Here is a 72,089-nt window from a genome sequence, read left to right as displayed (position 1 = left end):
GTCAGTACATCTATACTAGGGACAACGAGAGTCTGCAGTTGACGGTAGCCAATATTAACTGGACTAGCGCGACGTTGCAAAATCACCTGTTCACTACTTTTCGACACTAATTAAAATAGTCTAAACAATATTTTCAAATCAGCTGATATAATAAGATTTGGCAACACCGAACTGTCCTCATTGGCTCCTTTGAAGTCACGTGGTAGGCTTCTCCCTCAACTGCAGACTCTCGTTGACCGTACTGTAGGACCGTCATGCTGTTCGACGCGTGATTATTACATTGTTTATCAGCTAACATGTTTAACCACCCGTGAGAACCACCCACGTTAGTTCCTTACTACTAAACCAGTGAACACCATTATGTAATAAATACTATATTAAATATAATCTGGATGTGAGTGTTTATAATTTCCCACATTTTCGTCGGACGTCGTGTGTTGTTGGGAAAGCAGGCGAAGGTCATTGTTGACCAACTTGGTTTTTGCTCGACTGTCAGTTATGATTCTCCACGCACACCGACCCATTGTGGACCAGCTTATGTAATCTGCATGGACAACATTTATACACAGAAGCTTTTTGGATCAGATAAATCTCAAATGTTTTAGAAGTTGTGATATACTGACCATCAGTCTATCTGATCCTAGATAAGAGCCGGACTTAAAGGTGATCCTCACTGCTTACTCAGTTTAGTATTACAAATTTAGTTTGATTCATTTAACACTCATCTTTAATTTATTTTTGCCTTGAACAACGCGCATTTTTTATTCCTGCGAGTTTAATTTTGCCTACTCTAGACTCAAATGTCATCTATTTGCCACTGGGCTACCTATTATGATGGCAAAAGTCGACGTTACCAAATAAACCGGTCTATTGCTAAGCTTTTTCTTGTCGAGCAAAATAACCTACTGCAAAAGCTAACGCTGTTAAATTCACTCTGAAATAGGGCAAACATTTAAGACCCATCAGTGATCACGTTTCACATTGTACTTTTGACGTTTGCAACCACGGTGCATCATTTAATAATCCCCTTTTGTCTTGTGTCTACACCAGTGGCTTTTTTATTATTCAAATCAAACGCTTTTAGGAGAAAGCACTCCAAACCCAGCGTAATGTTACCTTTTAAAAAGTAACAATATTTGAGCAACAGAAAGAAACTAAATGTATTTTATTTTTTACGGAATCCAACCTAATGTTCTTACACCTAACCTTGGGCTTAGGTCCAAGTCAAAGCCCCAAGTCTTTCACATCAAAACTGCAACATACCTATGGCATGTCACTCTTCACTATAGTATGTTTGGCCTTGACGCTCTCCCGCCAAATGTCAATATCTGTTATACCCAGCTGATAGGTTGTGACAATATCAGCTGTGACGACTCTTTGTACACATTTCGTCGCGCCGCTCCTCTGTCACCAGGTCCCAATCTACTTTCAATCAACTCATTTCCATCCCTTTCCATCTGATGAATAGGCGGGGAAAATCGTGTACTACATATGTTGCGCTGGCTGTTTGTCAACATACCACAATGCGACTGGTTGTGTAAAATGTGGATTGGAACTTAAGGGGGCTGCATAGTAAATGGCATGTACAGAAAACGTAGCTATTGCAATCACGATACAAATTGAACGAAATATATTGTCAATTAGTTGCTTTATAACTAGGACATATCAAAAGCGTAAGGGTAAAATTCCAAAGCAGATCAGAAGATTAATTTGTTTATCACCTGCTATTATTTTATCGCTCAGTTCTCCCACATCGGTCGCGGGAACTACGAATCTCTTCCGACAAAAACAAGGACATTTTCGCCACGCAGCTAAGTGTGAAGAATTAGTTTCCTGTCGCGACGGTCAGAGGTGACATTAGAAAGTAAAAAGGCCTAGAGAAAATAAAACAATAAATACAGGAAGATGTGAACAACATTGTGGAGGGGAGTCTCAACTATCGACCAAGAGTCCAGCTACTTTCTCTGCCTCGACCAGCTACATCTCCACGACCTTGCCTGACACAACACTTGTCCTTCTACATCGGGTACAGGAGAGGCATCTCAGCAATGATCAGTATGGAAATGAAATCTCTCTACCTAAGGTATTGTGAGTCTAACATATATGAAGACATCAAATGTAGCAATGTAGATCTATTTTTGACAAGAAAGTAGAGTAGGCTGGACAGAAATTTACTCATGGGCGAGAACCTTCGATGTTATGGAAGGGTCATGTCAGAAAGGAGGCTACTAATACCAGAGCAGCAAATAGACAACTCACGAAGGTAGTGAGGATTATCACAGACTGATTCCAAGTCCATGTCTTGTTGACTGTCGTAAATCGTGCCACTTCTTCATTAGTCTCTGTTGTGTGATAGAGCATACTGTAATTGGCTGCTGTGGGTCCAATCCCTGGTAGCTCAGCCATGTCGTATGCACGATCAGTCGATGAACTAGGGGCTGACAACGAACTGCACTCACGGTCAAAGGAATTTACAAGGGTTGGAAGGGTCGCCCGCCTAAGCCATATGGAACTGCACTCACGGTCAAAAATCGGTCTTTCACGGCTGAACGCTTCTCTAGCCCCTTAGTCATCTGTTTATTCCGTCCTCTGTCTTACTTTTATCCAATACTGTACTTTATTTAATACACGTTTTTAACCTAACCTAACCTAACCTAACCCAAAAAGAAACCTTTACAAAAGAAGCTTCGTTATAATAAGAATATAGCCTATCATGTTATCGTAAATACTATGCTAGAATTTTCTGTGCACATTTTTATATATGTGTATTTTTTACAATGTCAGTTAGTAGTAAGTTTATTTTTTGACGTTTAGATTAATTTAATCAAAACTTTTCAATATATTTCAACTAATTTAATAAGTTTTAATCAATTCAATCATGGTGTTGCACAATATGATATAGGCTAATTAAAAACTGACCGTGAGTGCAGTTCCGGTACCCCCAGAAAGGCTCAAAGTGACCGTGAGTGCAGTTCCGTAGTTGGATTAGGACCAGAGACTGACCGTGAGTGCAGTTCCAGCCCTCCCGAACTTGGAGTGACGCTGGGGACTTCCCCAGTTACCACCTCCCGTATGATCTCACAGCGGTGTCTTGAAGGTCCCCAAGAAGTCTGTCGACAAAGTCCCTGGTGTTCGGAACGAAGGTCGAGTCTCTGATGACGGAGTTCCTCTCGTAACAGGGCGATACAAGCTTAAACCTAAGACTAGATTCGGCATTGAGGTCCGTGCTTGTGGACCAGCAAGGATTGGACATCAAATTCTCACCGACAGTGACACTTGGCTTGCTATACATCTGCGAGGGATCCCTGTCAATGAATTTGATGGTCCAATCATGTCGAAAGATCACCCTGACATTCATGATAACTGCAGCCACTCTCCTCCAGGTTTCTCCCACCTCTGACACCGATTACTGTTTGCTGATTACTGATTGCCGGAGTTCCAGATCGCTATTCTGGTAATTGCTTCCTCCTCTCGTCGACTCATCCTCTCTCGCAATAGTTATCATTTAATTAACCCCCAGTAAAGACTTCCTGGTCGTAAGTAACGTCATGGTAACGAGGATTGGTGGAATGTGGTCATATTTATTACTCAGTAGCTGGCAACATTCAGAGAAACTACTGTCTGACTGTACTTGGTGTTGAGTGAGTGAAACTTGTTTATTTATCTTCAAACTAAATGTGTGATTTACTATTTACTATTTGATTCTGTTACTGAAAAAATCTACGATCTCATCAAATTGAAGGGTTTTCAGTAAAATCTTTGTGTTTTTCGAAACTCATTTGAACCAAAATATAGAGCACCCAAAGCGAATTCGTATTTGTGTATATCCTTACCAATTTGGAAAATAGGTATTAAACTTGAACCTTGGAAACTTTATTGGAACCTAATACCTGACGTATAACGTCGAAAAGAATCCAAAGAGTTTAAGGTATTGACAGCTATGCTACTCACCCTAAATCATTCTACCCACAAGTTCATGTCCATTCTCTACGTTCTGGAATTTGCTGACGAAGCACAGTAATTCTACCCAAGAAAGTTGACATATCCATGCAGCCACCTGCCACCACGAAATTATACTTTCACAATGATCATTCCGTTTAAGTTTGGTTACTTTCAATTGAACCGAATGAGAGATTAGTGATTGATCGGGAGGTAAAATCATTATGTAAATATCCTGAGGAACCACTTTCTTGGTTTACCGGTTTCTTGGTTTCATCTACTGAAATCAGTTGTCACCTGTTTAAAAGTAGTTTACCCAGCTAGTTTGATCTCCACTGAAGGTTAAGCTTTTATCTCCAACCATAGTAGAATCTCTCTGAACAACCGTAGTCAAATTCCTCCGACAATCACTGGTTTTGTTTAGCTATGTGATGCCGTAACTAAATGGTTCGGAGCCTACCTTAATCTATCTAGAAAACCTTAGTTCTCTCTCCGAAGAAACTTTCTCTGTTTGAATCATGTCTACAGCATCTCTAAAGACTAAACTATATATAAATTAATTAATTACAAATTCATTTCTTATCTAGCAGTTACAGCTCAGATAATATGGTGGCATTCGCACAATCTTATCTTTGACTCAGAGTACGATTCTAGTTTCTAGTTTATTTGCTTAAGATTCTTGTACTGCAATCCAGCAATCGCAGATTCTTATCAGAAGTGGTTTGTGAAGCCCTGCTTTCTCCATGATAGGAAAATAAGATTATTACCTAATGCCACTTTTCTCGTCGTTTTTCCAGTATTGGAAGTTGGAACACAAAAGAGCTTCAAATGCCATTGAGGATGAATCTTGTAAACTGAACTGTGTGCAATTACTTTGGATAATTGACTCATTCTTCATTCGTACAAGATTTCTGTTCTTCTTTTCAAACTAGAAACAAGTTGAGACCTCTTTCGGCTATGATCTGGTTAGTTGAGCAATAACAAACAGCTAGGTAGCTGAGTGATTAAAGTGCTCACCTCGCAATTACAAATTTCAAATTAAAAAAGTAAGAAATCGTATGGTTTAAACGGTTTAAAACTGGGCCCAGCTTTCTTTGATCATATGTTTTTTTATAATGATCCTGGCTAAGATTCAGCTGATTATAGTCAGTAACCAAGCAACAGAAGTAACCTCACTCCATTCTGAATGCATCTTGAACTCGTGCCTTTAGGTTTACGATGACACTTCCTTTTTTATCCTCATTTCCTCACACACATCAGTTTTGATAACATTAATAATATGACAATTCAATTTTAGCCCTTAGAATATCGCCAAAGTACCGTTAGGTCTACGAGTCTTTTAAAGAAGATTACCGACACTTTTAATATATCTCCAATGAAAGTTAGGTTAGGTTATGTTAGGTTAGGCTGGACATCTTTGCATAAGGGAAAGTTCGATAGTGGCTGCCCTCTTCTAGGAAAGGCCTCAGATTCCTTTTAGCATTGATATAGCTTTTGGTCTCTTTAGAACGACGTTTGTCTTGGTTCGACCCAGACAGTCATCACGAGGCAAAGGTCGTCCGTCACTCATCTGCAAGTTTACATCAGTGAAAGGCAAGTGAAAGGAACATTGTGCAAGCCGCAGTGTGACCATGTTATGATCCAGCTATTAATGTCGCAACGTTGGCACTACCACTGTCTCAGTTGGTACCCGTGGTGAATCCTCAATCAGCTGATACCTGTGTCACTCGCAGAATGTCAACAGTAGGTCCTGGAGAAGAGAAGAGGTTCCGGGGTAGAGGCGGAGATTTCATCATGGGCATTTCTTGGAGATTTCCCATCGAGGAATGCCGGCAGATATGAAATACTAGGAGGTTTAGTTAGAGTATGCCTATTGCGGATGTAACTCGAGTTGGCATTTAAAACACTGTAAAAACTATGCGTTGTATTTATCTTTTTCATAGGTAATGAGAATGTCAAGGTAAAAAGCAGCAATAATCAGGTTGTACCATCGGAAACGATAAAAATGCTGTTAAAAATGGCGTTCTAGTCACAGTAAAAACCTTAGTTTTGAATAGTTAAAATTTTTAGCTTTTTTAAAACTATGCCACATGATACTTTTGATAGCTGACTGAGCATACAGATGCTGTAGTTTACATACTGCTAGTTAGTTTAGAGCATCACAATCCATTGGTGTCTCAATTTTTTAGCTTTTGTTTTATTTGTAAACTAACCACAACTTTAAATAGGATTGGAACGTCCACTTGGTAAAGTTAAAGACGAATAGTATACCAAATGTATTTGGTATAGTAGACAAAAGAAAACTATCTCAAATGAAATTAACTCCTCTCGTATTTCCCTCGTCGCAAATGCGGATATGGTACTTTCCTCAGAAGAATGCTACAACTTCCATCTGATAATTACATGTTACGGAAGTATGCAGTCAACGCCTACGTAATGTCACATGTTACAATGCTGCGTCGCGTCCCACCACTAGAGGTGGTGTACTGAAATGTACAATTTGTATCCTTATAATCTATCTTTTAATTATTAAACGTTTCTTTTCTCTGTGTTATTGTATTCTTATTTGTATACCAACTGACATAACCTCAAATAGCACCCACCAATAGAAACGATATTGGTAAAATACACAGTAACCTTTGTATTGGGTACTAAGTATGTAGACTTTATATTTAAAAAAAAACTCGGAGGCCTTCGGATGTGTTTCCTACTCGGTTTAGGAGTTTGATGTTTCGAAAAGTAATTCATATGTTTTTGAAAAAAAAAAAACGTAGGATAACTCATAAGTTATAACGTGACAGGACAAGCTGTAGTGTTGTCAAATAACCCCTTTTTTAAGTTACTACGATCAAGAGTAGTAAATTTAAGACAACACTTGGTCGTAAGAGTTTTTATGTTACTTAAATGCAAAAAATCAAAAACTGTCTGTTTGTTTAACCTTGATTTTTTGGATAATCCAAATGTTTTTTTTATCTGGCAAAAGAAAACTTGTAGAATGTCAACGAAGTAAGGCATATCAACTAGATCACCAAACTAGAGTTCTGACTTAAATCACCAAAAATCTTGCAATTTTCAAAATTCAACCAAAGATAAGTCCCCTTTGTGCAGGGGTGAAGGGGCCTGAAGTGAAGTGATCATATTCATATAGATCTCTACGTATCAACGCTTTATTCACTCCACCTTCCGAACAATATGATCACCTCTCCAGAAGGACTATAATCTGATGAAGGGTAGAAAGTGATCACGAATCCTCCACACGAACTACAGCTGATTATTATCTTCAGCCCACGATAACTTTTGGCGGGAAGAGCAGAAGAGCTACGCTTTTGGAGGGAAGGAGAAGTCGGTCTATTATGGTAGGCATACTATGGCTGGTAAAAACTAATCTACATTTCAACAATTTTTTTTAAATATCAGTGTAAAAATGTTGTTTGCACTTTATCGACCTTTACCGCATGTAAAACTTGTTAACTTCTTTTTTTCAAAACTATTTCTCCGTAGATTTACTAATTTTCGTTTTGTTAGATTTGTTATACAGTATAATACTTGTTTTGCCGTATATAATTCGCTACTATTCTGCTATTAAATTTAAATGGATAAGAAGGACTATCATCAGACAATTGCCGAAGGATTCCACCATATTTCAAACAAATAAACAAAATTATCTAAACTAGTGTCTCTACCGATTCACTATGGGGTGAGAAATAGAAGAGATTAATGCGGTTCAAACCAAATAAGTTATACATTTACCAGGGAAAATGCTCTGAAAAAATAAACGAACAAATTTTTCCTACAGTCACCCGACAAAGTGGGCTTCCTTGCACAGATTGTTTGTTATCTCTTTGTTATCTGAAGCTATAGGCACATTTATCTTATTGCGAGGTTCAGGCGACCATTATCATTATAGTGTTCTCCCAACAAACTACGGTGCTTTGGTTGAGAGGCTCATCTTTCTTCCTAGTCTCATTCTGCAAGTTCACTTTCGCCTGGACACTGATGTTCACACTGAAGACTAAATATTTTATATTTTTAATGTTTTTTGGAGGGGGGGAATTGCCTAAATGTGTGTATAATCTTTGCTTTTTCACCTTTAGTTTTGATTCAGTTAATGGTTTTTATAAGGTTTTTATGTCAGACTGATTAGTTATTTTAACCAAAAATTCTGAATAGGGAGTATTTGTTAGTCTCGTAAATGAAATATGTGAAAATTCTTCTTTATAGAGGCAAATTCAGGATCTCTTGGACCTTTCTAACATCTAAACCCTTAAATTACTTCACACACAGCTTTTGTACTAAATTTGTAGACGAATAAAATAGTGTTTAGGTATTTCTGAGCAATCTCAACTTCAATTTCTCTATGGATAAAGTATATCAAATGAAAATTCAATTCAAAAGAAAAACGTAGATATAGTTTCTGATACATTATCTTCGTCTGTGTGAGTGTCAAACCAAAGTTACAATATTGTTAAACCACTAGTATAAACTAAGCGCTATGATTAAAAAACTAAAAAATAACTATTCACAAAAAGAAAGATTTCTATTACCACGATCCGGGTAGGGTAACTTTACCCAAATGTTAGTTTAATTCGTAACTTCATAAAATCATAGGTAATTTTTATTAATGATAATAAATAAGCTAAAACACATATTACAGTGTTGAAAATCCGCTGGATACTCCATAATACTGTACGCAAAAATTGTGTTTCTAGAAATAAAGTTTACAATACTGGCATTTTATCCAAAACTGCCTTGCATGTTGTGTTGGTAGGTGGGGGGTTCAAAGTTGTACATAATCCAGATTTTAAAAGCTACAAACACTACTCTAAAATGTTCATTTATCTTGGTGTTTAAAGTTTAACCGGTTTCTGTGGCTTAACATTACCTAGGCTAGAGCTTCCAAGTCTAGCTCCTATCTTATTGTACATTTGTTGCTGAATGAGAACGTCTGAGTGCATCTTTGCATCTTCAGACTCGTGCTAAGAAGACACACTGGCCTAATGAAGTACCATACAGTCCTGCAGTGGGCATTGAGCTGTGACATAGACACAGTTCACACTTCCTGGTTACTAACTGTATTGTGCAATACACACATAGAGGGTAGTACTGAATAAGCATAAAGTGCTTGAATGCTATGATTTGAACTGTAGAAGGAGATTTATCAGCGTATCTTTGATTGCAATCATTATCTCTTTTATATATTTACTGTCCTGATCAGCTGTACACAACATCAAAGGCAATCATGTCAGATTTTGAGGGTATTTCTTTGTTTAGATTTTTAGTTGTATGGCCGTATATTTGAATATAAATATTTGCAAAATATTGTTTGTCATATCGTATTATAAGAGTAAAGGACAAATCGTTAAATAATCTACACTATGGAATTATTTAGTTAAAATCAGTGCATCTCAAACTATGCCAAAATGAAACTTAAAACACGATTAAATTTTACAACAGGATGAAAAGTATACTTACAGTATTCAAAGGCGATTCAACTTATGTACAGAGACTTAAATCTTTCAATGACGATCCATCATTTAACCAAGGTTAACCTTTAAGCAGCTTTATGTATAAATGGTCTTAAATATTGCTAACTTACTATCGTTTTGATAAAATATGTAAATAGACTCAATTTCAGTCTGATTTCTAACTACTTTCGATACCTTTGCACAATTTAGAACAGACAAATTAAGGGAAATTTATTAGGAAGTTTTAATTACGGTACTTATTATTCATTTATCCTGTACTCGAAGGTAAGTGGTCACATCATGAATATTTTATTTCTTGTCTTTTTCATCTTTCCCATCTTTTTCATCTTTCTTATCTTTCCCATCTTTCCCGTCTTTCCCATCTTGCCCTTCATTTTTCTTCTGTTCCTGATACAGATGATATATCAAACCTCCAGCTATCACTGCCGCCAATACAGCCACATATACCCCTAAATGCGATTCCTCCTTGGGGGGTTTTGGTGGTTTTACTCTACACCCTGGCGTTCTCTGTTGTCCACTCGCACCTCCATCTCCGCCATTACCTTTCTTGTGCCCTTTAGCCTCACAATCTTTCTCCATTTCAATAACAATCTTCTCCCAGTGTTTCTGAAGTTCTTCTAATTTGGAAGAAAACTCAACAATAGCCATCTTAGACATGTTTTCAGGATGCATTTTCGACTCAATGTCTTCTACTTCATCGCGCGGTTTCATCGGGACGCACTTCTTTTTAGCTTTTGCAACTCTCGACTCGCACTTCTTGGGAGGACAATCTTCTTTGGATTGTCTACATCCGCAGCCGAACTGTGGTCTTGTCGTGGACACACTGCGGGACACACCCTGGATCACTGGTCGGGTCAACGCCCTTGAGAATATACTCATAGGAATCATTGTGAATTTTTGGTTCACTTGAATTTTGACAGACTTTAAATGTGTATTCTCGTTGCTACGGATACGTCAGTAAGTAATGCGTACAGTAGGATGCATTTTCAACTAGATACAGAGGTGTGAAAACTATGTATATAAACTGAAAAAACATAATGTTCAAAATAAACTTAAAGGTAACACCGATGCAATTTTTCACATACCTTTCCATTGCAATTTTACTCTTTTAAAAAACTGGAGTCCAATGGTAAAAAAAAATGAAAGATTAAAGTAACCATCACGGTATCCGGTATGGTATGAGGACATGTGAAAATAATTGGTAATTTATAGAAAACTTAAGTGTTACTTTTAGAGAGTTGATATGATGAAAAGTAAAACTTGAAAACATATTTTTGTTTAACTTAATATTTTATAAACCAAGATGTATTTTCATCTGAAACGGGCGTATACCACACAAACTCTACAAAATATATTTTAGGCAGTTACAAAAAATGTTCTAATTGTTAGATGACTTATATAGCCCACTTGTGTTAACTTTACTAACTTTATAACTTTAACTTTATAACTTTTACTTCTAACAGTCTAAAATAGTAAATAATCTATTCCTCAACAAAACAGAAAGTTACATCTATTCCTTAATTTTGTTTTTTTATGAATAACAGTTTGGTGCACCTGCATCCTAAAAGTATAGCAAAATGAGACCAACATGAATTCCAGTACTTAAGGCTAATAGAAATAAAAGAGATCCAAACGAAATATTCATTGGTTTATCCATAGCAACACAATTTGATACTAAGCGAGCCTACCAAACTTTGTTACTGATAAATTTAAGTGATACTCTAACCAACCAAATCACACAATGATCCCTAGATATCTTACACACAAACTGATTCAGAGAAACAGCTCAAATCTTTTACGTTCAACAAACTCTTTCGTGACGTCAGCGGTGCGGCTGAACACGAGCGATTGCAAAAAAGGCAATGATAATTTGAACAGCAGTTCTAAACTGCAACAAAACTGTGGAGAAACAAATAAACTATCACATTTAGAGAAAACTGAAGTCAAGAAACAAGAAAATATTCAATCACAGGGAGATAACTTGTTAGGAAAAAATAAACAGGGCACAAGTTCATGTGGACCGATAAGCTCAACGCTAGGGTATAAGCTAGAAGAAACTGAGAAGAAATGTAGTACACCATTAGATAGAGAAGGCTATGGTGGCAGTGGTGGCTATGGTGAACATATAGGATCTAAAGATTGTAACTGTCCACCGTATGCTACGCCAAAATGTGCCGTGGAAAATGTAAGGAAAAATGCATCAGGTTGCAAGGAAAATCCCATTCCTTTGGATTCTCTACAGATGAAAATGAGTGAAACAGGATGTGGCCCTGATTTAAAAGTTGGAAAACAAAATTGCGAAACGCAAAAGACAAACGGTTCTTGTTGGCCTGTAGAGAAGAAAAGTGCGAATTGCGGGCACACGGAAAATGAAACTTGTATAAATGAAGGTTTAGGGAAGTGGAACCAGTATTATGGACCAATCTTGTTGCCTGATAGAGAGACCTGTAAAGAATACAATGTAGATAAATGTGATCCGCATACATGTAGGCCTACTTGCAGCGATCACTGTGATGTTGAAGATACGAAACATTGTCATCAACCCGAGGCAAGCATGCAAACAGGTAAAAGTTTCCTTGAAACTGAATCACATGGAACAAATGCATGTGATCCTTGTACACCAGTCGCTAAACCTGAAGAAACCTGCAGCAATGAATGCAATGATAATTTCCAAGCGAGCAAAAGTGGGTATTGCGGTACGAATTCCGGAATGGAGAAAAACGATTGCCCTAAAACAAAGGAAGAATCAGTTTGTCATGCAGAAAATAAACCTTCACAAGATATGTGTGGGAATGAGATGAAACCAGAATGTTCTTCTCCTAAAGTAGATTCTGCCAAAGAGTGCAGTCACGATTTGAGAGAGATTCAGCGAGAATGGCAGAAAGAGGAAGAGTTCATAACGTCTAAAAACCCGGGAACACACGATCAGGGTCCAAAGACGTCAAAACCGCGGGAACCGGTGGATAAACATAAACAATCTACCATGCTTTATCCCGTACTTTGTGCCATCTTAGCAGCAGTGACTTACTATGCGTACACCGGGGACTTCGAACCTGAACATCTGTTTGTGGAGAGGGAAGAAATTGGAGACGACAACGATAATGATGGTAACGAAGAAAATTAAACAATCTATCAATTCATTTTTGTTTTTACGAGTTATTGTTAGAATCATGTTGTATTAAACAAAAACCAGGAGTTCAGTGAAGTGTTAAATATAGTCTGACTAATGCAAATTTGGGAATCGTTCTGCTAACTCAAAATAACCAGGACTTCGTGTATAATAGTGATTGTATAGATAATAGGGATTCGTGTCACGTAGCGAGTTATTGGTAGGAGTTTTCACACTGTTTTGTGTTGTTTTTTTTTTTTTTTTTTTACTAGAAAAACATTTTGAAGTGAAGTAAGCTTCCCACATTTTATCTCCCGTCATGCATTCACATTGTACATATTAATTGGTCTAAGATTTCCTCATCTTCGAATAACTGACGATACTGCTGTAAATTTTTTTACAGCTATAGTAGAAAATTTTGGGAAATCCGTTACCGATGCATTAAAAAAGTTCCTTTTTGCTCCTAAATCGAACAACTTGTAACTATAGTCACTTTTGTTTAACTCTAGGAATGACCACTACGGTTTCAAAATCAAAACATTGAATGAAAAGGAACTTGAAAGTTCCCTTTCCCTCCAAGTAGCTAGGAGGAGTCCTCGAAAGTAGACCTATTTTTCAGTTTTTGTTGCTTTGTCAGCTGACGTATGTCCCAAACAATGGATCACTCTCTCCTAAGAATATTATACGCAGGACTGAAGTTATAAGTGGGTTGTTTGTATTGTTACAGAAGTTGAATATTCTAACCAATAATGTACGTCAAGACATCATGTTTCAAAGATTCTGTAAATTACACATGATAACGACGTTCTAAACATATTTCTTTCAATTTATTTTTCTGGATTAACTGAAGATTTTACATATTTGTCCGTCCTACATAAGGTGAATTTTTATATTTTGCCATAGATTTCTTGTTGTTTTACCATCATTGAAACTGTTAAGACCAAATATAAAGATTTTCATTGGTATTTCGCTTGTTATCTTTTAATAGTACCTTAAATGATGATACATATATCTTCGATTGTAGGTGGGCATCTAAACAGGCCACAAAATTGGCAATAGGATGATAAGATTTGTTCTAATTAATAGTCCAACACAAAAACAGATTTGCCTAGTTAATTTCTACATTATTACCATACATAAGAAGCCCTAATAATTGTTACGTGTTATTGACGTAATCGTATGGTGATACATGTTATGATCATTTCGGTGATCTTACAATCTAAGTTCTATGTATTCTTTCAAAGAATATCACCGAAATATAATATCATCTTTGTATATTTTTAAGTATTTATAGTGCTTGCCTGGTTTTCAAAAGGTCGCCGGTTCGATCTTAAGCAGTATTTGTAGCTTTTTGATGCTTCGAAACTGGACCCGGCTGTGCTTGATCAGATCAACTGAATGGTTTTCGTCATAGAAACAGCTGATCTTAGTCAGTAACAAAAACCTACACAAGAAATATTCTTTACACACTCACATCTTTAGGGTTCGAGTGAAGTTTGGTGATGATCTGTCAAAAGGGCTCCGCCCCAGAGGGTTTTAAGTGGGCCAATGTCAGACTTTTTGATCTACAATGTTTACAAATAAATATAATTTAAAAGCAGATGTTTACTTTCACCAACTGTTTTGTAGGTTTGAATAATTACAACATTCTGTATTAGCATTAGCAAAGATTACATATTGGCATTAGTCATGATTTGAAATAGTGCCACAGTGTTTCTACAGAGTGCAGCACAGAAAACTATTTTACTTTTGAATAAGTCCAAATGTATTAAACCCCAACCGCAGCACACCTGTGCACTTAATAACGTTAAATTCTCCAATGTTAAATATTAAAACATAAAAACCTTTATCAAAGTATTATAAACAATAAAAGGGATGACTTTTTAAAATTTATGACAACAGCTAATTTGCAACCAAAAGGTGAGTGAGCGTAGCGAACGAACATCAACCTGGAGGCGAGTTAGCGTAGCGAACGAGCTAACCTGAAAACAAGTGAGCACAGCGAACGACCTCCAACCTAAAGGTGAGTGAGCGTAGCGAACGAACTTCAACCGGGACGTAATTGAGCCATGCGAATACTTATGAAGTTAAACGGGGCAAAGCCCGTGGGTACAGCTAGTGTAATAATACAGGGTGGCCCCATAAAAAGGTACTCATCTAAACTGCTGCTAACGTAACTTCTATTTTAATGGACATCACTCCACAACAACGTTCAGGAATGGTTGAAAACATGCAAAGACGAATTGAATATTTAATAAACAACGGTGAAAACGATAGAGTAAGTTAGTAGAGCTTATGAATAATAATTAATTATTGCCATGAAATTATGAGTATGCCTACATTTTTTGGGCCACCCTGTATAACAAGTATGAACAAATCAAAATAGAATCGTGGCCAATTAATTCATTGGGTATACATGTGAATTTAAGTATACAGTATGCACAAAGTATACACCTAACAGTATTTCGACAATTTAATTTTTAAACATAACGCCTCCAAGTAACCGACGTAACTGCAGTGCATTTCGGTACTCTTGTTGCGTTCATAAAAAGAAGGCGTCTTCGAGGAAAGTATTCCCTCTTCAATGATGTTTTTTAATGTTCATAGGGTAAATGCTACAGTTATTGGCACCTTAACGGTAGGCTTCGGAAAAATCTACCACAGCTCCTTTGCAATAGTTTTTTTAATATCTACGTTTTTTTTAATCATGTAGCAGAATGTACTGAGAATACTGGGATGTATAAAGAAAATATATATATATATCATTACTTAAGTTTATTAAACAATTTAAATGTTAAAAAATACAAAAACCATAGTTATTGGCACCATCAACCATAGCTATTGTCACATCTTGGCACAGTTATTGGCACCTATAAAAAAGTCTACAAATATTACATTTTAAGCGAAATAAGGTGGTCTCTGTTGTCTTACGTGATGTAACTTATGCCTAATCATATTATAGTATATAGAAGAAACAATGAAAATTATACAGTAAGTAAAATTAAAATCCTTAAAATTGCTCATGGTAGGCCTAGTTTCAGTTCTTTGGCAACACCTTTACCGAACTTAATACCGTCTTTATACATATTAATTGGTATTGGTTCGTCGTAATCAATGCCATCAAAATATTTCCTGTGAAATATTTCATTACAACGTTCACATTTCATCTTTTGTAGGCCTATTTTTTATTCTCTTTGTTACGTATTTGATCCTGATTGGGGCTTTTCGACGGAATTTTAATGGTTTTCCACCCGGCATGGATCATAAACATAAAGAAATTACGTTTTTGGCCCGAAAATAAACATTATTTAACATTGCATAAATGGAACTCCCAAAACATATGTTAATGCTATTAGTATACGATTCGGGCCAACAACGTCATTTGTTTTTGTTTATGATCCATACTGGTATTTTTCTAGGATTCGTGGTTTTAAACATAATATGATGGATCGGTTTTTGGTTTACCCTTTTTTAATATCGTAAAAATTAGTTATGTGAAGCTTTGTATCTTTATATATATAAATTAAGTATATTGGCCTAAATAAATTATTTTTTATAGCATATACTCGTGTAACCATGTTACTTAGAGACTTCCATGACAGTAAATGCTGTTACTGGCAGTGTCACCTGTTACCAGTGACTACAGTCATTGGCATGCCAATAACCACAATAATTACCAGTGCCAATCGGCATTAGTGTATTTACCACAGTTATTGGCAGTGCCAAGGTTGTGCCAATAACTAAATCACTACATATTTTAGACACAGTTGTTGGCACCCTCATATATTAGGTAATTTTAAGTATATGGGTAAATGGGTGGCGGGAATAGACAAATCAGTCCTTCCTAATACTAATGAAATAATGAAAACGTAATTTTTAACGTTCAGTTTTAATAGGAAACAATAAACAGGTATGTAAGTCCTTGTCAGATTCTTAAGGAAATGTGAAGAATCAATAAAAATCGGCTAAGCATTTGAAAAAAAATTCTGTGCAGGTTAGCATGGCCTCTGGAATAACCAAACACACACTGAAGTACAGTGAACTCATGTGGGCATCTCAGCAACTAACTCCCCTCTTCCACCGACTTTTGCATTTAGGTGTACGAGGCTTTGAAAAAAAGGTGCCAATAACTATGGTAGTGCCAATAACTCTAGCTCTTACCCTATGATGCATAAAGGAGTAAATAAGATCATATTTTCTAGGACAATGACCTCTAAATATTTTTACCGTTTAGACATTTTTTCGTTTTGATGTTGAACAGAAAGTGGAAATTCAAAAGCTAAAAAAAAAACGCGAAAATAACAACTTAAGAATTTTTTTAATGTGAAAGCTACGTATTGTCCATGCCAGCTGTCATCGTCAATTGGGGACCAAGCAGGGTTTTACATTCCTAGGGCCGAAACCCAGCTGTTTGCTTATTTACTTGAAAAATTAATGTATGTTAAATACACATGCAGTATCACAAGCATTGCAATCGACTTGGTTTATTGTCACCGCTGCCTGGGTAACTATTTTTATTATTATTTTTGCTGATTCCTCAAAAAATATTTCAGATCACATATTTCGTCTTAAAGTTTTATTTGTATTGATTGTTAGTGTGAATAACTTTTGTGTTAAATAGTGGTAATAGGGTATAGTGTGGTGAAAAATAGCTTTCGAACCACAACGCAATTTTGTTAATTGGTTTATAGTATATTTCGTACCATGGGCCGAAATGGTTTTGCGGGAAATTCTCTTTTTCGGCCCTAGGTACGAAATATACTATAAACCAATTAAAAACAAAATCACCAATCAATACTGCCAACCAAAGAACCTTTACAAACCATGCAAATCAATCAAAGCTAAACTCGAAAACACAGACGACTGCCAAGTATATAAATACACTTCCTTGCCAAATATTTATTTTCACTCAGCCCAGTCCGCGAGGTAAATTTAGCGACATTTCGCCACGACTTTTAGTCAGTCAAAACACCTGGTCATAATATGGCGCAGTACCAGGTATTGTACATTGTTGGCTGAAACTGAAGAGCAAATTAATATTAAATGATACGTCAATAATCTATATTTACCTATCGATCGATACACTTAATCGGATTATGGTCGTTAAGTGTGACAAACTATTTTTGCGTCTATCTGGATTTAAAATTTTAAATCAAATTAATAAGTAAAACTATATTTAATTTATCAACCGACATGAACATTCTATTTACTGCAACTAATTCAGTATTACCATTAGTCAAATGTATTACTATAAATAAAACATACTCCCTTAAGTAAATTTCTCATTCTTATGTATCAGCTGAAGACAATATTATCGTCAACTAACTATAAACTAGTTCTTTCTGCTGGACTGTAGGGGTCGTGTTTTGTTTGCAATTTGTTTCTTGTTATTTCATAGTTTAAAAAATTCAATTTAACGGAGAAACTGGATTTTTCCCAGCCTTGTGACTAACTCCAATCAATTTCTCGTGGCCAAATACCCCATAGTAAACATAAAATAAACAAATCCTAGGACGAAAATAAAAGTTTGTCCGTACATGCGCTTGTTTTAGAGTATATTATTTGTTTGTCTAAGTTTGCCTACACATTTCTAGGTACTGAGACTACCGTGCTAACTGCCAAATAACATCAAAACAATCAGCAATGTTTGTTTGTGTCTCAACTACGCAACTGCCTCTAGTCTGTTTATCTGTTTGTCATCACAGCAGACGACGCGAACGTATGTTAGTCAGCTGATAAGCTGTAAATACTTGAAATGCAATGATGCAATGCTGTTTTCCGTCGCACGAAATAATGAAATAATAAAACTGCACTATATAGTAATAAAAGGCATTTTAGAAGTAATTATTATGCCGAGAAACCCAGTTAAAAACGCATAACTCTATTTTGTATTCATCTACAGTTATCCATCTGTAGTTCGTAGCTGCATGGTTTTTTCATATAAAGGAGCCGTGTAGTTTAATTTGGCATAATGCAAGTAACTAAAAGTAACTAACGTTCAAATAGGTTAAGCACCTTCATTATAGGGTAAATAAATTTTCAATAGTTGTAGCCATCTTCTTGAAAATGCCCTAACTGACTAATGTGTTGAATTGAAATCGCAAACATTTGTAAAGGGTGGTCCCATAGCACACATACGAAATGGAATTAGTACCTATAGTTTATGCAGTGATTTACTGTATACAGCTATGTAGCTGTTTTTAGAGCACATCAAACAAAACAGTTAGTAAATTACAACAGTTTAGCAAAGGTAGTGAAAATCGAACTGTCAACATAAATTAAACCTCATCTTTCAGTTGCTTATACTCTCAATTATAAGACCAGCGAGTCAAAGCTAATAAAGCTAATAAAGATGTATAAAGTAAAAAGTACTCTATACATCTTTGCTTTGACTCCGTAGTATAGAGTCATACTACTAAATTGTGTATAGCTGTACTCTATACATCTTTGCTTTGACTCCGTAGTATAGAGTCATACTACTAAATTATGTATAGATGTACTCTATACATCTTTGCTTTGACTCCGTAGTATAGAGTCATACTACTAAATTATGTATAGATGTACTCTATACATCTTTGCTTTGACTCCGTAGTATAGAGTCATACTACTAAATTGTGTATAGCTGTACTCTATACATCTTTGCTTTGACTCCGTAGTATAGAGTCATACTACTAAATTATGTATAGATGTACTCTATACATCTGTGCTTTGACTCCGTAGTATAGAGTCATACTACTAAATTATGTATAGATGTACTCTATACATCTTTGCTTTGACTCCGTAGTATAGAGTCATACTACTAAATTGTGTATAGCTGTACTCTATACATCTTTGCTTTGACTCCGTAGTATAGAGTCATACTACTAAATTATGTATAGATGTACTCTATACATCTGTGCTTTGACACGCTGGCCTGAGCAGTTATCTGAAGACAGAAAAATACCATAAGTCACATGGGCTTGCCAGTGGCAGTGATATGACAGTGCAAGGGGCGGACTGTCTCGACCCAGCAAGGTTTGCTTTATCTCGAGAGCTTATCATGCCAAGAGCTTTAAATATTTAAACCATATTAATCAATATTTAACATTCTATTTGCCGGCTATGTCCTAAGGGAAAGCTTAGTAATCAGTGCTTATGGGTTAACAGAAATAAATTAGACCCTTTAGAAACCCAAGATGACATTATGTCTGTAATATGTGAATTGATGAGCAATGAACTGTTAGTTCTACAGTGTCATTTGTCTTTGAACATTTTTAATCCTCACAATATCCGCAAGACTACAAACAATTAATGTCTATATTTCTTTCCTTGGAAACTCTAGGTAATATTTGTATATTAAATTCTAATCATCTTGTAGAATTAACACTATTATCCTAGTCGGATGGCAGCTTCCTTAATGAGGTTCGTGTGTTTGAACAATGTATCATGAAACTAATCCAATTTGCTTTCTGTTTTAATGGTTATTTGTTTTAGATTATATAAAAATCATGCTCGTGTGGCATAATTATGTGTAAAATGTAGATATTATGCAGTAGTGTTTTTAAGTTGCGGATTTTTATTCAATTCTAGGGGTCAGACCGTTTAAAAAAACGGATAAAATGGATAAAATGCCACTGGCGTTGATAACCCAATAAATAGATAAGTAAACGTTTCTGGAAAATCTGAACTTTGTACTTTCAGAATTTAGTCTAAGGTACTAGTTTTTTTCCAAATATCAATTGTCGTAAATTGTAAATTATTATTTAGATTAATTGCATTTAACAAAACTAAAAAATAAATAAAAACCATCTTTTAAACGACCGCATTTTTAAAATGATGATTTGTTTGCATTTGTATTTGTTATTCTTCAAACACTTAACAAATCGATTATATTTTGCCAGCATTTTAAATTCTGACTAAATAACTAAATGAATGTTCAAATGCATCAAATTAATGAAACAAAGACAATTACACTACTTTATTGATACACATAAGTGTTAAAATTCCCCAAGAACATACCAATGCCGTCAGATAACACTCAATTCAAGGTTAACAATTTGTTACAAGGTCTGATAACAATCGACTGAGTATCAACAGTTCTGTTAGCTATATTGCGATACGGCTGGATATCGAAATTGACTACATATCGAGATGATTTATTGTAGTTCGAATCACCATAGGTATTAGTAGGCCTACTGTAGATATCCACTCCTTTAGTCTATGGTATTACTGAACCCATGGCTTCCTCTATACAAGGCAGCGGAGAGATAAAAGTGGCAACGCCGCAGCCGCGGCCTACCGAAACAGCTGTTGCATAACGGATTTTCTTCTTCTTCACAATCTTTATGTTTACACGTTTGTTATTACTGTTTCCATGGCAACAGGCCGTTGCGAAGTTGCCATCCACCAGCGCAGCGGCCTTGTATGCTAAACCGTGTTATGCAAAATACGTAATATCAGACTTTTTGAGGGTAAAATGGAATACAAAACTGTAATGTATTAGTGTAAATACTCTTGAGAAGCTATTAAAATATCCGATGAAAATTTTACAAATAATGTATACATCAGAAAATGTATGATAAAATATATTTAGTTATCATGTTTTTAGGACAAGACAAGCAACAACTTTCTAACCGTGGCATCAGTATCATTATCAATTAAGATGGAGACGACACTAAGGTGTAGGGTCTATTTTAGCCCAAATTTACTATGAGTTACTGACTAAGACCAGAAGGTGAATTCACATCGACCATCCTTTTAAAGAATAAAGTTTAGTGAAATGAAGTAGTGAAAATATTTCTGTAGGCTATCCCATTTCTGCCGTGAAACTATTGATATGTTGCCACATGTTTGAGGTAAAGTTTTCAATTAATTATAAATTCTCTATACTGTATCCAATCAGGAAACGTGTCGTTAAAATTAGTCAGTTATCACACTTTTAAGACATGCAATATTTCTAATCTTTTAATAAGCAATCATGCTTGTCAGGTTAAAGTCCAAGTGGTCTTAGCAACTTTATTTATATCAAAGTAGCACAGAGTATGGTGCGATATGCTAAGCGAGTTCGCCGACCTCCACATAGAGTACACAAGAGTGGCGTGATGTCGACCTTGGCGCCACGAGCGGCTGTGGCGGCCTGAGGAACTATTTTTATCTTCCGCCTCCGCCACCGCCAGCATTGTTGAGGTAGACTCTGTATCGCTCCGCAGCCAGCACTTCTCGTCTGGGATCATTCTGTAGTACAAAGCACGCGGCTTGGAAAGATATTGTATTTTATTCCATTGGATTTTGGATAGTGAAGAAGACATCACATCTTTAAAATAGATCAACTGTAGCCTATTAAAAAAACATTATTGCATGAGCCAATCACCTAGTTTTAGTGCAAACAGTGCATATGCACTCTGGACTACCATACCTAACCTATAACGATAACTATCCAAAAGAATGGCAAACCCATACGGGAAGTTTATTATGGTAATTCTATTTAACTTGTAAATTGATGCAATTAAAATGAACTTTGTTACGGATTGACGAATTGTACATTGTTATAACATGACTATACCTACTAAAGGTAAAAATCTGTAAATTTAATAAAAACTTATTGAATTTTTGAATTGATTAACAAAATTAAACGTGGTATTTACAACAGTAAAAAGTCAAATTTGTCATTTTCAAAAAGTGCTTTTAAAATGTCCTACGTTGATTCAGTAGTCAACATTTTTATGGTAACATATGGATGGTGTATTGTTAGTTCTGGAATCATGACGTATATCGGACCATTTCAGTGAGTTCCTATTGGCTGAAAAGATCACGTGATGTATCTGCACCAATCTCCCGTCGCGATTCCCAAATCTAGACCGAGTCCAGAGAGATTTTATCCCAATAAAGGGATATTTCACCTGTTTTGGGATAACATGAGATTTTTGTGGTTTGCGGCATAATTGGAAGTGGGATAATTTGTCTAATTATATGTAGAACCTCGATAACAAGACTCCCATGGGGATTATTAAATAAATTTTAAACGAATTAGAAGAATAATATAAACAGCCAAGTCTTGTTCAACTTCTCCAAGTCAACCGTCTGCATATCCATCAATTACCTAAGTAAACTTCTGTAACTAATGGAATTGGAAACGGTTAACTTAGTTAAGTGAGTTCTTTAAAAGTTGGAAGTTAGTAACTTATGTATGCAATGCGTTTACAGTAAAGTCAACCAAGTAAACCATTGGTTAAATTAAAAAACTTGGTAACATGGATGATTCATTAAAATGAAATATTTAGGGACTTAGAAACATGAGCCTCTTTTAGTAAGGTTTCAAAAGTTTCTTTGTAAATATTAGATTAAGATTTAAAACAATGTGTAGAATTTGAGCACAGTTACATGATTTAAAACCGACCGACATGGCACGTCCCTTGCATTTTCCAAACGAAAGTAAGTGCATGGTAGTAATTGATGTTATTATGAGAAAAATTTCAATCTTGATGATATTTAAAGAGATTATTTTAGTACAGAGACGTAAAGCATCACATTGTCTTTTATATTGCTCTTAAAAAATTCACAGTAGTAACTAAAGATTATTGTTGGTATTTTGGTATTAAACTCATTAAATTAGTAATAAACTTGATACTATATAAAAAAGAAACAAAATCGTTTAAAGAAACTAAAATTTAATGGTGGTAGTTTTGGTAAGTGTAGTAGCATTATGTTACTCACAGTATTTTGACGGTGAGGTAAGTGAAACAAACTGATTGTGGAGCATTTCACATCGTATTCAATTTCTTATAATTTAAAATTATTTACTATCAGTTACTTTTAAGTCACAAAAAAATACGTATAGCCTATCCAAACTGAAGTTTTAATCACACATGAATGAAAGTAGCAGGCTAAATTGTTTATTGCCATTAATTTAGTTAAATATTGCCAAAATTGTAAGTTTCCTTAAGAAACATTTATTTTCCGTTTATCTTACGGCAATGTATATAGGCTTTTCAAACATACAAGTTTGGTGAATTTAATAACATGTAAGATCAGTTATTTCCTGTAAACACGATTTTAGATAAAACCAAGAGTAGGCCTATACTTTAAAGAGCTCATAGTTTAGAAACTAAGTTCAGTTTGAAGAAGTTGAAAACTTTCGCAATAAAAGCTGAAGCACAACATTTGACGCTAATGTAACTTTTTACATTTCTAACTTTTTTCCGAGTTCAATAAAAGGAAGAATATTATTTATTGTTTTTCACAATTATTAAATAAATAAAGCACACTCGTTTAATTCAGTGGATTTTTTTTTTTAAGGCTCCAGTTCTCTCAAAGACAAAACAATATAACTTTAAAAGCATTGTATTATTGTTTGAATGGTAAAATCCTGATCGTAAGTGCTTACGATTGTGTAAATAACAAATGAATGAATTGAAATGTAATAAAACTAAATAATTACAACAGTCTACGTATTTGAAACTGTATTTTAATTACAACATCACCAGGCCCAATAGGCAAATTACAAGAATCTCAATACGGCGACCCTTATATACTATTGGCTACAGACAGTAGGTACCGACTGAGAAGTTTCTATAAGTTCAACTGGGGTAAAAATTCACTTGTTCATTAATCAGTTTATTTCTATTTTTACATTTTTCCTTGATGCTGATGAAGATATTATTTAGTTAATTTATCTAAATTAGGTCAAAAACTAACCAGTAAGGCAATTCAAAGCAACAATGCATTGAGCCATTTTTAACTCTGTTGGACAAGTACAGTAAACAGAAAGTTGAGAAAGTTTGTGGAGGTAAAACAGTTATCGCCCTACTGGACCAGACACTTTGGGCTTTCTATTGATGCTTTGAGAGTTTTCATTAACTATTTGCATTTCAAATTCTCCTTCATTAAATTTTAAATATGTATCTTAAAAAAAAAAGTTTGTTGATAATTATTTTTTTTTTTTATTTTAACAAGAAACCATAAAATGGTCAAATTTTTTTAATAAATGAAAAAATATCAATTTTCTTAAATTTTCTTAAACTTTTTAGTGTAACGGTGAAAGAACATTGCAGGGAATTTATAATAAAAGCTAAACACTTTTCTTAAGTAAATACATCATAAGGCAAATGTTGCATATTTTATAGAAAAAATAATGTCGTTAAAATTCATGTAAATGTTTTCCCCTAAAACAAACTACATATTCGTTTAAAATCCATTGTAAGTTTTACTGTTCATAATGAAATGATTTTTTTCAGTGTTAATGAATTTAGCATTTTTCATAAACTATTTACAAACTCTACTTTAAAGTAGTTTTTTTTTTTTTTTTTTGTAAAACACTAAGCCCTGTGGATTAGACATGAATCTTCACAACAATTGCGTTGGAGCAAACGATTAGTTTTAAATTGTAATGTCCTTATCACTGTAATTTTCAACGCCAATAAAGCTAATGATTAAAACAGAAACACTTTATTACAACTGTTAATCTTCTAAGATTAAATTGTATCTCCATTCTGAAAAGTCATGACAAAAAACTAACAATGCTCCTGTAATAATTATGAAACTGTGCCATTGCTTGCTGAATTCATTCTATTGATTTAAAACAATTTAAATACTAATTGTAACTTATTTCATACCTATATTAAAATTTTGACCAACAGTAATTTTATTTTCAATTAAATTACATGTTTTAGATACTTTTTTATCGCACATAATTACGATTCACAAAATTCTCACAATTGCACGTTTAAAATAATAAATAAAAATGCATATCATATACATACTATTCCATAATAAACTAAGTAGGCCCTAATGCCATGTGAATTTTTAAATACAATATTTTGATAATTTTAGTGAAAAAGATACTTTATGTGTATGTAGTAAAAGAAGGGTATTTCGTCTCTCAATCAGAGAATTTGAGAATATACATGTCGGATGTATCACAGCCAACTCGATTTAAAGTTTGTTATTTCTCCCAAGAGTGACGTCACTCTATTCATACTCTGCTACTGTCAGGTTGTTGTTGCTAAAACACAATTGGACCCTATCCCCTTTCCCCTTTGAGTCTGAAATAATATATTTAAATAAAAAAAAGATTGATGTGAATAAAAAAATGTTTAACATGTTTTACGAGATCTGTATATAGTCATAGGGAGTACCTTGGGGAGTAAAAGTCAGCTGTTGGTAAACTTTGTTGTAAGCTCCGATAATAATCAATTACACGTTTCTCAAATATAATGGTATAATTTACTCTAGCACATCCGTGATACCCGTGATGTTTTAACCATTAAATAACAGCTGTTCAATTTAAATTTCCAAATTTTGGACAAGCTGAATGTTGTTTTAGCGGTAATCATTACATGTGATGTATTTCCGCCTTCTAGCTTAGTTTGTTAAATAAATTAACGATATAACAAATAATATAGTTAATCACTAAGGGAAAAATAATTGTCTTTTTAACCAACACTCATTTTCCAAACTTGGCTTCGCCTCGATCGTGAAACTTGTGCTTGGGTCGAAAGGAGTCATTTTACGCTCTAGTGATTAAATATACTATTTCACAACATTCAGTTCAACATTTTTAGATGGTTTGATGGGGAAGTTCTCCCCCACTAGCTTTTTTTAATGCGTGATAAAGATGATTAACTTTTTGGAAAACCATATCTGTTGAGCTTTTCTTTCAATGGTAGAGGTGAATAAAATGGATTTCTTCTTCTAAAACCACCATAATTTGTGTAAACTATAAATTATTATTATGGGATATAATTATGATAGAAAATGTCCACAATCACCCTACAAATATTGAATAAAAAATTACATAAATTGACCCTAAACAAAAGACTGAACTTTAATTACAATATCTATTGTATTTATTTGTGTTTACTGTACCTATTAAAAAACCTTACTTTGTTAAAGCTTATGTTTGATTAAAGGTTATGATCAGCTTCAATGATCGACAACAATGAGCAATTTTACTTGCTGTTAATCAATGGGAAACGAAATTAGTTACATTGTCAAGCTAACGTAGATTTGATTAGCTTTTTCATTAGTCAACTGATAAACTCATCACGACTATAAATTGGTTGCAATCAAAAAGTCCAGTTATCTTGTACTTTTGTGAAAACTAAGGTAAGGTTTTTCTTGGTCTTATTGTAATCAGTTTGTTAGACATACAATGCAAAGGCTTTTTGATGCAATTTACAATACTCTTTTATTGTAGTTTGATAATTGTTAATATGTTAAAACATTTACCCTCTAATTAGACTATTTAAGCTAAATACCCTGAGCAAATTTAGTCTTTAATTGAAAATTTTACAATTAATAAAGTGTATGATTTCAAGCAAACACATTTTGTAATGTTCTCTTATTTGTAAATAGTTCAAGTTTTCACGCCACAATTTAAATACATCAGTACATTATGACTCAACTAGTCTGTAGTACGTGTTGGTCTATGGTCTAAATCAGGCCAGAATAAATAATTAAATATTGTCAAATAATTAATAATGTTTCATTAGTAACATTTGTTTCAATGGAATTGTTTATTTTTTTTCTTGCATAGTTTATTTTTCTTTATAAGATTTTTTAATATATTAACCTTTTGCATCCAAACATCAAACGATGCAACAGGTCATACACTAAATGAGAAAAGGTAAACTTTCGATATATTATTAAATCAAATGTAATGATTGAATCGTACAGCTAAAATAATAATAATTTGGTTTCAACGGTTCTTTTGTTTAGTGATTAATATGCAATACTATTTATTATAATAAAAGGTGATGTTTTTTCTATTATTGAATAACAATATGCAAGATATAAAACATGTTTTGGCAAATTTCCTAAGTATAGAAAAAGTTTAAGCCGTAGTTCTCGTGGTAAGAGCAGGCAAGTCACTGACATTAACACTATCAGGCAAGTACACTATCAGTACCTGGGGCAGAGTTACTTTTTTCGTTTTGTAGTCCTCAGAGGTCAAAAACATCTGGCATTTAAGTGAATATATATGTGTGCCTGTTATCACTCGAACTAACAATCAAATTTTTATGAAATTTTGTATAAATGTGTAAATCTACATTTTAATCAAATGCATTCACGAATCAGCATAATCGGACTAAGTTTACAATGGTTTATGTGTGATTTATAGGGTAAAGATTTGTTTTATCATTTTTTAACCCGAACTAAATTGCAATTTACTTCTAAATCGTGTAAAAACAAATAATTTATTTTATTGAAGTGTTGTTATACAGATAATTGTTAAGAATAAAAAAGTACTGTAAAAAAAATACTTTATCTCATGGACAGAACTAAATAAATGTTAATTTGGCTGTTATATGATACATTTTTTGGTCATATTAAAAAAATATTTAATTTCCAATAAATTATCAACATATCGCAAAAACATTTCATAACCTTCCCTGTAGCAAACCTATGTCCTCGCTACACAAATATTATTTAAATAGGGAATAAATATATTTTTTTTGTAATGGACGCAAAACCATGGTTAAGAAGCAATTTTCAAAAAAAAAGGATTTTTTAAATTATTATCTTACTCTTATGGACAGTATGAGTAAAAATGTTATTTTACTTATTTGATTGTTATTTTATCTACTGGGATGGTTGCCGTGACACAAGAGGTGCTATAGCTCACGGTAGGTCAGCTTGACTTGGTTAACAAGTATTCATATTCATTTCAACAGAGGTTAGTAATTCACATCAGTATACATCAGTGACTTGCCTAAAATACGTTCATATTTATTTAAAACCGGCCTCAACTGCTAGTTACATTTGTTAATTATTCCAATGTAGCTTTGTTGTCAAGATGAAGCTGTTATTGTTGCTCGCTCTTGTTGCTTTGGGCTACGCAGACAAAATCCTCTACTCCAAGGAGGACGAGTATCAATGGGAGCTCTTTAAGGTAAGGCTTCTTAATATAACTTGATCAAAGAAAATTTATAATTTTCTTGTTTTTTTTGTTTGCGTCAGAGATAGCTATTATGTAAGAAAGATTAAGTGGAGATGTTGATGAAATAATTAAAGTTAGTCCATACCTCTTTGGATACTAAATAAAGCTTCTTTCGGGTAGACTTCCAATCCGTATCCGTTGGCACAAACAACCGAATGAAAATACCGACCGATATGTTGAATAACAAATCGAATAATCGATATTTTTATTCGGTTGTTGTGCCAACAGATACGGAAATCTACACCTTCTTTCTATAAGTAGTTTCAAAGGGATCTATTCAGTCTAATTTATATAACTATTATATAGCTATTTATATAACTTAAACTAAATCTCCAATTTCAGATTGGATATGAAAGAGTATACGCTGATAAGGTGGAAGAGGAAGGTAGGAAGGCAATCTTCATTTGCAACCTTCACGATATCCGTGAACACAACCAAGCCTACGATCGAGGAGAAACTACCTTCACAGAAGGAATCAACAATTTCGCTGACTGGGTGAGATGTAAAAATATCTACTTGGTGTATTGATCCTATATTTATGACATTAGGACTATGGTATGACCGTATGGGGATGGTTTGCTATTACGGGCCCTTAGTAATATCATAGAACTAGGCTAAACGTTAGATATTTATTGCGGCTGTTTACGCTCACAGTACTGGTAATGAAGGAATTAATGAATAAAAAATATGTCAGGCACAAAATTTTTTATACTTTTTTGTTTTTAAAACTGAAACTAGGAACTGGATTCAATAAGTTAGTCAGATATTTTATATTGAACACATGGTTGAACGTAAAATGTTATCAGGCATTATTTGAATAACGCAAACACATAGAAACCACTTTTTCAAGTTCTAAAGGACCCAAAAGAGATATTACCACTCAAGCTCAATCTCCAAATTTTCAATAAAACAATATTTTTTCCATAGGCCTACTAGGTATGGGGATGGATAGTGAAAAGGAGAAAATCGAACTTTAACAAAAAAACATCTGCAAGATTCCCATTCGAAGATTTTGCGTAACGATTTATTTTATTTGGGCCGTATCGAATTAATGTTAATTCACTTTTCATAAGTCAATGGAATTTTATAAATGACTTAATTGTGTTTAGACCGGCGAGGAGATGAAAGAGATGAAGTGATACTGCCCGAGGAGAAGCAGAGCTAAGTAAAGGAGAACTGGTGTTGGTGGAGGATGTCTGGGGAAAAAGTCACGTCTGTATGCTTATGGTAAAATAGAACGGTCCAAGACCTGGTTTTGTTACTGTTTTATCTCCTTTTTGATATTTACCATAATTTATTGTCATTAAAATGATGTTAGTCATGTAACTGAGTGCTGTAGACCTTTTTACATCCTGTATCCGTGGCCAAATGAAAAATAGTTCCTGGTCCAGAAACGATCTTGATTTTAATACGATCTTCAGTTTCATCTAAATTTGTGTCTAGATATCGTTGGTTATTTATTCGTTACTATTTGTCACTGGCATATACTGTAACAAAACAATAATAGAATGAAGGAAAGAGCCCTAATATATCCAAAGATTTTGTTTATAAAAAAATATTAAATTACTGAGAGGCTTTTTGCACTATATTTGTTACCTTTACTGACTTATGTCTGAAGTGAGAGGTTAACAGGTTATCTAAAATATTTAATTAACATTGTGCTGAAAATTACAGAAACTATAGTTGCAAGAAATATTAAATTAAAACAAAGAGGTAAATTTAAGACACTAAACACTTTGAAATTCAGGTTTAAATTTAAGGTATTTAGTATTGAAAATTATGATGATAGTATGCATAGTAAAGTGCTTTAAATTATGGTTACTAATATATTAAAAATTACTGTTACTAACTGTCATGTTATTTAGTTTAAATATATAACTATACATCTGATAACTGAATTTTGGGATAAATTTTAAAATTACAATCCTTTACACCGAGATATCCTCCCCGTGTTCAGTGATAAGGCCTACCTCGAACAGGATAACAAGTAGTTATACTTCACGTACAATATATTAATCTCTTATCGTAACCATACTTTAATACTTTTCAATGAAATGGCGACCATACAAAGTAGGTATTTTAAGCCAAGTATGAATGGAGTTGAGTGTAGGATCTGTGAAACGATCTTGTAGTCTTTTTAGTAATAAAGGCCTACATATTCCTTATACACAGCTCTTAATTAATAATCCTTACAGCGAATGGCAACTAATGGACCTACAGCTTTTATAGTGGAATCTGGGCCACATTTTTGCCTTGGTATTAACGAATTGGTCTAATTATCATGATAGTACTGCGGATAGTCGTAGTACTCACTAGTGCGGACGTTAATCCACACCAGGGAGTATCGTATCAACAGTGCATGCCTATTAATAATCCTCCATTGTAACTAGATCTCAATAATATATGACATGTCCTTCACAAGGACATATCCTTTAATCAGGACCAATATTAAAATGCATTTTTGGACTTATCTTGTCTCATCATCTTCTATCCAAATATATTATTGTTATCGAATGATCTTATCTCATGATCCTTGTTCATAATTTATTGTATTTCAGTCACATGTTTAACCATACATCGTTAGGATTAACAGTGTTTTCATGCAATCCACTGTTCGAGTCCACCAGATCTAATTTATTCACCACACGATCTAATATCGAGTTTCTAATCCACAGATAATTGGTTTACCGGATTACAGTAGTGTGCCAACCTACTGAGCAATGTGGTTTCCTTTGACGATCTTAAGATGTTATATATTCAACGATTTAACTTAGGTAAAATGTCAATCACTAAATTCACAAATAAAGATTTTTATGTGTGAAACCTTTTCACCTGATGCAACAAATACACAAATCAAGAAAAATTTTCAAGATATAACTCTTATACATTTACTTACAGATACACTTGTTGAAGATCATATTTTTTATTTCTTGACCGTAATAAACAACCTGTTCATAGTTTTTTTACTACGCTATGTCATCATTGCAATAAAATGTATGCATGATTTTAATATTTGATAAATTATGATTATATTTTGATAAAAAAAGTTATACTGCAAAAACAGCAGATACTCTACTCAAGTTCCAAATAAGAACTTTAAGTATGGTGTCAGCTTCAAAAAAGAATTTAATGAAGTTTTTTAATAAGAACAAAACCATAGTTTGCATCAAATGTAAGTAGATTTTCGATTCCTAAATTTAAATATATTTAACCCTAAACACTTAGGCCAAATGATAGGTTATCCAAATAATAGTTTTTGTAATCTGTGGAAATGTAATCTACTTATAGTCAATTTACGTTATAGCTCTGCTTTTATAGTGTCGAGTGCTAAATTGTAGACAGTTATCAAAATTTCTAATATAAAGTTTTTTTGTGTAATGCTATCTTGCTATAGGGTACTTTTACCAGCTGTAATATAGCATATTCACAAATGAATTTTTTAACCAAATTGAAAAGTTATTTAAATAAATGAAATAAGCAACTATTTTTCAATGACATTTTATAGTGTCAATATTAACATTAAATATCCAAATGCTAAAATAATATTAAAGATCCATGTTGTATCCGTATTATGTTTAAGAAAACTTCGAACCGAAAACAGATTCTTACAAAGTTCAGTACAACATTTTAAAAATGTAAATATAGGTAGAAGAATAAAACTCATGACCGTTAACGATTAGAATAAACACAAACTATTATAAACAACAAAAACTGTATTTGAAATTAATTTAGTCAGATGTAATATGCATGGTGTACATTGGACGCTCAAATACCAGTGCAGCGTCTGAAGAACTCTGCTTTAATCATGCACAAACAAACGACTACACAGTGTATTTGCTAATTGGCTTAGTGACCATCCGAATACATGGGGTTTGAGCTTTCTAACCTTACAAAGAAACCCTTTAATTGTTTGCATTCTTGCAAATTTAATATTAGGACAAGTAAATATATTTTTATTTGACGGAATAGTTTATTAAATAAAATAAAGGAAGTTGACTATATCGATAGTTTAAGATCGTCGAATGACACACACTCAAATGACTAAATTCTATTCATTAATTCATTTCCAGAAGATTTTAGATGTACCATTACCAAATTTTATTTTACAAATACATAATTAAACTGTGTTTTCTTAACAACACACTCAAGTAATTTAACACATCTTTTAAGACAAATCACGAATAACTAAGTCTACTTGTTTTGCAATTTAGCTGTAAAATACCCTTTTCACTAATATGAAGAGTAAAATAGGTTGATGTATTTACTTGGAACATTCCAGTACTCATTGCGCACAGACAGTATGTTGAAGTAGAAAGTGTGAGTAAATGAGAACTGTAATGTGATAGTCAGCTAAATGATACATCGTTCTGCTGACTAATGACCTTCATCCTGGTAATTATACTTCTTTCAGCCTCCGTCCCTATGTACAGGGTGTCCCCGAACTCTACAAAAACAAGTATAATTTCTAAAATTGTCGATGAGTCAGGTTGCTATTTATTAGTAAATCTTTAAAAATCAATTCCGTATTATCTAACACATAATTCTTTAGTTCATCTATAATTTATTAACACACTAATTTTTTTGTAAGACATCTTTTTAAATATTAAAAGAGGTATGATGCGCATACTTGTACAAGAAACCAATGGACTTTTTCATTTATACATTAATGGAGGCACTGGCAAGGAAACGAGAATTTAATGAGTCTCCTTTTGAAGATTAGATTATCTACACTAACGCGAACCTATTACAGTCCGTTATCTCAAGTGTAATATTACTTAACAGAATGAAATAACATTGATCTAATACTTATATTAAAATAAGTACCTTTTCAATGATGAACTTAAAAAAAAAAAAAAAAACAATAGTGACCTAGCGAAAATATTTTTCTTAAATTTATAATCCGTTATATTATTAATATTTTTTTTTAAATGTTTATTTTTTTTTTGTTATAGTATTAATTATTTAAGTATAATCTTCCTTATATTTCCGAAGTGCATTGGGGTTCATCGTGGCCCATTAATAAATATAATTTAATATTAAAATATCTTTTAAAAGTGAAGTTTAATGTTTGATAGGAAGGTCATTATTGTTATGCTATCCTGGGTCTATATTTAAAAACTCAAATACTAAAAAAATAAATTTAAAATATAATACCTCTCATGCTTACAGGAACTTCTCAAAATAGTATTTCTTTTGCAAATATTTCGTAATTCAATTTAGTTAAAAAACTTTGTTTCTTGACAAAAAATGGGTTAGTAATGTTAGTTTGTTTTGTAAAAAAACAACAACTGACAGCATTACAAACATAGAAAACTCCAAAGTACCCTTTTCATTGCTATCATCGTCTTAGTCACCTCTCTTTAAATTGTTCATTAGCGGAGTACCTAATTCACCATTGGGTCTATCAAATCCCGGGTGCAATATGATACGATTAACATTCTATTAAACCTGAGGAAGGAGCTGGTCTAGGGTAGAGCGCGGAACTTCAATCCCCAAGGTCCTGGGTGTTAATACTGGCCAGTTCAAAGGATTTTTCTCAGTTGTAATGTCGCGACCTCTATAGACCTAGCATGAAAGACTGTGGGAGACAATTTTGGGCTAGAACGGTGAAGATTAATTAAAATAAACCCCTTTAAAACCTAAATGTTGTTAATGAAAGCGTATATTTCCACAACGGGCATTATTAATTTCAATCTTTCCCAGATGCAAATTTAACATCGTAAACGTTAATAACTCCGAGTCCAAGAAATGAGATATAGATACCATTAATTGTTTAATGGCTAATTCGCATTACTCCAAGCATTTGCTGCCTTTACGACTTGTCATGTTGAGGGTTTATGTTTAAAATTGCCATCACTATTTTGTTTTAATTCTTCAGGAAATAAATTTACATAAAAGTCCATTTGTATACATTTATATTTTTATTGGTTTATACGACACTATAAATTCATGGCGTGTATAGGTGATACAGTAAACCCTTGATAACAAGACTCTTATGTGGGTTGTAAAATAAGACTTGTTATCAAGGTTGACTTCTTATTGAGGTTGGCAATAACATGTGATAAATGGTAAAATAAATTCAAGGGGATTTGAAAATTACTCTTGTTATCAAGGGTGACTTGTTATCGAGGGTCTTCTTATCGAGGTTCCACTGTATTCTTAAAATTGTTGTCTAATGGATTTTTTTATGTTTCGAAAGGGAACTGCCCAAACCCTGGTCTTATTGTTACAATCAATCGTCGACCTTTTTGTTGGATAGCATTATTAGTTAATAGCCCAATGACAATTAATGGCATCTGGTCAAATGTAACAATACAATCAGTGTTTCCCTTCGTGGGATTATAATCCCGAAACCGGGACTTTTAAGACCTTGAGCGGGATTGAAACAGGATGCAAGATAAAACGGGATTTTCGGCTGTCACGACTATTTTTTATTTTTTTCTGCTTAATTTTAGAGAAAAACTAACTCCAATTGGTTGAAATACTGTAGCAAAATATGATAGTAAGGTTTAAACAAATTTGCAAACATGATACGTCAAATATAATACTCGGGGACGGGATTGAACAAAAAGAATCATGCGGGATAAAACAGGATTTTTCACAATTTAAAAGCGGGATTAAACGGGATTTCTTGACCTAGTAAGTGGGATTATTTTTTGGTCGTGTGGAAACACTGAATACAATATGTCATCAGTACTTAATGTATTAATTATTGGCCACTAATCGACTAAAGATTTAAACTCAAATAATATTTTTTTTTTAATAACCAAGAAGTAATTTTAATCTTTATTTAATGGAGTAACTGAAAACACGTTTCAAAGGGAGATTATACTTTTTTTTAATAAACCCTAGGCAGGGTTATTTTAAATCAGGCATCTTTGGCTATAAGCGAATGATATTCCAATTCACAATATTAGATAACATAGAAAATATAAACACGTTTTTTATATAAATAAATATAAACCCTTTTAAACAATATACTATTTAAAACACAGCTAAATGTACAAACGAGTAGAATCTGTTATGAACTTTTGTTTTGACACTAAAATTTTACATCATAACTGCATTTACGTATATCACAATTTAATCTCGAAAATTATATCAAACCCCCTTAATGATGTTATGCTGATTGCTGAAACTGCAATGTCGACAACGCGGTTCCAATTTTAGCACATTCGCATGTGAATTTATCAGTAAACAACATCCACAACAGTACGTATCAAATGAATGAGCTAAGTAGTAAACAACAACAACATTACTACGTAGTGGGGGCTCGCCTTGAGGTTATAAAAGCAACGAGAACCACCAACTGTCAGTTAGTTGGTGGAGAATAGTGCTTTAGAACAGTAACAGTGCAACTTGTCAATTGTTCGTTGGTTTTCGCGAATCAAGTGAATTCATCTGAATAGTGACAACCAAGTTTAGTGTTTTTTTTTAACTACCCAATTGTAATAAATAATTCCAAAATTCTCATCTTCACGAAAATGTCTCTCAGCAAAGGGATTTCGAAGTACAGGAGGTGTACTTGTTTGAGTAGGTGAGTAAAATTAATATAACTGAAATGCATTTTTGTAATTTCTTGATATTTCCGTCAAGAGAATTTTATCGTGTACCTAGTAATAAACAAAACCCTCGCCGCAGCAAACCTGCAGACTTAGCGAATTTCCATTTGCCTCATTGGATTTACACTAAAATGTCTCCTTAAATATATCACATTTATTACCTACTAGCTGTGTACCCGTTCTACGCACGGGGATCTTATAATATTCAGTTGAAACCTTCTTATATAAAGAACAGCAGTTGGTTTGCATATTTTAAGATATGCTGGCCAAACTATTATACATAGCTTCATTTTATGTTGTTTTTTGTTGTTCCGGATCGGTATGACAATCAATATTGGATTTACACTAAAATGTCTCCTTAAATATATCACATTTATTACCTATTTAAATAGAATTAGTTTAACGAGTACTTAGGTTTGCTGCAACAGGGAGGGTAAAAGGTGTTTTTTGTTGTAAAATGATAATAGTTTAGTAAGAAATGTATGTATTTTCCAAATTTGATCAAAATATGTTAATAAATAAGCAAACTACAACAGTTGACTTATTCTCCATAAGAATAACATGGGAATTTTAAAATTACAATTTTTTTTTGAATTTTCTCCGTAACACTTAGGCGCATAATAACGCTTCAATATACTAAATTATTTGTTTCTTTAAGCTCTACATAATGGTTTGGAAAGTAATTGTGAAATTTTGAGTTTTTAGGGTCAAAAATTGGAAAAACCTATTTTTACCCCATAAAACCCCCCATAAACCCCCGTTCCCATAGTCGGATTATGCTGGTTCGCGAACCCATTTAAGTTTATCCTGCTTTACACCTTTAAACCAAATTTCATCAAAATCGGACAAAAATTACTCAAGTTATCGCGTTCACAGACACACACATACATATATAAAAACACACATACATATACATACATACATAACATACATATATAAAAATTTTAACGAATTGTGTTTTTGGCCTTTGGAACATCAAAATGAAAAAGTAAATCGGTCACGGGTCTAGGTCTTACCATGCCACCTACGGTAATAGCCTACTATATAAGGAAATTCGTTAAAAGGAATTAAATGTAGTACTAAATATAGGAATTTGCTTTCACTCTAAAAAGCGTTTTCATGGGAGCAAAATAAATTAACAATAAAACTGTATAATTAAAAATATAAAACATTAAATCATGGATTGTAATATTAGTTAATTAATACCTACCGTATGTGAAATTTATTAAAAATCAAACAATTAAAGAACATTGTAATACGATACATATTGCATTATGTATACAGATTTTATGTCGATTTTTGGAGAGCAATATTGGTGAGGATAATGGATAAACAATGTTATGCATTGACAACAATGAAAATACAAGAAGCTCTTCAAGTAGATGGATGACCTTGTAAATGGCGCGATCCCATGACGTCAAATCAGACCATACGACGACAACACTTTCTCACAGCTGTTAGGTTTCAACGATGGTTTCAACCACGTTTCAACCAATAGGATTGCGAGATGTGTTTTTCTACTTCTTCGAGTTCGAGTAGCTTCTGCTCTTGACATTTTGACAGTTAGTTGGTTGGTTTGGTTAGTCAAAGTCAATCGTCAGTTTGTTTGTTTTTTGAATTGGTAACATTTAGATTAAAATCAGGAATTATGTCGAAATTATAATAATTTAGCCTTTACCTCCATAATGGAACTTGCAATTGGCTACGGTGAGTAAAATGCTTTAGTTTAAAATAACAACGTCGATTCTCGGATGTCAGACTTTGGTTAGAACAAAGATCCAATCTGGTCTTGTTTCTATTTTTCATATTAGGCCTTATAAGCAAGTCATTTGTTTGATCAAGGTAGATAAAATAAGTAATGGTCATTAGGGTTCATGTACAAAGTTGATTTCAAACCTAGGTCCATTAAATTATTGCACTGTTAGTTGATACCTTACTAACTTTATTTAGCCTTTTAGTTTCGGCCTACTAAGTTTAGTCCTAGCTTTAACTTTGTTATTGTCCATGTTACGGCACAAACACATCTAGGGTCCTACGTCACATATTGTATGAGTCTTATGCTCTGAACAACAAACATAATTAGGGCCTAAGTCTGTTTCTCAATTATAGCATATTTGTTTCGTTAAAGTGCTATTATCGTAATGCAATTGGCAAACAATCCTCAGAAGCATTCCCAGTACCAACTTAATAGCTAGGCAGAGTAGAGCAGGCAAAACCCTGCACTAAAGGACTGAAACTGTAGGCTAGGCCAATAGAAATGTATGTAATTTTGGTTACTTATATACCTAGTATGGTTGACTGTGGCCTTTGCATACGTACCTAAGTACTATTTTGATATTTTGCCTTCTGATTACTTTTAACTTGTCGTCTGTGAGCAACAACCAAGCATATTCAATTGACCTTTCAATGCTTTTAATTATGACACTAAGTTATGCTAAGCACAGTAACTTAAAAAAACTTAGCCAATTTGTTTAAGCCATGATGTAGGGCTATTTATATTTTTTTAAATATCTGTTTATAAGCTAGTTAAGTAGGGTAGGCCTAACATTTTAATACCTTGATCATTATGCCTGAGTCATTCAATTAGGCCTACCGGTAGTCCTTTTTGGCACTCATGAATAAAGCAACCATACTTACATCAAACAAAGTTGGTAAGTTAACTTAACTTGTGTTATTTTAAAATGGTATTTATGATTTTTTTAGGCATATTAACACAAAGAGTGCCAGTCAACAACAGACACTTCCCTCCACTTCCAAATTCCGTCTCAAGACAAATTTGAAGAATATGTCTTTGAGCCAGTGGAAAGTAATAAACCAGCTGCGTGATTTGATAACCAGGTCACAAAGCGAAAAGAGCAACATGTATCCCCTATCAAAAGAATGGATAAATTTGCTGCAAAAATTTCCACATCTTACTGGTGTCATGCAAACTCTTCCTGTGACAACTAGAAGGAAACATGTGGACCAAAAAGATCCCAACTCACCAGACCGTGTGGATCCATTGAATCAGAGTGACGTCGCAAGTGTAAAGTCAGTCTCGACCACACAAACAATAGATCCTCAACCTCCTGACGTAGGCAGAACCTCAGAACCTTTCCAGGATTATGCTTACGGAGTCATAAAGGGAATCCAGCAGCGACTTTCTGGGGCGCAACAAATAACAGAAAAACCAAACAGCCAAGCTTTAGTACCAAAGTGGAAAGTCAGGACGGATGCAGTGGCTTCCAAGGTAATGATCCAAACCTCACAGTTAAATGATTAGGCTACCTACAAATTGCTGTGTTATTTTTTAAAGTTGGTTGCAGCCTAGTTTACTATTGCTAGAATAGGTAAATGACAATTAAGAGTTTGATAAGAATTTTGACAGCTGTTTATTTCTTTTATTGAATTTTATAGAAATTCAGAAAATTGAAGCAGTTCTCATAAGATTTGTATTGTAATTTTTAATGTCATTTATAGGCTTTAATCTATTTATTTTTTAAATACAAATTATGGTAGTTGGGAGTAAATGTTGTGTTGTAGTTTTTGAAGATCATCCTAGAAAATCATATTGTAATCATCGATTAAAAATATTTTTGCAAAATGTGTCTAGGTCCTGACCTTTTTACAGCTAATATAAAAGTCTTTGATCTTGTCCTTGCATCTTGCTTATCTGAGGTTACATTTATAGGAAAGTGTCAAGTCGAGAACACATCATGTTCTGTCCTTGATATCAACCGCTGAGAATCCACAGTCCAGACTTAAACGAATTGAAGATCTTCTCGCTCATCTACACCAGTTCCCTCAGGCTAAGAGACTTGCAGTGAAGGTAAATTTTATTACAAACTAAAAAATAAACTAAATGTTTTCAATAATCCAGGAAATTAACCCTTGAGTGCCAACGTCCGGGGAACCGTACGTTTTTAGAACGAGCCAAAAAAGCCAACGTCCGGCTGACCGGACGTTTCGTAATGATCGAACAGTTGTCATAACAACCGAATGGATACTCGGATTCTTGTAACCCATATATTAACATTGAGTCGAAAGTTACTAGATGCGATACATCGATTTTCGTTGGTCGAAATATCGAAAATTCGATTTTTACGAAATTTTAACCTAAAAATCGCCAGATCGCGCTCGGCATTTTTAGCGCGACCTTCGGGAAAAATCATCGGCATTTTTTGAGCGTTACTTTTATTTCTCGCCTGGCACTCTAAGGGTTAAAGTTTTATGCCTGGTAAGTTTTTCTAACCATTAGGTGAAGGGTGCAGATAAACCTTTGACAGGATTATTTATTTTTCTGGTTTCATTTCATTTTCCTGTCAACAAATTTGCAAAAAAAATCAAGATGTACCTATCTCATACAAACCATCCATATTCAAATTACAATAAAATAGACCACCCACTTGAATTATTGTCAACTAGGTCTAAAATAATTTAGGGCTATAATAATTTGTCTAAGTAAAACACATGTTTTATAAAGTAGATTTAATAAATCATAGTGTATTGATAACATTCTCAATATGTGAAGGATGGTGCTATCCGGCTGTTACTAAATGTGCGTCACAAGACGAGGGATGAAGCAACACAGTCAGTATTGAGAGAAGCGTTTGCAATGTTGGGCTACGCAGGACCACTTCCTGGCCAAGGTATCCGGATACTGGCGATAGACGGCGGTGGGATCAGGTAGGCCTACATCCATCTTCTATATTAATATATATACCCTAACAGTAACAGGCTATTATTATTTTTGTTAGTTTCTTCGCCAGTTAAACATATGTTAGCAGTAGCATTTTGACCCATAAGCTTGTAAGGAAAGTGGTCCAAATCCCTCAAAATGTGTGGATATGCCATAAGGCCACTCGGCAATTAGGCTAGTGACATACCCTGGACTAGTTAGACCAGAAATAGGGACTTTTTCCAAGAAGCTTGAGTTATAATCACACTAACCACTAATGGAAACCTATTTAACAACCCATCTGGGGCTGGAACCCACCGTAAGCTGTACCTGTATTATTAAGTACTGTTACGTGTAAATTTACAGATTTTCAATGTAGCGTTTTTTATTTCAGAGGAGTGGTGGTCATTCAGATGCTAAAGAAGCTGGAAGAACTGACTGGCCAACCAATTCACATGCTTTTTGACTACATTTGTGGAGTCAGCACAGGGGCCATATTGATGTGTGGAGTCGGTGAGTTACTGATATTTTAAAAACTTAAAAAAAGTGTTGTGATTTTGGAAAGGGAAAAATTTAAATACACATTATCCTCGATCTGCATTCCAAATCTTTGCCAATAAAATGCTACTGGCTAGTTTTCTTCCAGGGGCTGTAACGTCAAAACATGAAAATAATACATTAGGCCTAAATTAAATATGACCCAAAACACAAATAAATATAAACAAAGCAAACATAAATGGCTATCCTACTGTGCAACAAATAATCAAGATAAAGCAGAGTTTTATGAGATATTGTACCTACATACATATATTTTATATATCATCTAATTATCCGGCTGTATAGCTGAGTCAATATAGTGCATGCCACCTATACTCTGTTCACAAAATGTAGGCGGTTGTAGAGGAAGAAATCTATCCCCTCTAAGTAATCTAAAAGTAGAAACTCTACCGTAAAAAAAATAGCTCAACAGTGCTGAGGTTTGCCAAAACTAAGAATTAAGCAAATTAAGCAAAGAAAATTAGTGGGGGAACTTCCCCTCAAACCACCAAAATTTTGTGAACGGACTATAGTTAGAAGTTTGCTGGTTTGATACTGAAAAAGGTCAGTTGTTCTTTATGGATTGAGACTTGACCCAGCGGTCCTTGATCGTTTAATACATGTTCCTGGCCAATGAAATGACTGATCTAAGTCAGAACAAGGCTAGTATCTCATCCTTCACTCGTCTTCACCTCAGAATGCACATCTTGTACGTTGCGTTGTAGAGTTCTAATCTAACGTTTGATCCACAGGGCCTCCACCGGGCAAGACGCTGGACGAGGTACAGAAGATCTACAAGGAGATGAGTATCAAGGTGTTCACACAGAGTGCGTTCTGGGGCACCACCAAGATGGTGTGGAACCACGCGTACTACGACACTTCAGTTTGGGAGGCTCTACTCAAGTCTTACCTGGGCGACAGAAGTTTTCTGGAGACTAACAGAGCGGCCAACTGTCCCAAGGTGAATGTCAAACCTTCACACACTAGTATCTTGCCCGGAACCGTTTTACACGCTTAATCTAAGCTAGGCCTAGAGGTTTGTAGACAGTGTTCGCATACACAGGATTTTTTACCGAAAATCGGGATTTTTAGACCGTGCGAGAGATTAAAACAGGATGCAAGATAAAATGAGATTATAAAAACAAGCTTTAAAGAGGTGTTTAACTGTCAATTGATAAGTAATTTTTAAATGATAACATCAATAATATTGCTTGGGATAGAACAGGATTTCTTACAAAACCCATGCACAAAAAACGGAATTTCCATGACATAAAAGCAGGATTTTTTTGTCGTGTGAAAACACTGGTCGTAGCATTCATAACTTAAAGCCATTCAAAATTTTTGGTATTTAAATCCAAAACCTCGGGGGCTGAAATTGATGGTTGTTTAGGGAATTGGTTTAGGTTTGTGTTTGAGTATTTACAAAGTCCTGTTGGCTATTTTTCTTTAAGAAACTGTAAATTAAGGCCCTTATCTAAAATATAAAATCTAGTTTCTTAAAAAAAAGTTATCAATATTCATTAACCGGAAAATGTTTCAATTTTACTGACAGGTTTTTCCGTTCACTTGGTCACAGTTCAGACAGTGCTGCCAGAAATTATTTATAGAGCATTACCGGTACTAGGAAAGATAAAATTAGGAATGAACTAACTGTGTGAAGACACATTATTTTAAACAAAGATCACTACTGCAGTACTTAGACTTTTGCTACTTTAAATTACTATAGTAAAATAAATTATGGTTGTCAACCAGATTTTAAAACCTTAAGTATAAAATAATGTTGGCTACAAATGAGTCGACAGTGAATGCTAATGATTAAAATACTGAGCTGAAAACAAATTGGTAATTTACAAGAAAGTGTCCAGAGTTGTAAATTTTTCGCATTACACCTATCACCGTTTTCAGATGTCGGCTATATCTGCAGTAGTTAACAAGTCCAATGTGATGCCGTATGTGTTCCGTAACTACTCTCTGCCACCTCAGCGTCAGAGCCAGTACGTAGGAAGTAGCAGACATACACTGTTTGAGGCTGTGCGTGCCTCAGCTGCGGCTCCGACCATCTTTGAAGAGTTTAAACTTGGTGACTTCATGCATCAGGTTGGTTACTAGTGTTAAGGTTCTATAATCAGTTTTAGTGTAGGCTAACATATTTTTGTAACAAACTGCGATAATTCTCATTTTAACACTATGATTATACTATCTTAACAAGTAATTTGTATAACAATTTGTACTGTTGCCTTAGGCTCCTTTTATGATAAATTAGGCTTACCTCCGCCTGTAGTCCAAAAATTTCAACAACAAGGTGCAGACCTGAAAACCATGTTGTTTAAAAATATAAGGTGCTTAGTAGTTGTGTTGCGAGGTATAGATTGTACATTTTCTGGTAGGCCTAAACTAAATGTTAATATTGTTCAAATAAAAGGATTATGATTTCTGCTATTTATTATTAAATGAAATGACATAACTTTCAATTAATGGATAGCAGCTAGCTTACCAGCTGAAAACGTAGAGCTAGGTCAAGGCACAGAAAATACACATTTTTTGTCCTTGTAGGAATTTGTAAATGTAGCAAAGAGTTTAACAACATTTTTAGTGTGTCTTCTGTGTGCATGACCTTCTTGTAAAGATCAGTTTTATTAGGATTATCGGTGTAGGAGGCGATGAGAGTCACATTACTTGATGCTAGTGGTGTTAAATTAATCAATTATAGTTAAATTAATAATTATTGAAGTAATGGTACTTGTAAAGATCAATTTAATTAAGATGTGTAGGAAGTTATGAGGGAAAGACTCCCACCAACACCGAGCGAGAGTCATGCTACTTGAATGATTGATAATTGATGTTAGTGGTAATAAATTAATCCGTTTGTTGAAATGACTGAGCAAAATAACTAAAGAAGTGATGGTGGGAGAGGAAATTTGTGTGCGCTCATATTGTCCCACTCTAATTGGCACTTTACTTTTTCAAAGTTAAGCTAGCAGCTATCCCTTTATTCTTCAAATTTTACTGGTCATGTACAGAAATCAACCAAGGTGCACCTCAGGTGAATTCTTATTCTTATTTCTCCCGTTGTAGGACGGAGGTATTCTAGTGAACAACCCTACGGCCCTGGCAATACACGAGGCCAAACAGTTGTGGCCTGACGCACCTATACAGTGTGTGGTGTCCTTCGGTACTGGACGGCATCTACCACCTCACATGACAGAGCCTGCTGTGGCTCCCACCACGGGCACCTCATGGAAACAGATCTTTGACAAGATATTGGACAGTGCTACAGACACTGAAGGTAAAGTAACAGTGATTTAATTCTGCCACCCAGTTGTTTTTCCCGTATTAGTAAGTATGTTTACGTTTTGAGGGGTAGTTATGTGAAAAAATAAAGTTCACACAATGTTTGGGTTCTGAAATCTGATTCTGTCCTTTTAGGTTAGATAATACTGAAAACCCTGTGAGTACAGTATAAACCCAACCAAATCTCGAAAATCAAACAGGAGCACAGAGAACTGTATAAAATTCTAATCAAAATCAATTGAATCTCAAAATAAAACAAACATTTGTTGAGATTATAGTAGGCAAACACAATGAATATTTTTGCTAAAGGAACGTAAGATTATATGCCAGCCTAATATTTTTAAAAAGTGAGTTTATTTGCACTGATTCTTAAGACATAGGCCTATCGTGGTAGTAAAATAAATCTATGTAGCATGAGACTTTGTTATAACCTAGACAGAGGCAATTATATTACATCTCAATTGTATTTTATGTGTTAACAAAAAGCTTTTTTTACCAGTGCAGTATAACTTTATTGTAATTTTCTAAGGTTGTTAGAGAACAACCCAAATTGTCTTGTTACTACCTATCTAACATCCACATTCGTTAAATAGCATAATTAATTGATAGCTTAACGATAAATGGCATCTGTGGTGGAAATAAATCCAGCAAAACCCGGATTTTAAGTCGATCCTTGCTAACGTTTTTTAGCAACTAACTGTTTCTCTTAACAGTTGTTAACAATAGTTTGTTTGCTACAGCTGTGCACACTGTGCTGAATGATCTGCTGCCACCAAATGTCTATTACCGCTTCAACCCTTACGTAACGGAGATCGTCTCCATGGACGAGATCAGGCCGGAGAAAATCAACAGGTTGGAGCTAGACGCGTTGATGTACTACCGACGAAACGAGGAGAGCTTCAAGGAGGCAGCTGATGCGCTTACAAAACCAAAGACAACCGCTCAGAAATGTCAGGACTATTTGGACCTGCAGGCAACAATGTTAGGGCTGAAATAAAGGGATAAACTAGTAAATAAAGTGGTCCAAAGTATTGTTAACATTCCACAATATGGTAATAATTGACAATTGCGATACAAAAATCTAAGATTACTTTGTTTTTATGCAATTTTCTTTAAAGTTATAAGAAATATACACTGACTTATTAGCTATCTAATGAACATAATATATAGTGCAATATTCAAATGATCAGTTAAAGTTGTCTGGGTACTCGCCTTTAAAATTACAGCTTCTTCCCCATAGGTAAAATTCATTAGAAGTACACAACATGATTTTGCTAGTTATATGGCAGATTGGTTAGCTCAGCTATTTTTGTTAGCCAAATTATACTTGTTGATTTGTGATTCATTAACTTTTATCACCGTTAGATGGATAACATAACTGCATTATCAATGGGGTTGTTGATTACTTTTGCTTTTTATAGAAAGGTCAATGTTGGATGGATGCAAAACACAGTTAAACTCCAAATTGCTGACTCATTTTACCAGTGATAAAATTAATCATAGCAATTTAAAAAAAGGTTTTAATCAAATAGTAATAGTAGTCTAGCTAAATAAGCTTAATGCAGATTCTTGTAAAATAATACACCCACCTTTAAAATTCCTGAAAAGTATAGTTAAAAAATGTTTCATTATGAAAAAGTCTATAAAATCTTATTATTCCTGGAGCAAAGTAAGTAGGCCTAATGTTTTCTGTTTCAAAAGCAATACCAAAAGAGTTCCTTGTAAAAATGTTGTTGTATAGTTTTCAACTAAAAAAACAAATCTCTAATAACTAGAATAGATTAAGTAATAGTAAATAGTTGGAAAATATATATTTACTTGCCTAATTAAACATTTTGCTATATTTGTTAGTTTCCACTTTTTTTTTCTTTTTTTTCTGTTAATACTATGAGGGAATATGTTGTTCATGTATTTTATTTCTGGCTTTTCTTAGCTGATTATGTCATTCAATTTAGAGAGCCTAGAATAATGTGTCAATCTACACTAAAATGAGTACAAAAGTACAACAAGTTCTCTGTTTCTCTTAGTGATACATTTGACACATCACTTAACAATTATTTATCCTAGGTGGCTGTGAAAACAATGTGTAAACAGTCTTATCAGCTGTTTTACTCCCATCATGCAGTATTAGGAACGACTAAAAGTTTAACATCACTATCACTTAAGAATCCCCTTCTTCTCTTTGTGCTTTCTAAAGTGTGAAATATGTTTGATTTTAGACAGAAGCATTTATTTTTTTTATGTTAGTATATCTGTTTACTTCTGAACTAGTAGGTGAAAGATCTATTTTAAAATGTATACAGACAAAAATATAATTTTATAAGAGCATAAACACTGTTTTAATTTTATGTAAGATTTTATCTCTTTAGTTAACTATTGTAAATTCTTTAGAACATTCATTAACATTATTATTTTCTAGTCAGTAGAGCTTTTAGAGATCTATTAAATTTTGTGATAGTAGTTTTATTGAGTATTCATGAAACTTTGCTTCTAAGGTGATAAATCGTTCTTTATTTCTATAATGTAAATATTTGTCTATATTGTAATTTTGTACACTGTTTGACAAATACACCTATTTAAATATTCTTATTTATTAATTTTCCATTCACCTTTAATCACCCTTATTTAATAGTATGGTGTTTGATGGTGGCTCATCACCAAGGTGTTAAGCTACTCTTTTTTGCCTGTGTGATAAACTGGAAGCCACTCATCCTACACTCATCTCCATTCATACTTGGCTTAAAATACTTACTTTGTATGGTCACCACTCGCCATGTCATTGAAAAGTATTAAAGTATATATTTTGCCATATTGCAACATTATTTTACAAACTTTGTGAGGAAACAAATTTTTTAATACGAATCAGGAGCTGTTAAGTACTTTATTCAATCATTTAATCTATTACGACTGTTTAGTGTACATTATACCATTGATATCTTTAATATTATAAATCTGAAAGTTTGTGTGTTGCTCAATCACGCATTCACTACTGGACGGATTGGGCTGAAATTTGGCATGATGATAGCTCACATTCCTGATGAACATTTAGGCATATTCTTATCTCAAAAATCCTATCGGGCTCCACACTAGTGGCTCTGTAGTTCCCTATGTTAACCTTATGAGCATTCTTAAAATTATATATATATATATATATATTTTTTTTTTGTTATCATATTTTAAGGGAATTAAAGAATTTAGTCAGCTGTTTCAACTTTACAAGTTGGTTCTATAATATCATTGACTATTGGATACAGAAGATAATATGCAATAGCATTATCTCTATCACGCACAGGTCATTGTGACCCATGTGATATTTTTATTTCTTAATGTATTGCTGCAAAATAATGTGTATAAATAAAGAATTTCTCTCTCTCTCTCTCTCTCTCTCTCTCTCATTAAAAAGTTATTAGGTTTCCCAACAGGTTGCAGTACTATTATTATTTTGTTTTAGCGAATTTCCCTATAGGGAAGTAGCTATTACCGTAGGTGGCATGGTAAGACCTAAGCCCGGGAGCGATTTACTTTTTCATTTTGATGTCCCCAGAGGCCAAAAACACCATTCGTTCAAATTTTTATATATGTATAAAATAGATTTATATATATACTAGCTGACCCGGCGAACTTCGTATCGCCTAAGTTATAGGTTTCCCCTAAGACAGACCGATGGAAAGAAAGTACCGTTACGTTTAATTTTCAAGATGATCTCGTTCGCATCGCTCAATCACGTCCTGGTTGAAGTTCGTTCGCTACGCTCACTCACCTTTGGGTTGGAGCTCGTTCGCTACGCTCACTCACCTTTAGGTTGGAGCTCGTTCGCTGCGCTCACTTGCCTTCAGGTTAGCTCGTTCGCTACGCTAACTCGCCTCCAGGTTGAAGTTCGTTCGCTACGCTAACTCGCCTCCAGGTTGAAGTTCGTTCGCTACGCTCACTCACCGGTTGGTTGCAAATTAGCTGTTGTCATAAATGTAAAAGAAATAATAGTGCTGCACCCTGTTGGTAATCCTTGTAACTTTAATGCTATTGAACATCATAGAACAGAACCAACTTGTTTAATTGAAACAGCTGTTAAGATTCATTAATTCCATTTCTCATAAGGTTAACATGGGAAACTCCAGAGCCACTGGGGCGGAGCTCTTTTAAGAATTTCGAAACGGGAAATAGTTTACGTCCGATTCGCATACCTACAGAATTTACACACCAAATTTCATAACGATCGGTGAAGTCGTTCCGGAGGAGTTTGCAGACAAACACTGTGACACGAGAATTTTATATATTAGAGATATATATGTGTCCGTGAACGCGATAACTTGAGTAATTTTTGTCCGATTTTGATGAAATTTGGTTTAAAGGTGTAAAGCGGGATAAACTTGAATGAGTTCGCGAACCAGCATGATCAGACCATGGGAACAGGGCTTTACGGGGGGTTTTATGGGGTAAAAATTGGTTTTTCTCACTTTTGACCCTCAAAACACAAAGTTTCCCAATTTCTCTTTATACCTTTTTAAAGAGCTTAAAAAAACAAATAATTTAGTATATAAAAGTATTTTTGTACGGTTATTGGTAACGGAGAAAATTTAAAAAATTTAAAATTCCCATGTTATTCTTATGGAGAATATTGTAAAATGTTGTAGTTTGGTTGTTTATGGATATATTTTGATCAATCTTGGCAAACTTATTTATTTTGTACTAAGCTATTAATATTTTACTAAAAAACACACTTTATTAGTTTCCTTGTAGCAGCAAACCTAGGTACTCATTTAAATAAAAAAAAATAATAAAAATAAAAAAAATATATATAAAAAATACATAATATATAAATATATATATATATATATATATATGTTATATATATAAATTTATATAATATATATAAATATAAAAAATATAAAAAAAAATAATTGTATATTGGTTTGTTTGGACCGTAAAAAAATATATATATATATATATATATATTTAATTGAAAATCAATTCAGACAAATGGAAATTCGCTTAGTTGTCAGGTTTGCTGCGACGGGGGTATTTTCATATATGACAACAGCTAATCTTAACTAAGCAGCAACAAAAAGCTGTGATACACAATAAGAACTGTCAAAGTAGGATTGTTTACAGTTAGGTTTGAGTTTTTAATTTAATGAATAATTTTTGATATTGTGCGAATGTTTGATTTTTTAAATTTTATTAAACTGCGTGTCCTCCCCCCATTCCCAATGCAAACGCAAAGCTTGAGTATAACTGCAATAAGTATTTTATAGTTATATGCCAACACCGTACAAAGGACGGGTGCTCTGCTAGTATTGAAATATTTACAAGAATGCAATAATAAGCTACAGACAAATAATCAATTCGGAATTACTACACATGCCATTGCTTACAGTCGAAATTCACAACGGCTGAATTTTACTCCCCATAGGGACTAAAAAGGCTTTCTACTGCTGTTTTTGCTTCAGTGTGACGAAAAATGTATATTTAGTTATGGTTTTTTAAAGTATAGATGTTGGGGGTGTTTATGCTTGGGGAGAGGCCCACATGAAATAAAATGCAGGCAGTGAGAATAGTGAGAAGGTCTGAATTGTACCTAGATTATGTCAATTTTATGAAAAAGTAAAAATAAGTAAGTAGGCCTACATATTATACCACAGCCGCCTTTAACTACAGGCCGCGGCCTTGTAGAATTGGCAACGTTGCAAGTGGTGCTGTCCAGCCCCGGAAGTCCCATAAGATAACATGGAAAGCAAGTGACACCAGCTCAGTAATTTACGGATTATTTATTTAAATTTAAATGTATGATTAATGATTATAAATCCATTAAAATATTTAATATAAAACATATAGTGTTCTAAACCAAAACAATTTTAATTGAAAATCTATTTCTACATTCAAACAGGAGTCGTTTTTTATAGCCCTAACCCACTAGCCCAGTGACCAATCCGTCCAATGTCCTACTCCTAGCCTATCCTATTCTAAAAAAATTCTCATTTCAAAACTAGGTAAGTTAAGCCCGGTTTTAGTCTTGTAGTTCAAAATAATTTATCTTCTCGCAACTCTGACTGTTCTGTTGGTTAGTAGGCTACTTGGTTTAAAGGAAAATGCAAGATTTACTTGACAGAAAGCAGGGCCGTCCAGAAAGCTCACTAACTTAGTAGCCTAGTAAACAAATATTCTGATAAGTTATACCAGTACCAGTAGCTTACTTAGTTGAGTTGACACCGAGCCAGTAACTTAGTTTGTACACTTTACAAATCAAACTAATAAGAGTTAATGACAAACGTCTTTGTGTTCAATAACGAAAATTCAGATGTTTTCCTTTATTTTTGTTGGTACACAACTACACAAGCCTTGATTAGCAATGTGTTTAAAATTCTTGTGAAGCTACAGTTTCACCCTAACCGTTGAAAGAAAAACCTCTAATCTAAAAACTCATTAGGCCTATTTCTTTTTCTAATGGCTTTACTTTGGTTGGACTAGGTAAGTTACAAGGATGATCAAACAAAAATTTTATCTCAGTCTCCCAAGCTGATTTAAGTTAGAGCTAATGTTAGGGGATATGGTAATTATAAATCACTTTTGAAACTTTAGAGTATTATGCCTAACTTAGGTAGGCCAAATAGTTTAGGCCCACAGGCCTGTCATTGGCATCTACTGGTACAGCTAAGCTAACACAAGCTTTGATATTTATTTATTTATTTATTACACACACGGCAAACGCCATTTTACAGGAGATTTGAGTTGAGATTGATAGTTAGTGCGATCAATAATTAAATATTTTAACAAATATGAAATACTAATAAATAATATGAAATATAATAGTAGTGGTGAACCCAGAAAGATACCCCACTTTCGGCGTTTTGGAGGCACTTTTAGGGCACTTTTTATAGGGGAAAAATGAGAAAAATGAGTGGCTCATTTTTTTGGCCACTTTTTTAAAGACCCAGCTCTCGACCTATACACCTCTATATAAATTTTCTACTTTTTTAATACTGAAAAACACGTCTGGAATATGGCTCATTTTTTTGGCCACTTTTTAAAAAATCCAGCTTTCGTCCAATACACCCCTATATAAATGTTCAAACTCTATTAACATTTCAAATCCACATCTATTCACATGTATATTCTCAAAATCATGTGAGATTTGCACGCGAACTCGGGCGCGCTCCCAGCAAACTTGATCATAATGATGTGCTCCCTTGGACATCCTTAGTGGAAATCCATGAGTTCTGGCTACTTGGGAACCCAAGCCATTTGACATACAACGAATCACCCTTTCTCCTAATTACCTTCTCTACCAAATACATGTCCTTATACTTGGTCTTTAACAACTCCTCTGTATAGAAGCCTCCCCTGATTATATTGCCATTTTCATCTTTCAAGATATAAGTCACAGGCTTTGTATTCTTCTTCTGCTATTGTAAATAGTTCCCCTGTCCAATTTGGAGTATAACCTTTACTAAAAACATGTTTATACTTGGAAATCCTTACGCTATCACCTACCTTATATCTTGGCTTTTTAACTTGCACTACTTTAGAAGTCAACCTCTCATGCACATATTTACTATTCTTAACATTCACTTGGTTAGGCTTCATTCCTATAGATCTATGTGTCAAATAAAGAAGTTTTATATTGATTAACAATTTTTATCTTAGGAATAAAATGTTACCAACTGAATTATTTGTAAATACAAAACAACAACAATCTCCAGATGATCTTAATAATAACTAGGGTTGCTTTCAGAGAGGTGAAAGCCAGTTGAGCGGAACAAACGTGATTTGATATTTGTATAAAAGTAACTAAATGTAAAAAATCAATAGATGCTGGTTTTATTGATTAAAATTATAATAATTCAGACTTGTTTTTACTACATCTTGTTATTCAGATACCTCTTCCAAAAGTGCATTATAGTAGTTTTGACCAGGAAAATATTATCAGTTTATTTGGTGCAACACAAATAAACAACTCGATCACCTACCTATAACCATAGATAAAACATACTCGCTATAACCTACACTTTACCTCCCAAATCTAACCTTATTTCAAAACATGTAGTCCCGAATACTTATAAACCCCGACCTACCTTCCCCACATGCCTAAATTAGACCAGTGTTCAATCTGCGTTTTATTAATAAGTGTAATAACTTACTGCACCGTCGATGTAATTCAACATAATATAACCTGTGATGTATTATCGGATTAAATATCGATTTCAATTCGGTTCAATATATCGCTTATTAAATCCTGATTTCTAACATTGGCTGTTTCTGATCAGCTGGCAACACAAATAGGTTCCCAAGAAAGTAGTCACTGGTTCTCTTGTTTACATTTTTCTTGTAAACAAAAAACTGTCATATGGCTACTTTAGTCCCATAAGCCTAATGTTAAAATTTGGAAATTTTAAGTTCGTTTTAAATTGCATTAGCATTATCTAATTGAAATTTGTTTGTTTATTAACCATCTCACTATTAGTCTAAGTAATCTTGTTAAGTTTAGCTGAAATGTGTTCTGCCGTTATTGAGTGATGTTGCTTTATTTGTTGCATTGAAGTTGATCCCAAAGAGCTACGCTCAACTAAATAAATATAAAAGAACAACAAACATATGACATCTTCTCTTCCCTTTTTTTAAAGACACGTTCTTCTTGGTGGATTTATTTGTCTACCAAATGAGGAAAAAAAATTAGGCTCAGTTCCAGGGTCATCAGATGTTTTGGGTTGTAGTTGTCTTAGCATTACCCCGTTGCGACGTAACATGCCTTCGTTTGTCTTAACTGTGTATGATCTTGGAGCTACTTTATTAACTATCTTCCCATCTTCTCTCCTATCAGGAATATACACATTGCATCCAATAGTGAATTGCTTTTCATCTCTCACTCCATGCCGTTTATTGAAGTAATCTGCTTGAGTTGCTCTATATAGTTTGTCCAATTCTCTAAATGTCTTGTGATCTACCATTTTAGGCTTGAGATCTTTCGTCAATGACGGTAGTCAGGTTCTTAGTCTTCTTCCCATCAACAATTCCGAAGGGCTGTACCCTGATGGACCTGTTGTTGACCTGTACTCCAGTAATGCAAGAGTGGGGTCTTTGTTCTTTGTAAGCATCTTTTTAAGCGTTTGGACTGCTCTTTCAGCTTCACCGTTTGCCTGATGGTGTAAGGGACTACAACAAATAGTTTTAAACCCAAAATCGGCTGCAAAGGCTCTCCATTCTGAGCTTGTAAACTGTGAGCCAGAATCAGAAATTACGATTTCAGGGATCCCATGTCGAGCAAAACAGGCTTTCATCTTCTTGATTAGTTCATCTACAGTCATTGTGGACACATTTATCATTTCCAAGTACCGTGAATAATAGTCCACAACAGCCAAGTATTTGCCTTTCACAAAGTCAAAGTAATCAACTGCTATTCTTTGCCATGGATAGTCAGGAGTGTCTGATTGAATCATTTTTTCTGACTTTTGGTTTTGGTGTTTAGCACAAGTGTCACAATTTTCAATCAAGTTATTTATCTCTGTTGTAATTCCTGGCCAAAACACAGATTGTTTCGCTCGGAGGACTGTGCGTGTAGACCCGAAATGACCATCGTGCAGTTTATTAATGATATCTTTTCTAAGTTCAAATGGGATAATAATTCTTTCTTTATAACATATCAAGTCTTCTATTATAGATAGGTCGTCTTTAAAGGTATACCACTTTCTCATACTCTCTGGCACATCCTTCTTATATTTAGGCCATCCATTTTCTGTGTATTTCACCAACATCTGACATTCTTCACACAGGATCTGGGCATTCTTTATTTGTTCCAATCTTGACTGTGTTGCTGGAAAGTTTAAAGATATTACCTTAATGTGTGCCTCTACCTCTTTTGTGAACTCATCTGTAGAATCTGGGATCGGCGCTCGGCTTAATGTGTCTGCTGTAAACATTTCTTTTCCGGGAATGTGTTCGATGGAGTAGTAAAATTTCATCAATCGCATTTTGAATCTCTGAATCCTAGCTGGTATTGTGTCTAGGTCTTTGCTTCCAAGGAGTGAAACTAATGGTTTGTGGTCTGTTAGGATTCTAAATTTTTTTCCAACTAAAAACTTAGAAAACTTTTCTGCGGCCCATGCACATGCAAGAGCTTCCTTTTCTATCTGGGCATATCGTCTTTCACAGTCCTGTAAGGTCCTTGAAGCAAACATCACTACTTTGGGAGATTTATCTTCAACCTGAAGTAACATTGCACCCAATCCATATGCTGATGAATCGGCTATAACAATAGATTCAGCATTTACATCATACTTAGTTAAAGATATATTGATTCATTGACGGTCTGTATAATGTCTGAAAGGGCTTCTTGATGTTGACTTGTCCAACAAAATTGTCTATTCTTTCTAGTAAGCTCACGGAATGATTCAGTTTTATCAGCTAAGTTTGGAATGAACTTGTTCAGTTGATTCAACATACCATTTAATCGTCGAACTCCCGCAATATCTTTAGGAGGGGGAAGTTCCTCGAGTGCTCGTATACGATCAGGATCAACCTTGATACCATCACAGTCGATCAGGTTTCCAAGAAACTTCACAGATGTTTGGGAAATAGAACATTTTTCTTTGTTCAGTACAACCTTTGCTTTTTTTAAGCGATCTAATACTTGAGTGAGCCGGTAATCATGCTCCTCTTGTGTTCGGCCATGTATAAGTATGTCATCCATGTGACATAATACCCCATCGATACCATTTAAAAGTTTAAACATCTGTGTAGTGAAAAACTCTGGTGCGCTTGTAATGCCAAAGGGTAATCTCTTGAAATAAAATCTTCCGAATGGAGTAATAAAAGAAGTTAGTTTAGCTGTGTCAGGTGATATTTTTATCTGCCAAAACCCTGACTGGGCATCTAGTTTTGAAAATATTTTAGAGCGCCCAATTTGCCCTAGTGTTTCTTCTACATCTGGTAGTATTATCTTTGGCCGTTTAACATTCCTATTAAGTTCAGTGTAATCAACACACAAACGTAGACTACCATTGGGCTTGAGTACTGGTACTATTGGTGCACACCAGTCAGTTGGAGACTCTACTTTTTCTATCACTCCTAAGTCCAACATTCTGTTCAATTCTGTCTCCACTTTTGAACGTAAAGGAATTGATATGTTTCTTGGAGCTCGAACCGAGTGCGGTTGAGCGTTTTTGTTCAATTCAATCTTATATTCTCCTGGAATGCTACCCAGACCAATGAAAAGCTCAGGGTGGCTCGTTAATACAGAGTCTAAGGTAATTGAGTTAAGTCCTGCAGTATCAGCTTTTCTGAGGGTTATGAGATTTAAAGATTTAATCGCAGGAATTCAAAGTAAAGGTTCATTTAATCCTGCAACAACATACACCTTTTCTTTTACCATTTTCCCATCGTAAGCTATGTCTGCTATAAACATACCTCTTACATCTAGTTCCCTCTGATCAGCATTCCTAAGTATACGGTCAGATTTCATAAGTTTTGCATGAATTACATTTGAAGGAATGGCTGTAACTTATGCGCCTGAATCAAGTTTCGCTTTAACTAACTGGTTATTGATAAATATTTCTACATACCAAGAACTGGAGTCATAGCATGAAGCATTCACAGGTCCTAAATATGCTACTGAAGCTTCAGTGTTGTCAGGCTTGTCCAAACGTCCTATTTCGTTGAGTCTCTTCGTGTTGTCCGTTGTTTTAGTCTCTAATAATCTGCTTCTGCAATGTTTGGCAAAGTGACCGATTTTTTGGCAGTAATGGCATGTTAAATCTTTAGCAGGGCATGGGGTGCATTGGACCTCCACAGTTCCAACAACATTCTTTCCTAGCTGTCTTTAAATCATGGGTTTTGTTAAATCTTGCACTTTGTTTTTGGTCTGATTTGATTCGGTCAACTTCTGCATGTTTTCCTTGGCATATCACTTCTAGTTCAGCTGCTTGTTTGCTGATGGACGCTTTTTGTTTGCATTTTTGAACTGCTTCTTCCAATGTAAGATTTGAATCTTCTTGTAATTGGGCCGATAAACGTTTATCAGTTATACCCACTACAATTCTATCACGTATTAGTTCTGCTTTAAGGTTCTTGAATGAACAGTGTGTTGAATGAGTCTAAGGTAATTGAGTTAAGTCCTGCAGTATCAGCTTTTCTGAGGGTTATGAGATTTAAAGATTTAATCGCAGGAATTCAAAGTAAAGGTTCATTTAATCCTGCAACAACATACACCTTTTCTTTTACCATTTTCCCATCGTAAGCTATGTCTGCTATAAACATACCTCTTACATCTAGTTCCCTCTGATCAGCATTCCTAAGTATACGGTCAGATTTCATAAGTTTTGCATGAATTACATTTGAAGGAATGGCTGTAACTTCTGCGCCTGAATCAAGTTTCGCCTTAACTAACTGGTTATTGATAAATATTTCTACATACCAAGAACTGGAGTCATAGCATGAAGCATTCACAGGTCCTAAATATGCTACTGAAGCTTCAGTGTTGTCAGGCTTGTCCAAACGTCCTATTTCGTTGAGTCTCTTCGTGTTGTCCGTTGTTTTAGTCTCTAATAATCTGCTTCTGCAATGTTTGGCAAAGTGACCGATTTTTTGGCAGTAATGGCATGTTAAATCTTTAGCAGGGCATGGGGTGCATTGGACCTCCACAGTTCCAACAACATTCTTTCCTAGCTGTCTTTAAATCATGGGTTTTGTTAAATCTTGCACTTTGTTTTTGGTCTGATTTGATTCGGTCAACTTCTGCATGTTTTCCTTGGCATATCACTTCTAGTTCAGCTGCTTGTTTGCTGATGGACTCTTTTTGTTTGCATTTTTGAACTGCTTCTTCCAATGTAAGATTTGAATCTTCTTGTAATTGGGCCGATAAACGTTTATCAGTTATACCCACTACAATTCTATCACATATTAGTTCTGCTTTAAGGTTCTTGAATGAACAGTGTTCGGCCATTGAGCTTATGTCTGCCAGAAATGTATCAAATAATTCATCTGGTTGTTGTGATCTTGAATTAAACTTTGCTCGTTCGTATATGACATTTCTTTTGCCAGTAAATATGTTGTCAAAGGCTTCTGTTACAGATTCATATGAGGCTTTGTCATCTTCTGAGAGGTGTGCTGTTGATAATATATCCTCAGAATCAGGCCCCATACAGTAAATCAAGCAGCTTACTTGTTTTACTTGAGGTTCATTGTCCAGTCCTGATGCAATTCTATACCTTTCAAATCGCTTAAACCACTTTTCCCATAACTCTGGATATTTGGAATCAAAAGGTTCAGGAGGTTGAAACATGACTGATGTAGTCCTATTTTGCTGCTGTCTTGGTTCTAGAACATTATGTGTTTCTGATGATTGATTTGATTTGTTTCCTCTGATTGATAATCTATTGTTTTTTGGCATTTTTAAAAAAACTAAACCGCTGCCACCATGTCAAATAAAGAAGTTTTATATTGATTAACAATTTTTATCTTAGGAATAAAATGTTACCAACTGAATTATTTGTAAATACAAAACAACAACAATCTCCAGATGATCTTAATAATAACTAAATAAATATAAAAGAACAACAAACATATGACACTATGCACCTTATTATTATATTTTCGAATTAACTTTGGAAGTAAATCCAACCATTTATAACTCCCCTGAGCACTAAATTCTCTATATAACCAATTCTTTAAAGTTCTCTGAAACCTCTCCACAATTGCAGCCTTAGTTGTAGAAAATGTGTGATAGTGATTAATATTTAATTTTTTCATTAGTTTGCTAAAATATTGATTAAAAAATTCTTTTCCATTGTCAGATTGAATGTTTTTAACCCCCTTTGGTAGAATGGTTTTAATGGCTTCTGTAACCACCAACCCTGTCTTATTCTTTAGTGGAGCAGCATAAGCTTTTTTAGAAAATGTATCTATTAAAGTTAAAATATATTTATTGCCAGAATTTTCTCTAGCATAGTTTTGCATATCAATTAAATCTATTTGTATGGTTTCGTTTATACCCAATACTTTAAAAGACCTTCTAATGAAATTCTTTCTTACAGGCTTATGAAGTTCGTATGCAATTTCATTCATTTTTTATAACATCATCCTTTCCTGTAACTCTAAATACATCACCATTAGCCCCAATCAATAGATTATCTTCCATTCTTTTAAATACATAGTTTTCTGGTATATATGGTCTATTATCTATATACTTAAATCCACTCAAAGATGTGGGGTCAGCAACTAATAAATCAGGATTATATTCCATCAAATTAAAATAGTTTTCTCCATATACAAATTTTGATCCATCGTAATGCATAGATTGTGACATTAAACAAATATCATCCAAATGTTCCCCCTCTGGTAGATTTCTTATAAATTGTTTTTTGGCATCCCAACATTTTTCTTTTTTATCAAAAGTTATAGTCTGTTCTTTTATAACACAGTCAGTGTCATCAATGGCAGGTTTAACACGTACTAACCTTTACTATTAAAACTCCAATAGCCTGCTTCCATTTTTGGAACTTGTGAAACATTCACAGCATCTTTACTATCTGTACCTTCCATCAAATTACTAATTTTCTGTTTCTTTGCATTCCAAACACCATTCTCTGATTCTAAAAATTCATAATTATTATCGTCTTGTACAAATTTACCATCTTCTTTTCGTATTAAAGTCTGTTGTAAAGTGGGCACATCATCTAAACTTTCAGCCTTTCCCACATTAGTAAGTTTCTGTTTTTTAGCATTCCAATTTTTATTCTTAGATTCTAAAAACTCATATTTAGTTTTACCTTGTAAAAAGACATCACCTTTTCTAGTTAATGTCTGTCCCAAAGTTGATACATCATCTACAAACTCCCCATCTTTAACATTACCAATTTTACGGTTTAAACAATTCCAACTATCGTCTTGTAAATTTAAAGTAGGTTCATTACTAGCCCTAGGTTCTGCAGGCTTATTATATGGATTATATAAACGATAAAATTTATCTATAAACATATTTTTATTTAATAAATAATTCCACTTTCTCTTAATTCCTCAATAATGGAATCTATTTCATTATCCACTCCTGAGTTACCGGCTTGGCGACTTAGCCAAAGAAGTCTTAACCTATCTACAAGCTCATTAGGATCATCCCAATAAATATAGTCTATTTTATTACCAGTCACTTGTCTCAAACCTTCACCAACAGATTTAAAAAGAGGTTTAATTATATTAAGATATTTATTATGTCTATTACTTGAAATTGGTGCACCATCTTTGTAACTCTTTAAATGTCCATTTGTAGCTTCCAAAATCTCTTTATAATTTTGCAAATCAGCCTGAGTATAATCCTCAGGTTCTTTTAAAGTTAACGATTGCCACAAACCTTTTGTCCCCTTGTAGGTTTTATTTGCAATTGTAACATCATCATTGGCAATATCAACTTCCTTATTTCCAATAACAAATTTATTTGCTTCTCGTCTAATACCATATGTAGTGTCTGTCATACTACTTTTACTGAGGTAATTTCCTAAATAGTCTAATGCTAAAAGACCAAAATCTAATTTCTGTGGGGTGGATTGCTGTAATGGTTGCAATCTTGGTATTATTGGTATTCTAGATGGAGTCATTGGGAGAATCTCCATTCGAGGCCTCTCTGTTTTGGCAATTTTTTTTAATTCTTGTAATAGCTCTATTAAAGGTTGGAATGTTTGAAACCTCTCTTCAGCCTCTAGAAACTTGCCACGTTTTAAAGCTCTATATTTCTCTCGTATTTGATTTGCAGAGTCAACCAATTCTTGTTGAATGTTTTTCATCTTTTATTTACATTTTATTTATCTCATTTGACAAAGGATTGTACTCAAACACTTTATCATGTATTATCAAACAATATGCAGATGTATTTGCTGGCACATTTTCTGCAGTTTCAATCTCTAATTTAATATCAACAATTCCTTCCTTCACTGTTTCGTTCTGTCTAGAACAGTCTATTACAATTAGTGGATATTTCTTCATAAACTCAGCCCTACTAATCATAGGATCTGGGATAGTATTATAGTAAGTCTCTCTAAACCTCATAAACATCTCATAAGCTTTAGAGACATCTCCATTTTCAAAGTCGAGATTTAAATCACTAAAAGGATAATATTCAGAGTTTAGAAATACTTTGAGATTTTTTAACTTACAGTGATCAAATTCATCAGTTCTTTTTCGTGCACTATTATCCCTAGCTGTTTGGAAACCAAATATAATATACCTAGGCTTCTCCAAACTTGAAGATGTCTTTACTGACCATGTATGTCTTGTAGTATTGGGATATGATGGAAGTTCATGCAACTCTAAGCTTCTAAATGCAATTTGCAAATTTTTATTTTGCAGTAACATCTTTTGTAATTGTAACTTCTCCCCATCTGATGGTATTACATGTGGCATCACCCATTGAATTGAGTTAAGTGTAATTTTAGGAATCATATCAGCAGTACCACTGGCTGGAGCACTAGTGGTTGTTAATATACAATTCAAATCATTTTTGGATCTTTTTAACACCAATTCTTGTTTGACATTTACTAATACCTTATTAAAATCCTCAAATACACCCATTAACAGTTCTAATGGCAAACAAGTACTAAACTTGCCACCTTTATGGAACTCTTTTAAATTCGTGTCAGAATCAAATGCCACATTTGACAATTTAGTTGTTTTATTGTAAGAGCTCAATATTTTCATAAGACTAGAAATTCCTGGGTTTCTTACAATGTCTATTTCTTTACCTGCGACTTCATATCTAATTTCATCAAATAAGAATGCAAATGCATTATTTATAAAATGACCTTTATCATGATTTTCAATTTCTCCCTTAATATACAGATAACTCCTACATGGGAGAGTTAGCAAATCTTGATTATTAATACATATTCGAATTTCATCAGAATTATTTATTGCCAAAGTGTTGTGGGGAACATAGGAGTGATTTGTAATTTTAACCACACTATCGTCGAATTGGGATTTCCCTGTAACGTCTAGAAAATCTTCCATTTTTATTAATAGAAAATTTTAACTTTAGTCCTATTGACTTTAGGAACCTAGCATTTTGTACACTTATAGATAAATTCTTATAAATTCTCATATCTTTTTTATATGACAAGTAATTGTAGTTTCTTCTCCGTTAAAGTCAATTGCCTTGTCGTGCTGATCGGCAAATGTAATACTGACAACATCTAAACTTCTCTTATTTACAGGAAAATATATAATATTTCTTGGAACTTCAATAATTTTGTAGCCAGGAGGAGCTTCTGGATAAAAGCTATGTATGGTGTGTGATTTGTTGCCATTTAAATAGGACCCGTTTGCGATATTACATTTTACTCTAATCACATTTACATTATTAATGTTTATTTTATTTGTAGATTCAAACTGAACACCAGGAGTAGAAACACCTTTAAATCCCAATAAAACAGACCCTAAACATGGTTTTGTAAAATCAAACACGTGGCTAGAAAGTAATGTCGCTTTCATAGTTTTGTTATTAGCTGTAAGGAAAAAGTTTGGAATTTGCTTTTGAATTTCCTTTGCAAGCTCAACCACCTCATATGTTCCTTCAGAAATTTCTATTGTAACTGGAGCATTGTGGTTATACATTTTACATTACATTTTACGTTACATTTTAACATGTTACATTTTAACTTCTTATATTTCCACATGTTACATTTTTACATGTTACATTTTAACATGTTTTACGATCAAGTCATTCCCTTGCAACTGACCTGGTAGCCTCGTCTAGTATGAGGATGGATGGGATTTTCAGTAGAGCGCGGGCGATAGCTATCCTCTGTTTCTGGCCCCCAGACACGGTAACTCCTCTCTCCCCCAGAATGGTACTGTAGCCATCAGGGAACTGTCGGATAAAACTGTCAGCATTGGCCAGCCCAGCAGCCTCGTACACCTGTGACAAAGATTAATTAAATTAGTAATACCAAACTAGTGACAGGTAATACAAACAAATTAACATAGAATCAAACCAGCTACCTTCTAATTACAAGGCGAGTACAGCAGTACTATAATCACTCAACCACCAAGCTGACATAAAAACTTTTACTCATACCAGTACTCATAACGTTTTTAATGTGTTACATTTTAACAAGTTACCTTTAAGCATGTTACATTTTAAAAGGTTACAATTTTACATGTTACATTTTTACATGTTACATTTTAATATGTTACATTTTAACACGTTACATTTAAGCATGTTACATTTTAAAATGTTACATTTTAACACGTTACATTTTAACATGTTACATTTTAACTTCTTATATTTCCACATGTTACATTTTTACATGTTACATTTTAACATGTTTTACGATCAAGTCATTCCCTTGCAACTGACCTGGTAGCCTCGTCTAGTATGAGGATGGATGGGATTTTCAGTAGAGCGCGGGCGATAGCTATCCTCTGTTTCTGGCCCCCAGACACGGTAACTCCTCTCTCCCCCAGAATGGTACTGTAGCCATCAGGGATATGTCGGATAAAACTGTCAGCATTGGCCAGCCCAGCAGCCTCGTACACCTGTGACAAAGATTAATTAAATTAGTAATACCAAACTAGTGACAGGTAATACAAACAAATTAACATAGAATCAAACCAGCTACCTTCTAATTACAAGGCGAGTACAGCAGTACTATAATCACTCAACCACCAAGCTGACATAAAAACTTTTACTCATACCAGTACTCATAACGTTTTTAATGTGTTACATTTTAACAAGTTACCTTTAAGCATGTTACATTTTAAAAGGTTACAATTTTACATGTTACATTTTTACATGTTACATTTTAATATGTTACATTTTAACACGTTACATTTAAGCATGTTACATTTTAAAATGTTACATTTTAACACGTTACATTTTAACATGTTACATTTTAACTTCTTATATTTCCACATGTTACATTTTTACATGTTACATTTTAACATGTTTTACGATCAAGTCATTCCCTTGCAACTGACCTGGTCGTCGTCGTCGTCGTCGTCGTCGTCGTCGTCGTCGTCGTCGTCGTCGTCGTCGTCGTCGTCGTCGTCGTCGTCGTCGTCGTCGTCGTCGTCGTCGTCGTCGTCGTCGTCGTCGTCGTCGTCGTCGTCGTCGTCGTCGTCGTCGTCGTCGTCGTCGTCGTCGTCGTCGTCGTCGTCGTCGTCGTCGTCGTCGTCGTCGTCGTCGTCGTCGTCGTCGTCGTCGTCGTCGTCGTCGTCGTCGTCGTCGTCGTCGTCGTCGTCGTCGTCGTCGTCGTCGTCGTCGTCGTCGTCGTCGTCGTCGTCGTCGTCGTCGTCGTCGTCGTCGTCGTCGTCGTCGTCTACATTTTTACATTTTACATATTTACATGTTACATTTTAACATTTTACATTTTAACTTCTTATATTTCCACATGTTACATTTTTACATGTTACATTTTAACATGTTTTACGATCAAGTCATTCCCTTGCAACTGACCTGGTAGCCTCGTCTAGTATGAGGATGGATGGGATTTTCAGTAGAGCGCGGGCGATAGCTATCCTCTGTTTCTGGCCCCCAGACACGGTAACTCCTCTCTCCCCCAGAATGGTACTGTAGCCATCAGGGATATGTCGGATAAAACTGTCAGCATTGGCCAGCCCAGCAGCCTCGTACACCTGTGACAAAGATTAATTAAATTAGTAATACCAAACTAGTGACAGGTAATACAAACAAATTAACATAGAATCAAACCAGCTACCTTCTAATTACAAGGCGAGTACAGCAGTACTATAATCACTCAACCACCAAGCTGACATAAAAACTTTTACTCATACCAGTACTCATAACGTTTTTAATGTGTTACATTTTAACAAGTTACCTTTAAGCATGTTACATTTTAAAAGGTTACAATTTTACATGTTACATTTTTACATGTTACATTTTAATATGTTACATTTTAACACGTTACATTTAAGCATGTTACATTTTAAAATGTTACATTTTAACACGTTACATTTTAACATGTTACATTTTAACTTCTTATATTTCCACATGTTACATTTTTACATGTTACATTTTAACATGTTTTACGATCAAGTCATTCCCTTGCAACTGACCTGGTCGTCGTCGTCGTCGTCGTCGTCGTCGTCGTCGTCGTCGTCGTCGTCGTCGTCGTCGTCGTCGTCGTCGTCGTCGTCGTCGTCGTCGTCGTCGTCGTCGTCGTCGTCGTCGTCGTCGTCGTCGTCGTCGTCGTCGTCGTCGTCGTCGTCGTCGTCGTCGTCGTCGTCGTCGTCGTCGTCGTCGTCGTCGTCGTCGTCGTCGTCGTCGTCGTCGTCGTCGTCGTCGTCGTCGTCGTCGTCGTCGTCGTCGTCGTCGTCGTCGTCGTCGTCGTCGTCGTCGTCGTCATTTTTACATTTTACATATTTACATGTTACATTTTAACATTTTTTATGATCAAGTCTTTCCCTTGCAACTGACCTGGTAGCCTCATCTAGTATGAGGATGGATGGGATTTTCAGTAAAGCGCGGGCGATAGTGTGACACTCTGGCCTCGGATTGCTCAGTCTGGGGTGGGTCGATGAATATTATACACAGAGTGTTTATCCTTAATCAATAATTCAATAATTCTTCATGAAAAGGGGCGCCACCTAGTTTTTAAACTTCCTGGGATCCAAACTAGGAAATGTTCCAAGGAAAAGGAAAATTTAAAATAATTTCGAAAATAAAATACTGAAAGGAATGGCAGAGGCTAAACCCTATAGTTAATTAAGTTAAGTCCTTGGCTAAACACACTTTTCAGCAAAATCTACCAAGTGATACTAATTACTAAAATATTACAAAAATGTATCTTGATAATATGGCTTAAGATATCTGCTTATCTTTTACTCAGATAAGAATGTTGATGCAAAATACTCTCTGACTAATTCCAGAAGTTAAAAGTAGACAATAGGGCAAGTTCAAATAAAATGTTTTAAATAAATGTGGTTTCCAAGTTTAAATTCAAAATTCAAATAAATCTAAATTCAACTTGTATTCAAAATATTCAAAAATACTATAACTGTTTTATCTAATCAAGATAGGGCACACACCAGGTGATCTGAATGATAACTAGAATTTTCAATCACCACAAAATTATTTAATGTTGAAGTAAAGAATGATATTTCAACAACAATTGCCCTTTAAATTCAATATTCAATATTTACAAGAGTAAATCCACTGAATTATACCTAACTTGTCGGCCGACACTAACTAATGGCAATAAACATAGAATTTCCACTTAAAACTAATCAGAATAATCCCTGAAAATGTACATAAGCAATAGCAAGTTAATTTAAATCATCTAAATATATACATATAATACAAAAGAGTGAAAATGAAATTGTCCTATCTGTGGTTTGAGTGCGTTGGTTAAGTCTGCGATGGTTAGGTGGAGCACGGTACACCCACAGGTTGACGAGTGAACACCAATGTCCAGAGAAGTAGTCCAACACGGTAAGTAGATGTCCCAAAAGGTAGAACTGAACCAGAAACTCAACAGTCTAGCACCGAAGACCACATCAGGGGAGGTAGGTAGCACCAAGTAATCACTAGGATCCAAAAATTCCCTGTGCAAAACCCATACACATACTAGTACTCAGGTCTAATAATATAGTAGTCATGTTCCTAGTTAATTTTTGCTGGTAGTACACCATGTCCCAAACATGAATAACTCAATAAATCTTCACTAAATTGAATAAAGTTCATGAATGTTATAAAGTCTCCTCATTTAGGCATATAAATTTTCACATAACCTAACCTAAAACATGATATTTACATACAATGACAAAAGTGAAACACTAAATATATTTTAATCAGTTCAAGTGAGTTTGAGTTTAAGATACAAGTTAAATTACGAAGTCCATGAGCTTATAATTCAAAATATTTATCCAAAATAATACAATTAGTTCTTGTATGGACCCCTTCACTACTAGAATATGATTCACTCTCTAAATTAGCACCCAAAATTTATCATAGGTTGCTTTAATTTAAGTTTAGACTCACTAGCTGCTAATATATTCAAATAAGTTCATGTACAATCACGGAGATGATAAACTGTAATGTTAACACTTTCAAAAATTTATAATAACACATCTTACCCTATTAAACATTTAAATACATACTTACACACTTTGACATACATTGGTGAGACTTTGGAACGTTTATGTAAATCTTTACAAAATAATTCAGTTTGTTTTACAGTTATAAATTTGCTAAATTAATTCATCATTTTGTCAGACTCAAAATTCACCGATAACATTGAACATATAATTTAGTTGACTTTTCATTAAAACACCTAATGAAACAATATTTTGGATCAAACTATTTACAGCACTATTAATAAGAAATTGCAATTGAGCATTTTAAAATGTGGCAACTTCTATAATTAATTGCTTCAAATGTGATTCAGCCATAGTGTGCTGGTCTATGTGAAAATATGGATAGAGAGTTTTATACAAATACAACAACAGCTATATTACAGGAACATGATCATTAAACATTTATATTTACAGTATACTACAACATAATCGTTAACATTTTGAATAAAGAGACAAATTAAAAGATTTTAAGTAATCAGTTACCAGCTTTCATGTTTCATCCTCAAAACAGGTTTTAGTTGGCAAAATTTTCCACTGTTACTAAGAAATAAATTGTACTGATCAAAAATACCATATAATTTGTGAATTCTACATCAACTACAATATTTATCAGACTAAATCACTTTAAAATTAAAGGTAACAATATTAAATAATAATTCTTAAAATATTCCAAAGCCTCTACACTGCATGTCTAGCCAAGATTTCATCATGAACAAGTTACACTGAAATATATTTTAAAAGTTAAATTTAATAATTCATATGATTTCAAAATCGGTTAAAAATCAAATTAAAGTATTTACAAATATTCTCACCTCTGCCAATAAATCCCTAAAGGTGGTCAGGAGGGAAAGAATGATCCAAAGTAGAAAGCTTGCAAATGCTGACACTTCTTCTAAGCTTGCTGACTCCAAAATGGCTAACTTTTAACTTTAAACCACATAAATGTCGTCAATTTAGTTCTGGAAACTTCCACACTGTTCTTGTTCATGTATAACTTCAGTCCAGTTTGCAGGTTTTCTGCTATGAACATATTTCAAAGGGGGAAGGAGTGGGGCGGACAAAGTTCAACTCAAATCCTGAGTTATGGACTTTCCTTAGTGCCTGCAGAACTTTATTTGCAAAACCAATGTTCAAATGTAACAATTGTGGTATCCCTCATGGAAAGGAGCTCCTAAAATACCATGAATGTGTTGTATGATCATGGCCAGTGATCATGGTGGGAAACTGTGGCAATTATTAATTTAAATGGTTACAACACTCCCCCGCCTAAAGAAATTTTCCTAAAATTTCTCCAAATCTGTGAAGACTGAAGTTATAACATCCAGAATCAGTTGACGTATCTCTTCAAATCATTGACATGCCAATTTCCTGCACTTCTTCCATGAAGATCTTCCAGGCTGTATACCAGATTTGAAACTTTCTTCTCAATTCTGAATGGTCCAACGAATCTAGGAGTCAGTTTAGCCGAGAATCCTGCAGCAGCATTTGACTGAGCGAAGTTCCTCTTCAGTACCAGGTCATCAACTTTGAATTCCTGAGGTCTTCTTCGAAGATTGTAACGTTGACTATTCTTCTCATGTGCTCTGATCATTCTATCCTTGATGTCCTTGTAGATGTCTTGAAGCTCTTGAAGTCTTCTGCCGTATGTCCCACAATCCTCAATCAGTGGAATTTGATCACAATTCAGATCTACCCCATCTCCTGAAGCAGATAGCTCACGTCCAAAATTAAGATATGCCGGTGAAAATCCCGTAACCTCATGGACGCCGGTTCTCAGTGCGTATCCTATTTGAGCCAAATGTTTGTCCCACTCCCTGTGGTTGTCTCCCACATAGGCACGCAACATGGTGATCACATTCCGGTTTACCCTTTCCGTAGGATTTGATTGGGGGTGTCTACTTGGAGTGTATAGAATCTTACATCTGTAGCTTGTTGCCAAATTCTTCACTGGAGCCCCAGTAAACTCTGATCCATTATCAAAGACTAAATATTTGGGTACTCCATATACCAAAAATATATCTTCTTCGAGATGTTGCGCTACTGCCCTTGCTGTGGCTGCCCTAAGAGGCACCAGAACTGAATATTTTGTGAAGGTATCAGTCATGACTCATGACCAAAATATATTTAAATCCTTTAGTGGATCTGGGGAACGGACCCATAAGGTCGGCAGCAACCATTTTCCAAGGTTCATCAATCCCACGTCGCTCACCCATCAATCCAGCTGGCAAATTTTGATCATACTTAATAGTTTGACATACTTTACACCGAGAAACATAATTGGCAGCATCCGCTTTCATTTTGGGCCAGTAATACTTCAATTGGAGTCTTTTGTAGGTCTTGAAGATCCCGGGGTGTCCTGCTGTAGGATGATCATGGCATTCCTCCAACGCTGAAGCTCGAGTATCTTTGGGTAGTACCAATTTCCATGACTGAAGATCGTCTTCTTCTGAAAGGCCTACGCTGTCATTGACTTTCCTCCACAGTTGGTGATCTCTGACTCTCCATTGTAGATATTTTTGGCCTTCAGATCTAACGTTGTTGATCATCTTAACATACCATTTATCTTTGACCTCTACAGGCACAACCACATCACAATGAAAATTGTTGTCTGGCTCCACTGCTGCTGATCTTGATAGCAAATCAGGGACCACGTTCTCTTTTCCCTTGCGATGTATCAGATCGAAATCATAAGGCTGAAGCCTCAAGGCCCACCTAGCCAGTCTGCCTTGTGGATCTCGTAGGTTGAACAACCATAACAAGCTGTAGTGATCTGTTATCACTTTAAACTTGGTACCTTCTACATAGGGTCGGAAGCGCTCGACTGACCAAATAACAGCCAGACATTCTCGTTCAGTGGCGGAATAATTTTGCTCTTGCTTGCTTAGAGTCCGACTAGCATAAGCCACCACAACCTCTCCGGTCTCAGTCTCTTGGCTCAAAACAGCGCCTACGCCCACTGCAGAGGCATCACAGGATATGACAAAGGGCTTAGTAAAATCAGGACAAGACAAAATCGGTGATGTGACTAAACAAGATCTGATGTCCAAGAAGGCACTCTGGGCCGCCTCGGTCCAAACAAATTTAGCTCGCTTCTTCAGTAGCGAAGTGAGGGGATAAAGACGGGAAGCGAAATCTGGGATAAACCGCCTATACCAAGAGGCAGTACCACAGAACTGGCGTACCTCCTTTTGGTTTTTGGGCACTGGTAGGTCAATGATGGCCTTTACTTTCTCTGGGTCCACCCTAAGTCCCTTTTCGCTGACTACATATCCAAGATATTTAAGCTCTGGGCGGCAGAACTGGCACTTTTCCTTGTTCAGCGTAACCTTTGCCTCTCGGATTCTCTTCAAAATTTCAGACAAAACCTCAATGTGTTTCTCAAAAGTAGGGGTGATAGCAATTATATCATCTAGATACACAAAACAATATGGTTCTAAGTCCGCACCTAGGACATTATCAACAAACCTTTGCCAGGTTGCAGGGGCATTACTCAGTCCCATTGGCATAGTAACAAAATGGTATAGGCCGCGACCAGGAACCGTGAAAGCTGTTTTTTCTCGACTGGGGTTGTCTAAGGGAATCTGCCAGAACGCACTCTTAATGTCTAAGCTAGATAGGTAGCGAGCATCACGTAACCTGTCCAAAATAGTCGTTACTTGTGGAAGAGGATAAGCATCCTTCTTTGAGACGGAATTCAATTTTTTGAAATTCACACAAACTCTTTTAGACCCATCTGGTTTATCAACTAGCAAAATTGGGGATGACCAGTCGCTGTTTGATGGTTCTACCACACCCAATTGCAGCATCTTGTCCAACTCCTCACTGACCATCTTTTGGCGGGCGGGTGACATTGGATAGTATCTTTGTTTCACCGCAGGTGCATCTCCTGTGATGATAGTGTGAAACACCTTGTCAGTTCTCCCTAATGCTGGTTGAGGCACACTGAAATACTGGTCGATTAACTTGTTCAGCTGAGTTTTTTGATCTGGAGAAAGATGATCTTCACCCTGAATCCCACTACTAACTGAGCTACAATAAGATGTTGACATTACATTTGAAAATTCCCATCTTCTATGATGAAGATCTGCTACTATATGGAACTTCTCCCAGAAATCTATTCCCAAAAGTAAATTATGGCTAAGGGTAGGCACATAGAATACATCCAGGTACTTGGTCTGTCCTTTGAGTGTAATTGGTAGAACTACTATTCCAGCTATAGCATGCTTCTTCGAATCTGCAGTTTCTACAAAGGTATTACTAGCAACATGAAGTTTTCCTGGAAAACCATTAAAAATCCAATCTCCATCTTTACCTAAAATGGTGCGAGATGCACCAGAATCTAACAGAGCACGTATTTTGCGACCAAAAACTCTGACATCTAAATATGGTCGAGAATCATCCCCTACAGATTCAATAACAAAGTCAACCCTAGCTGGCTTGGAACAAGTATCCTTGGTTGACACTGCCTTATCATTGTTTGGGGAGACAGCGTTTATTTGAGAGCTGGCTCCCCGACTCCGGCGTTTTTTGGACTGCAAAAGGTACACACTGTCTTTTTGACATTTTTAGCCCCGCAGCCATAACAAAACACAGTTCTAGGTTTACTACAGCTATATTGACTATGTCCTTCTTCAGAACAATTCCAACATTTCATTTTTGAAAACTTCTGTGGATTTCTTGGGTGGGATACTTCTGCTACTCGTTGTTTGACTACTGTGGATTTCCTATATGCAAGATCAGGCTCTAGTATTGAAGCGGAGCTAGACATGGACTGACTGTTGGCTGCCCTAAGACGACCTAACTCTGCTTTCCTTCCCAGGGTTCTCAGTTGGCTTATGGAGACAATTGGGAATAAACACAACTTTTCTTGAAGATAGCGATTAAGATTTTTAAGCATTTGCTTCAAACGAATCTCTTCTCCCGTAGGCATGGATAAGCGGCTGTAGAGTCCTTCCATTGAAGCGATGTACAAGTCGATTGTTTCTTGGTCCCCTTGTCTGCGATTCATAATTTCTTGTGATAATATGTCATCATAGTCGGGGGTTTGGAAGACCTCTTTCATCTCCTGACAAAGCTCTGCCCAACTTGTGATTCTACCCACTGTAGATCTGTACCAAATCAAGGCACTCCCAGAAAATAGATCCACTGCCGACTTAAACAGTTGTACTTCAGTTAGCCCCCTGGCTCGACGTAGTTCTTCAACACGCTGCAAGAAGCTACCAATACTCTGGCCGGAACTGTTGGAAAACTGAAGGCCCCATTTATAGACAGGAACAAATCCAGTTTTATACAAATTACAACTGTCTTCTTCACTAGAGTTATTCTTTCCCTTATCTAAATTTGAAGTCAAGGATCCAATCTTTTTGTCAAAGGTGAACTGCTCCCGAGAACCTAAATCATGAGGCGAACTCCCTGTCGAAGGTTTGAGATTGTTTCCTTCATTTATTCCCAAACTTGTCTTCAATCCCATCTCATTTGGGACCACAGGACCATCTGGTTTGTTCAACTCAGTTTCATTAGAGTT

At 34.8% G+C, this 72,089-nt stretch overlaps 2 protein-coding genes across 3 annotated transcripts; both read left to right on the top strand.

Annotated features, from left to right (window-relative positions):
- Positions 1-26,516: 26,516 nt before the first annotated feature.
- On the top strand, positions 26,517-29,600 carry LOC128982425 (crustapain-like). The gene is made up of 4 exons (XM_054401383.1): positions 26,517-26,616; positions 28,307-28,402; positions 28,793-28,945; positions 29,560-29,600. The coding sequence occupies exons 2-4, from the start codon at positions 28,307-28,309 to the stop codon at positions 29,587-29,589; spliced, it is 279 nt and encodes a 92-aa protein (XP_054257358.1). The 5' UTR covers positions 26,517-26,616; the 3' UTR covers positions 29,590-29,600.
- A 6,200-nt stretch (positions 29,601-35,800) lies between these two features.
- LOC128982426 (calcium-independent phospholipase A2-gamma-like) lies at positions 35,801-47,054 on the top strand. Of its 2 annotated transcripts, none has more exons than XM_054401384.1 (9): positions 35,801-35,987; positions 38,716-39,241; positions 39,683-39,820; positions 40,523-40,677; positions 41,064-41,182; positions 41,959-42,167; positions 43,112-43,303; positions 44,282-44,492; positions 45,238-47,054. In XM_054401384.1, exons 1-9 carry the CDS (start codon positions 35,935-35,937, stop codon positions 45,492-45,494), a joined length of 1,860 nt encoding a protein of 619 aa, XP_054257359.1. In that variant the 5' UTR covers positions 35,801-35,934; the 3' UTR covers positions 45,495-47,054. The 2 variants fall into 2 exon arrangements, with proteins under 2 accessions (XP_054257359.1, XP_054257360.1); XM_054401385.1 differs by lacking the exon at positions 35,801-35,987 and adding an exon at positions 37,596-37,719 and having other exon boundaries at positions 45,238-47,053.
- Positions 47,055-72,089: the final 25,035 nt, after the last annotated feature.

The sequence above is a fragment of the Macrosteles quadrilineatus genome, unplaced genomic scaffold (assembly GCF_028750875.1).
Source record: "Macrosteles quadrilineatus isolate MER2022 unplaced genomic scaffold, UCM_ALF_1.0 Scaffold_313__1_contigs__length_105967, whole genome shotgun sequence".
Lineage (NCBI taxonomy): Eukaryota > Metazoa > Arthropoda > Insecta > Hemiptera > Cicadellidae > Macrosteles > Macrosteles quadrilineatus.
The sequence above is the reverse complement of the archived record's forward strand: the minus strand, read 5'-3'. Positions and strand labels throughout refer to the sequence as shown.

What these genes read in the sequence shown, in the direction of transcription:
- LOC128982425 (XM_054401383.1), top strand. Translation starts at nt 28,307, where the DNA reads ATGAAGCTGTTATTGTTGCTCGCTCTTGTTGCTTTGGGCTACGCAGAC. An exon ending in ATCAATGGGAGCTCTTTAAG is followed by an intron (nt 28,403 to 28,792) that starts GTAAGGCTTCTT and finishes CTCCAATTTCAG; the next exon opens with ATTGGATATGAAAGAGTATA. An exon ending in TCAACAATTTCGCTGACTGG is followed by an intron (nt 28,946 to 29,559) that starts GTGAGATGTAAA and finishes AATTGTGTTTAG; the next exon opens with ACCGGCGAGGAGATGAAAGA.
- LOC128982426 (XM_054401384.1), top strand. Translation starts at nt 35,935, where the DNA reads ATGTCTCTCAGCAAAGGGATTTCGAAGTACAGGAGGTGTACTTGTTTG. An exon ending in CTAAGAGACTTGCAGTGAAG is followed by an intron (nt 39,821 to 40,522) that starts GTAAATTTTATT and finishes CAATATGTGAAG; the next exon opens with GATGGTGCTATCCGGCTGTT. An exon ending in CATATTGATGTGTGGAGTCG is followed by an intron (nt 41,183 to 41,958) that starts GTGAGTTACTGA and finishes TTTGATCCACAG; the next exon opens with GGCCTCCACCGGGCAAGACG.